Here is a 72,089-nt window from a genome sequence, read left to right as displayed (position 1 = left end):
TTTTGTCTTCTCCATTTTTTTTATTCTTACTTCTTAGATTTGTTTCATTCTTTTTCGTTTTCTTTTCTTTCTTTCTTTTTTATTATCTGATTTTTTGATTCTTTTCTTTGTCCTTCTCCATTTTTTGTTTGGTTTTATTTTTTCTCTCTCCATTTTTTGTTTGGTTTTCTTTTTTCCTCTCCATTTTTCCTTTTTATTTTCTGTTTTCTTATGTTCGTTTTCGTTTTCCCTCTAGATTTGCGTACATGTCAAAAATATTTTTGTAACAACTGATCAACATTTTTTGTATACACGTTCAACAATGTCTGAGGGATTATTCAACATTTTTAAATACTTGTTCCATATTTTAATTGTTATTTAACATTTTTTCAAATACTTGTTTAACATTTTGAATACTTATTCAATATTTTCAAATACCTATTCAACAATTTTCATATAATCGTTCAATATTTTTGAATACCTTTTTCGACATTTTTCAAATACTTGTTCAACATTTTTAATACTTATTTAACACTTTCAAATATATACTTGTTCATCATTTTATCAAATTCTTGTTCAACATTTCTAAATATTTGTTCAACATTTTTCATATACTCGTTCAACATTTTTTAATACCTATTTCAACATTTCTAATACTTATTCAACATTTTCAAATACTTGTTCAACATTTTTCAATTCTTATTCAACATTTTCGAATACTTGTTCAACATTTTTCGGATAATTGTTCAACATTTTTTTAATTCCTATTCAATATTTTTCAAATACGCGTTCAACATTTTAAATACTTATTCAGCATTTCAAAATATTTGTTCAACATTTTTCAAATTCTTATTCAACATTTTTTAATACTTATTCCACATTTTTTTTAAATTTGTTTTTTCTAAAAACCGTAAGAAAATAAAATAAAATTAGATAACGATAATTTCAGCAGCGTTGCCCAAACATTATTTAAAATAATAGAAACAATTACATTTATTTTTATTTTTATTATTACAGCAAATAGCATTTAATCTTGCACAACAATTCTTCTCCAAACCTCCCTATATTTTATAGACCCTTGTCTCATTTCTTCCACACAAAGTAAATGCCAACTAATGGCCAGCCAAGCATGTTACACTTGTCCCTAGTACAACCCACAAGAGACACAAGTGGAGGCATGCATGCAAGACTAACCACGCATGCATGCCAGATGTAATGCCTCTCGAAACCGAGGCAAAAAACACATATTGACCTGTGGACGAAAACAATTCAAAATGTGAACTGCTTTTGAAAAAAAATTCATGCTGCTGACCCTTCCGTGTGGCGCCCGACAGCAAGGCACCGCACCCAACGTTGCAGCGCCCTTCCCTTAGGCGTCGCACATCCTGCCAGCGTTGCAGCCCGGGTCCAGGTGCGGCCCCACAGACAACAGTGCAATGCCTAAGCCTTGGGCGCCACACGGTGTAAAGTGCAGCGCCTATCGCTTGGGCGCTGCACTTTGACTTAAGCGGCATCGGGCCAGCCCCTCCCAGGCAGTTCTTCCCCCTCTCTAGGAAGTTGCTCTCTGTACAGAGAGCGACGCGGCGCCCCCTTCGGATCCCCCACACCCCTCTCAGATATGAAGATTTTAGGCCTGGATTCGATCTCCAATCCCTCCTACAAGGTATACTCCTCCGTTCCCTTTCTTTTCCTCCGTAAATTCGTTGCAAGTTTAGGGATTTGCCCAAGATTAGGTGGAACCTTTGATTTGCTTGGTTTGGATCTTTATTTGTCCAAGATTGGGTGTTGTGATGGAGGATGTGTAGTCATATCCGGTACTATATGATTCTTGTTAGTGAAACCTAGATTGTTTATTTTTTAGATCTATATGAGATGCCTAGTTTTGTAGATAATTATGAGATGTTGATTTTTGTGGCTATATCTGAGATGTTGAGTTTTTTTAGATATATATTAGATGTTGAGTTCATTTCAAATATGAGATGTTGATTTACTTGAACACATATGACATACGAGATATATATGAGAATTTACAATCATTTATTCATTGTGTGAGAAGGAGATGTTGAGATTCTTGTAGATAAATACATATGAGATGTTTAGATGAACACATATGAAGTGTTGAGTGTATACCGATATTTGAGATGAACTCATATATGTTTATTGTTTGAACTTTGTAAGGATGGTTTGGCTTCTCGACGATGCCATTGACACACAACACCGGGCCTACATGATGCGCGAGAAGGGGCTGGTAATAATGAGTAATCTAAATATTTAGCAACTTTGCCTTTAGTTGAAATTACATGCCCTAAGATTTGTCATTACTTGTTTTTTGCAGAAGCTTGAACCTCTAACGATTCGGTATCACGGGGTCTCTGGTCCTGCCATGCCTTACGATGAGCGGTACACACCGTACATCCAGCAGGCAGGACTACTCCCGTGGATTCAGTTGGTCAGCCGGACCACATCGAATCTCAACACTCCACTGGTGTCCGCTCTTGCTGATCGGTGGAGGCCGGAGACGCACAGTTTCCATCTTCGGACTGGGGAGATGACCGTGATGCTCGAGGATCTCTCATTGATCACCGGTCTTGCTATCGATGGGAGACCTCTCTGTATGAGCACCGATTCTGATGGGTGGCGCCAGCAGATGACTGCTCTTATCGGTGTGGTTCCTACCGAGGATGAGGCTGATGTAGAGGAGGGAGAAGAGAAGAAGAAGAAGGAAAGGAAAGCAGCCGGAGCTGCTTTCACGTGGATTCAATGTTGCGTTGTTGTCCTATTTCATAGGTGGAATGGCAGCCATATGGCGCCAATGACACAGTAGGGTACACTCCAGAATTTTCCATCAACCCGATGTGCTTGCGGGATAGGGATCTTTGGCTCATGCAGTGCCCACTAATATGCAACTGGGCGGTTGAGCTTCACTTGCCACATCGCGTGTATCGCCAGTTTGGTCTGTTCCAGCCTCACCCGCCAGTTTGGGTGGACACGGACAAAGCACTTCATAGGTAAGAGAGCATGAACCGTATTGACTAAGCATCGCCACTCCTTCTTGATTGTGCTAATGTTTGGTTTTCTACCATGCAGGTTGGACAGGAGAAAGCAGCGGAAGATAAAGGACTGGGACAAGCACCATGCTTCGTATGTTACCTGCTTCCATCTTTGTGTGGAGCAAGCTCGTAACAGTGCACGCGCCCAGCTTCGTGAGCATGACTCACTTGCTTTTGATAACTACATACGATGGCTTCTTGATAATACTCGAGTTGAGATATGCCCGCCGGTATACAATGAGGATATTCTTCAAGAACCCATAAACTTTGAGGATCTATTAAATGGGAAGTACAACAAAGATGTCAGGGAAGGGCAAGGAGTCCCTGCTGTTTCGGTGATTAACTATGTGGTAAAGTGTTCCCTTCTTTACTTTCCCATTGGCCGTATTACACATGTTTGAATGGCTAACGTGTTACTTCATTCTCATGCGCAGCGCAATGAGATCAAGAAATCAGCTGATGAAAGCCAGTCTATTCTGGAGCAGACACCGGTTGGAGAAGGCAATGATGAAGGTCCACTATGAAAATTTCTCAAGGTACATAACGCACTAATGTGTCCATGTTACATATCTTGCGGAGTTTGGTATCTTATACACTTGTTAATGTTACAGTGCCAGGCCAAGAAGTTAAGGCGGTTAACAAATCTTCTCAGTTGCCGTGACCCAGAATATGATGAACCATCTGCCTCCAGGTCTGGTACACCATCAGACCCATTATCTCACCATCAGGGGGACGATGTGAGTTCCTCATTTGCTTATCTGGATGATGAGGGTGTGGTCACCCAAGAGGTATGACTAATCTTTTTGATTTAATTCTCACTTGATTACGACGCCGGTCTTCACCATATTGTTTGATTGTGTGATAGATTGATGATGACATGACTTTGGCGGACGCTCAAGTTCGGTCCGCATACATGTTGAAGCCTAGGCAGCCCATAAAACGGTACACGTCCACCGACTTTGACAACAAAGGCAACCCAAAGATGGTCGCAGGTAGTTCGCGTATGACGAGCTTGGATGATGAGGCGGAGGAGGAAGTGGAGGAAGAGGAGGCTCGCCCTCATAGGAGGAAGAAGATAATCACCAGGCGTGGCACCAGGAGCACGCGCGCAAGGCATTAGTCATTGCCGTTTTCATTATGAAACTGAACTTGTCGCTGTTTCATTAGGTTCATGAACTTGTGAGGTTATTTGAGATGTTGGTGAACTCTTAGAAGTGTGCTATTTGTGTTTGTGAATTTGTAGTAATGTTTGGAACTGTCTTAAATGATGTGATGTTCAAGTTGCAACTTGTGTTTGTTCTGTTTCTGTAGATTTACAACATTGCACTATATTTGTGAATACAAATTGATGTCAAAACTGCTACTGTTTCTGAAGTTTTGCAGTTAACAGCACTGCAGCGCCCTTGCCTGAGGCGCTGCACTATACTATGCAGCGCCCAGGAGTCAGGTGCCACACAGTAGAGCACCGCGCCTGAGTTCTAGGCGCTGCACAGCTGGGCGCCGCACTGTCTAGTGTGGCGCCTGGCCCGTAGGCGCTGCACCCTGACTTAGCGTTTTTTCGATGGAAAAGTTACTGGAACTGCTCTGTTGCTCTCTGAACTGGTGATAACCCACAAGTATAGGGGATCGCAACAGTTTTCGAGGGTAGAGTATTCAACCCAAATTTATTGATTCGACACAAGGGGAGCCAAAGAATATTCTCAAGTATTAGCAATTGAGTTGTCAATTCAACCACACCTGGATAACTTAGTATCTGCAGCAAAGTATTTAGTAGCAAAGTAATATGGAAGTAACGGTAACGATAGCAAAAGTAGTATTTTTGGGTTTTGTAGTGATTGTAACAGTAGCAACGGTAAAGTAAATAAGCGAAGAACAATATGAGAAAATCTCGTAGGCATTGGATCGGTGATGGAGAATTATGCCGGATGCGGTTCATCATGTAACCGTCATAACATAGGGTGACACAGAACTAGCTCCAATTCATCAACGTAATGTAGGCATGTATTCCGAATATAGTCATACGTGCTTATGGAAAAGAACTTGCATGACATCTTTTGTCCTACCCTCCCGTGGCAGCGGGGTCCTAGCAGAAACTAAGGGATATTAAGGCCTCCTTTTAATAGAGTACCAGACCAAAGCATTAACACATAGTGAATACATGAACTCCTCAAACTACGGTCATCATCGGGAGTGGTCCCGATTATTGTCACTTCGGGGTTGCCGGGTCATAACACATAGTAGGTGACTATAGACTTGCAAGATAGGATCAAGAACTCACATATATTCATGAAAACATAATAGGTTCAGATCTGAAATCATGGCACTCGGGCCCTAGTGACAAGCATTAAGCATAGCAAAGTCATAGCAACATCAATCTCAGAACATAGTGGATACTAGGGATCAAACCCTAACAAAACTAACTCGATTACATGATAAATCTCATCCAACCCATCACCGTCCAGCAAGCCTACGAAGGAATTACTCACGCACGGCGGTGAGCATCATGAAATTGGTGATGGAGGATGGTTGATGATGACGACGGCGACGGATTCCCCTCTCCGGAGCCCCGAACGGACTCCAGATCAGCCCTCCCGAGAGGTTTTAGGACTTGGCGGTGGCTCCGTATCATAAAACGCGATGAATCTTTCTCTCTGATTCCCCCCCCGAACACGAATATATGGAGTTGGAGTTGAGGTCGGTGGAGCAACAGGGGGCCCACGAGGCAGGGGGCGCGCCCCCCACCCTTGTGGACAGGTGGAGGCCCCCCTGACGTGGATTCTTCTTCCAGTATTTTTAATATTTTCCAAAAATAAGTTCCGTGGAGTTTCAGGTCATTCCGAGAACTTTTGTTTCTGTACACAAATAACACCATGGCAATTTTGCTGAAAACAGCGTCAGTCCGGGTTAGTTCCATTCAAATCATGCAAGTTAGAGTCCAAAACAAGGGCAAAAGTATTTGGAAAAGTAGATACGACAGAGACGTATCAACTCCCCCAAGCTTAAACCTTTGCTTGTCCTCAAGCAATTCAGTTGACAAACTGAAAGTGATAAAGAAAAACTTTTACAAACTCTGTTTGCTCTTGTTGTTGTAAATATGTAAAGCCAGCATTCAAGTTTTCAGCAAAGATTATGACTAACCACATTCACAATAACATTTAGGTCTCATGTTTACTCATATCAATGGCATAATCAACTAGCGAGCAATAATAATAAATCTCGGATGACAACACTTTCTCAAAACAATCATAATATGATATAACAAGATGGTATCTCGCTAGCCCTTTCTGAGACCGCAAAACATAAATGCAGAGCACCTTTAAAGATCAAGGACTGACGAAACATTGTAATTCATGGTAAAAGAGATCCAGTCATAGTCATACCCAATATAAATTAACAATAATGAATGCAAATGACAGCGGTGCTCTCCAGCTGGTGCTTTTAATAAGAGGGTGATGACTCAACATAAAAGTAAATAGATAGGCCCTTCGTAGAGGGAAGCAGGGATTTGTAGAGGTGCCAGAGCTCGATTTTAAAGCAGAGATAAATAATATTTTGAGCGGCATACTTTCATTGTCAACATAACAACCAAGAGATGGCGATATCTTCCATGCTACACACATTATAGGCGGTTCCCAAATAGAATGGTAAAGTTTATACTCCCCCTCCACCAACAAGCATCAATCCATGGCTTGCTCGAAACAACGAGTGCCTCCAACTAACAACAGTCCCAGGGGGAGTTTTGTTTGCAATTGTTTTGATTTAGTTTGCATAAAGCATGGGACCGGGCATCCCGGTGACCAGCCATTTTCTCGTGAGTGAGGAGCGGAGTCCACTCCTCTTGAGAATAACCCACCTAACATGGAAGATAAGGACAACCCTAGTTGATACATGAGCTATTCAAGCATACAAAACAGAATTTCATTTGAAGGTTTAGAGTTTGGCACATACAAATTTACTTGGAACGACAGGTAGATACCGCATATAAGAAGGTATAGTGGACTCATATGGCATAACTTTGGGGTTTAAGGAATTGGATGCACAAGCAGTATTCCCGCTTAGTACAAGTGAATGCTAGAAAAAGACTGGGAAGCGACCAACTAGAGAGCGACAACAGTCATGAACATGCATTAAAATTAATAAACATTGAGTACAACCATGCGTAGGATATAATCCACCATGAACATAAATATCGTGAAGGCTATGTTGATTTTGTTTCAACTGCATGCGTGAACATGTGCCAAGTCAAGTCACTTGAATCATTCAAAGGAGGATACCACCCCACTATACCACATCACAACCATTTTAATAGCATGTTGGCACGCAAGGTAAACCATTATAACTCATAGCTAATCAAGCATGGCACGAGCAACTATAATCTCTAATTTTCATTGCAAATATGTTTATTCATAATAAGCTGAATCAGGAACGATGAACTAATCATATTTACAAAAACAAGAGAGGTCGAGTTCATACCAGCTTCTCTCATCTCAATCAGTTCATCATATATCGTCATAATTGCCTTTCACTTGCACGACCGAACGATGTGAATAATAATAATAGTGCATGTGCATTGGACTAAGCTGGAATCTGCGAGCATTCAATAAACAGGATAAGACAAGGCAATATGGGCTCTTGGTTAAATCGACAATAGTGCATATAGGAGCCACTTCAACAATTTAATTATGGTCTTCTCCTATCAACCCCCAAAGAAAAGAAATAAAACTATTTACACGGGAAAGCTCCCAACAAGCAAAAGAAGAACGGGAAATATTTTTGGGTTTTCTTTTAATTATTACTACTACAGCAAGAAAAGTAAACTAACTAAAAGCTACACTAATTTTTTTTGGTTTTCTTAAGGTTTATTAAACACATAAGAAGAAAGCAAGAAAAAGGAAAATAAACTAGCATGGATATTACAGTGAAAGAGTATGAGCACCGACAACTAGCAATGAGTGTGTGAACATGAATGTAATGTCGGTGAGAAATACGTACTCCCCCAAGCTTAGGCTTTTGGTCTAAGTTGGTTTATTGCCACGGATGGCCTGGCGGATATCCAAAGTTATAGTTGGTGTCGTACTGAGATGAAGAAGACTCTGATTGCCACTGGTTGGCAATCATCTCCGGATCCCACTGGTAATTAGATTGTTGTGGAGGATCAAATTGTGGTTCCGGCTCCGGCTCTGTGGCTGATGTAGGGTTCCGGTAGGCATGAATGGTCGCCAGCGGAACGAGATACGGACCTGCAGATAAATCAAACAAGGAAGGAGCAGGCAAGGTAATAGTCTCAGGGTGATGTCTATCAAAGAACAATTTGTATTTAAGCGCCCCTTCCCTATTCTTAACAATAAAGTCATGCGCTACCATACTCTTATAATCTAAATAAACAGTGGGCAGCAAGGCGTGAAGCGTAAATACCTCCAAAGATGGGGCCCTTTGTACGGTTCAGACTTAACCGTTTAGCAATAATACCGCCCATACTAACAGAGTCATCACAAAATAAACCATGGAACAAAATAATAATATCAGGAACACTAAGGTTTCCACAGTTTCCGCGACCAATTAAGCAACGACTAGCAAATATGGCAAAGTAGCGTAATACAGGAAAATGTATGCTAGTGATTCTTGCATCGAAAACCTTCCTAGTTTCCCCTACAGTAATAGTGTCAATAAACCCATCCACATCTTTACGATGTGGTTCCTCTAAACCACCCTCGAAAGGTATTTTGCAAACCCTGCAAAATTCATCTATTGGCATCTTCTTGACCACATCATATAAATGAAACTCTACTGAAGGAGGTGATTCCTTAGGATAATGGTAGAAGTTTTGCACAAAATTATTGGTGAGTAAGAGATACTGTTCGCGTTGGTCGCGGAGGAAGTTGGTGAGGCCTGCATTCTCAGCCAATTCATAAAAATCATCATAAATCCCGGCTGCTCTCAAGAAATCATTGGAAGGCCATTCACACGGCCGAACCTCCGCGGTGCGAGGCAGATTATATTTGGGCCTCTCTGCTTCCTCACTTTGCATTTCCTTCGAGCTTCGGCTCGATGAGCCCCTCAAAAATCTCTTCATTATTTTCTGAAAAATTCTGAAATTTTTAGTAACTTCAAACAAAAGTGAACCAAGCTCAGCAAAATTGATAGCAACTACTCCTACAAGTGCCTAGAGACTATATCAAGCACTAGAACTACTTGGAACCATATAAATTTGACATGCAAGCTCAAGAACATGGTCACCTAGGCAGCACAAATTTGCAATGAATAAAGCACTAGAACAAAAACTAATTGGACCAATGGAGGAGTCACATACCAAGGAACAATCTCCCAAAGCAGTTTTGTGAGAGGTGCTTTGAACAAGGAGATCGAAAATCACAGCAAAATGAGCTAGAACTCGTGCTTGAGCTGGATGGTGAATTTTTTGGGAGGAAGAAGAAGTGTGTGGGTGCAGGAATAAGTGGAGGGGAGCCACCGTGGGCCCACAAGGCAGGGGGCGCGCCCTGTAGGGGTGGCCGCGCCCTGGACCCTCGTGGCCAGGTGCTTGCTCCCCCTGCTGTGATCTCAATGCCAGATATTCTCAAATATTCCAGAAAAAATCATATTAAATTGGCAGGGCATTTGGAGAACTTTTATTTTTGGGGTATTTTTATATTGCACGGATAATTCAGAAAACATACAGGAAAATACTATTTTTGCTTTATTTCAACTAAATAACAGAAGGTAAAAGGAGGGTACAGAAGGTTGTGCCTTCTAGTTTCATCCATCTCATGCTCATCAAAAGGAATCCACTAACAAGGTTGATCAAGTCTTGTTAACAAACTCATTCTGAATTGCATGAAACCGGAGAAATTTCGAATAACAGTATGTTACCTCAACGGGGGTATGCACATCCCCAATAATAAGAATATCATATTTCTTCTTGACAGTAGGTAGAGGAAATTCAAAACCTCCAAAAATAATCGATGGAATTTTTCCAATAGAATTGATACTGTGGACCTAAGGTTGTTTCCTCGGAAAGTGTACCGTATGCTCATTACCATTAACATGAAAAGTGACATTGCCTTTGTTGCAATCAATAACAGCCCCTGCAGTATTCAAAAAGGGTCTTCCAAGAATAATAGACATACTATCGTCCTCGGGAATATCAAGAATAACAAAGTCCGTTAAAATAGTAACGTTTGCAACCACGACAGACACATCCTCACAAATACCGACAGGTATAGCAGTTGATTTATCAGCCATTTGCAAGGATAGTTCAGTAGGTGTCAACTTATTCAAATCAAGTCTACGATATAAAGAGAGAGGCATAACACTAACACCGGCTCCAAGATCACATAAAGCAGTTTTAACATAGTTTCTTTTAATGGAGCATGGTATAGTTGGTACTCCTGGATCTCCAAGTTTCTTAGGTATTCCACCCTTAAAAAGTGTAATTAGCAAGCATGGTGGAAATTTCAGCTTCCGGTATTTTTTATTTTATTAGTAACAATTTCTTTCATATACTTAGCATAAGGATTCATTTTGAGCATATCAGTTAATTGCATACGCAAGAAAATAGGTATAATCATTTCAACAAAGCGCTCAAAATCCTCATCATCCTTTTCCTTGGATGGTTTGGGAGGAAAAGGCATGGGTTTCTGAACCCATGGCTCTCTTTCTTTACCATGCTTCCTAGCAACAAAGTCTCTCTTATCATAACGTTGATTCTTTGATTGTGGGTTATCAAGATCAACTGCAGGTTCAATTTCTATATCATTATCATTACTAGGTTGAGCATCAACATGAACATCTTCATTAATATTATACACTAGGTTCATATTCATTACCAGATTGTGTTTCAACATCAGAGATAGAAATATCATTAGGATTCTCAGGTGGTTCAGCAATAGGTTCACTAGAAGCATGCAAAGTCCTATCATTTTTCTTTTTCTTCTTCTTAGAAGAACTAGGTGCATCAATATTATTTCTCTGAGAATCTTGCTCAATTCTCTTAGGATGGCCTTCAGGATACAAAGGTTCCTGAGTCATTTTACCAGTTCTAGTAGCTACTCTAACAGCAAAATCATTTTTCTTACTATTCATTCCATTGAGCAAATCATTTTGAGCTTTAAGTACTTGTTCTACTTGAGTGGTAACCATAGAAGCATGTTTACTAATGAGTTTAAGTTCACCTTTAACTCTAGACATATAATCACCCAAGTGTTCGATCATATAAGCATTTTGTTTTAATTGTCTACCAAAATAAGCATTAAAATCTTCTTGCTTAACCATAAAGTTATCAAATTCATCCAAACATTGGCTGGCAAACTTAGTAGGAGGGATTTCAGCTTTATCATATCTATAGAGAGAATTTACCTTTACTACCCGTGTCGGGTTATCAAGACCATGTGTTTCTTCAATAGGTAATGGATCAAGATCATATGTTTCTTCAACAGGCGGTAAATTAAGACCACATATTTCTTCAATAGGAGGTAAATTCTTAACATCTTCAGCTTTAATACCCTTTTCTTTCATAGATTTCTTTACCTCTTGCATATCTTCAGGACTGAGAAATAGAACACCCCTCTTCTTCGGAGTTGGTTTAGGAATAGGCTCAGGAGTTGGCTCAGGAAGTGTCCAATTATTTTCATTGGTCAACATATTATTCAATAGAATTTTAGCTTCATCCAGTGTTCTTTCCCTGAAAACAGAACCACCACAACTATCCAGGTAATCTCTGGAAGAATCGGTTAGTCCATTATAAAAGATATCAAGTATTTCATTTTTCTTAAGAGGATGATCAGGCAAAGCATTAAGTAATTGGAGAAGCCTCCCCCAAGCTTGTGGGAGACTCTCTTCTTCAATTTGCACAAAATTATATATTTCCCTTAAAGCAGCTTGTTTCTTATGAGCGGAGAAATATTTAGCAGAGAAGTAATAAATCATATCCTGGGGACTACGCACACAACCAGGATCAAGAGAATTAAACCATATCTTAGCATCACCCTTTAAGGAGAACGGAAATATTTTAAGGATATAAAAGTAGCGAGTTCTCTCATCATTAGTGAACAGGGTGGCTATATCATTTAATTTAGTAAGATGTGCCACAATAGTTTCAGATTCATAGCCATAAAAAGGATCAGATTCAACCAAAGTAATTATATCAGGATCAACAGAGAATTCATAATCCTTATCAGTAACACAGATAGGTGAAGTAGAAAAAGCAGGGTCAGGTTTCATTCTAGCATTAAGAGATTGCTGCTTCCATTTAGCTAGTAACTTCTTAAGATCATATCTATCATTGCAAGCTAAAATAGGTCTAGCAGCTTCTTCATCCATAACATAGCCCTCAGGCACAACAGGCAATTCATATTTATTAGGGGGAGAGTCTTCATCATCACTATCATCAATATTATCAGTTTCAATAATTTCATTCTCTCTAGCCCTAGCAAGTTGTTCATCAAGAAATTCACCAAGTGGCACAGTAGTATCAAGCATAGAAGAAGTTTCATCATAAGTATCATGCATAGCAGAAGTGGCATCATCAATAATATGAGACATATCAGAATTAATAGCAGAAGCAGGTTTAGGTGTCGCAAGCTTACTCAAAACAGAAGGTGAATCAAGTGCAGAGCTAGATGGCAGGTCCTTACCTCCCCTCGTAGTTGAGGGATAAATTGTTGTTTTTGCGTCTTTCAAGTTCTTCATAGTAACCAGAAGATATAAATCCCAAGTGACTCAAAGAATAGAGCTATGTTCCCCGGCAACGGCGCCAGAAAATAGTCTTGATAACCCACAAGTATAGGGGATCGCAACAGTTTTCGAGGGTAGATTATCCAACCCAAATTTATTGATTCGACACAAGGGGAGCCAAAGAATATTCTCAAGTATTAGCAATTGAGTTGTCAATTCAACCAAACCTGGATAACTTAGTATCTGCAACAAACTATTTAGTAGCAAAGTAATATGGAAGTAACGGTAACGGTAGCAAAAGTAGTATTTTTGGGTTTTGTAGTGATTGTAACAGTAGCAACGGTAAAGTAAATAAGCGAAGAACAATATGTGAAAAGCTCGTAGGCATTGGATCGGTGATGGAGAATTATGCCGGATGCAGTTCATCATGTAACAGTCATAACATAGGGTGACACAGAACTAGCTCCAATTTATCAATGTAATGTAGGCATGTATTCTAAATATAGTCATACGTGCTTATGGAAAAGAACTTGCATGACATCTTTTGTCCTACCCTCCCGTGGCAGCGGGGTCCTAGCGGAAACTAAGGGATATTAAGGCCTCCTTTTAATAGAGTACCGGACCAAAGCATTAACACATAGTGAATACATGAACTCCTCAAACTACGGTTATCACCAGGAGTGGTCCCGATTATTGTCACTTCGGGGTTGCCGGGTCATAACACATAGTAGGTGACTATAGACTTGCAAGATAGGATCAAGAACTCACATATATTCATGAAAACATAATAGGTTCAGATCTGAAATCATGGCACTCGGGCCCTAGTGACAAGCATTTAGCATAGCAAAGTCATAGCAACATCAATCTCAGAACATAGTGGATACTAGGGATCAAACCCTAACAAAACTAACTCGATTACATGATAAATCTCATCCAACCCATCACCGTCCAGCAAGCCTACGATGGAATTACTCACGCACGGCGGTGAGCATCATGAAATTGGTGATGGAGGATGGTTGATGATGACGACGGCAACGGATTCCCCTCTCCGAAGCCCCGAACGGACTCCAGACCAGCCCTCCCGAGAGGTTTTAGGGCTTGGCGGCGGCTCCGTATCGTAAAACGTGATGAATCTTTCTCTCCGATTTTTTTGTCCCCAAACACGAATATATGGAGTTGGAGTTGAGGTCGGTGGACCAACAGGGGGCCCACGAGGCAGGGGGCGCGCCTAGGGGGCAGGCGCGCCCCCCCACCCGCGTGGACTGGTGGAGGCCCCCCTGACGTGGATTCTTCTTCCAGTATTTTTAATATTTTCCAAAAATAAGTTCCGTGGAGTTTCAGGTCATTCCGAGAACTTTTGTTTCTGCACACAAATAACACCATGGCAATTCTGCTGAAAACAGCGTTAGTCCGGGTTAGTTCCATTCAAATCATGCAAGTTAGAGTCCAAAACAAGGGCAAAAGTGTTTGGAAAAGTAGATACGACGGAGACGTATCAACTGGCATGTCCAGATGTGCAGCGCCTATGGTAGAGGCGCTGCACTGTATAGTGTGACGCCTAGGTCTTGGGCGCTGGACACCTGGACATGCCAGTCCAGAGAGCACCAGATCACTTCCAGTAACTTTTCCAGCCCAAAAATTGCTAAGTCAGGGTGCAGCGCCCATGTCTGAGGCGCTGCACTATACTGTGTGACGCCCAGGAGCTGGGCGCTGCACTATGTGCTGTTTTCAAATACCAAGTGCATTTTATGTTTTGTGGTTCACATAAATGTCACATAATCATAGATTAGTCCAAAACACAGAAAGAAGACATAGCACATAGAGTAGTCCAAATCACATAGTCATACGCACATTAGCTCCAAAACATAGATTTGTCCAAAACACATTTAGGACTCATAGCACATAGTACCACACATTTTGGTTCACAAGGTCACATAGTAGCACACATTTTGCGTCGAGCAAGGTCCTCTCTTCTTCTTCTTCTTCCGGCTCCCACCACCCCGGCATCTCACCTCCCCCCTCCATGTCCTCCACCCCCTTCATTGTTTCCATACCTACAAAAATGGCAACTTAATAGTTAGTCACACTATGCAAAATGACAATGACAACATAAATAACAAGATAATAGTAAGTCACATACGGCAATGGTCCATTGAGCCAAGAAAACATTCCTCCACTACGACTACCGCCATCACTACGGCCTCTACCACCACCACCACGACCTCTACCATCACCACGGCCTCTACCACCATAACCATGGCCAAGACCGTCACCACAGCCTCTACCCACACCACGGCCAAGTCCGTCACCACGGCCTCTACTACCATCACCACGGCCAAGACCGTCAGCACGACCTCTACCAACACCACGGCCAAGACCGTCACCCCGGCCTGTACCACCACCACGGCCACTTCTAAGACCTACTTGACTCCCTCTTTGTTGCCTAGTTTCTCGTTGGCTTGGTTGATTTGATTGGCTTGGCACTTGGGCGCTTGTTTGACTTGGTTGGCTATCATTTACTTGGCTTGTGCTTGCATCATTTTTCTTTGATCTCTTTCTTGGTTTGGGACAAGTTCTTGTGTTGTGTCCCCCATGACTGCAGTCCCCACAACGGGATTGCTCACGAGGCTCTTGGAATTGGCCGGTGCCGTATTCTCCACCGCCACCACGGCCCCATCCGTCCATGTCACCTCTAAGACGCTTTGTCTTACGTCTTCCCCGTCTAACGACCTTCAATTCCGGGTCCGGCCATAGTTGAACTCCATGATACTCCGGCCATTGTGATTGGTCCAAGTATGGCTCAAACCAGGGAGCCCATGTATTCTGATTGAGAACTCGGACTCCCGCACGATAAGAGGGTGATTGACGTCAACATTCCTAACACGGGATGCGTTTAACAAGTGCGATCATGGCAGATGAAGCAACGATGGCCTCATGCAGCTGCAATCACACCGTGTTAGGGAGACCTTGAACGCGCGGCCTCCGTGTTGGTGGCCACCGTTTGAGGTTCCTCCAGGCTCTTTCACTTCATACTTCCACTCGTTGTCGTCATATAGAACAACTTCTTGGGAGTCTGCCTTTCGTGATTGAAATTCCAACCATTCTTCAACCTTTGGTGGAAAATTATACTTGTGCTTTTCCTTGTTCTCACCAGCAATCTGCTTATCCGTCTTCATTGAGTACTTTAAAAAGTACACATTCATCTTGTCAAATGTGTATTGAACTATTGGTGTCACGGGTAATGCACGTACACCCTGAGCACCTTATTGAAGCATTCTGCCATGTTGCTTGTCATTTGACCGTACCTCCGGCCATCTTCATCGAAAGCATGTGCCCACATATTCCTTTCGACAATGTTCCTATTGAGAAATTCAAGACCACCGGGGTCAAGTTTCTTGTGTCTGAGCAATGCATTGAACAATGTGGCAAACCGCTTGTCGGAGAAAGCGAGACAACAATCTTGAAGATGATCGGCCAACTCCTTGATACCACATGCCCTATAGAAGTTTGCACAAAAGTGCCTCATGCACCATCGATGGTGCAACTTTGTATGTCCGAGAATGTCAACCACAACCGTGTTTAGAATTCCTGGATGGTGATCCGATATGACACAAATTTCCCTTTCAGCCGGTAATACCCTTGTTCTCAATTGATGCAAGAACCACTCCTAGTTATCATTGTTCTCCACCTCAACCAAAGCGAAAGCCAAAGGCAACACCCAGTTATTGGCATCACTTGCTATTGCAACCAAAAGAGTGACCTTGTATTGTTCGGTCAAGAACGTGCCATCAATGGCGATGACGGGCCGACAATGCTCAAAAGCCCTCACGCATTGCTCAAAGGCCCAGAATGCACGGCCAAATGCTCGCACGGTCCTCCCGTTGTGAAGCAATGTTTGGTGCCCATGAGGCTCGACCACATGAACCATGCCTGGGTTTGTGGCGGCCATAGCTAACGACAACCTAGGGAGTCGGTTGTATGCTTCCTCCCAATTGCCATATAACATCTGAATGCGGCTTGCTTCGCCTTCCATGCCTTGCCGTACTTGATCTTGTAATGAAAGATGACTTTCACAATGTCAATGACACTCTTAATGCTCATTGTTGGAAGTGTGGATATTTGGTTGGAAAGCCTGTAAGTGATGAACTCGAACGTGAGTTGTCTGTGTTGTTGGTACACAAGATCGCGATCCGCATTCTTGTGCTGGCACATGTGAGTTGGTAGACAACTCACTATGCGCCAAGTGGGACCTATTTTCCATGGCCTTGCATGCACAATACGTGGACATCTTGGCACTTCACACTTAACCGTGTAACGCACATTGACATCCGAGTTGGCCACTCTATGTGGACGATAATGCGTAACCGAGTAGTTGTCGAGCCACATCTTCAGTTCCAAGAAAGAATCAAACTCACAACCGGGAAATATCCCGTTCTTTCCATCTTCCAAATCATGGTGAGAACTTGGCCTAGCTCCAAGATATATGCATTTGCCACCATCCACAACGGCTTCATCCGCGAGACTAAGATCCTTGAACAATGGTGTCTTGTGATCCCGCCCGAATACCTTCTTGAATGCTTGGGCCTCCTTCGGCGTGAACCCCTCCTCATCAACTTCTTCATCGGGACCATCGTCATCCGAGTCCGATGCATATGCATGGGAAAAAGGGATGGATTGGTCCATTGTCTCTTGCACATTATATTGGTCGAGATCACCCACATTGTTGTCATGAAGATCAACTTCGTTGTCATCCTCCCCGTACTCATCATTCTCCTCTTCAAAAGCTTCATTTTGATTGTTTGGAGTCGGGCTCAATGTTGGCCAATCTTGTTGCGTGAAATGAGGTTCACTTATTTGATCTTGGTTCATGGGTGGGGGAGTGCTAGCAACCAACGGGGGGGGGGGGGGGTCCGGTTCAAGTCCAAATGCAAAGTAGACTCAATCTTCTTGGAGGCAAATAAGTCAAGAGCCTTGTCTAGAGATTCGGCAACCATCTCCTTGTATGCAACCCAACGTTGCTCGGAGTTCACACGCAGTGTCTTCCAACGGATGTGCATTCCAAAACCAACATTATGCCTTTCCTTGAACTCAACAACGTCACTTGGGTCCATCCAATTCAAATCCTTCCTCACTTGTTCCAAGAGCTCCACATAGCTAGGACTCCTCTCAAACACCATGTCAAGCTCATCCGGGTCCGGCTCAACATTGTCTTTCAAAAAGGCCTCTTTATCCACATGATGAACATAAACACATGTTCTTCCCATCCCTACAATAATAAAAAACACACATATATCAAGTAAGTACTTAACCAAGTATTTGCACAAAATACATAAGCCCTAACATAGATATGAAACAACCCTAACCCCCACTTAACAATAACAACAACCCTAACAATAGCATAGCCCTAACCCTAACCCCAACATAAAAACACACATAACCCTAACCCTAGCATAGTATGAAACCTAACCCTACCAAATTAGCGAAGAAACATAACATGTTTGAAGACAAATTTCCAAATCCAAGCCAAAACTAGGGTTTCCCCAAACTAGCAAGATTTGAGCAAATGTGACAATTTCTATGGATGAAAAAGAGGGGATCGGAGGAGATTACCTTAAGGGAGGGGTTGGCTTCGAAATCCACGGACAAATACTCCGGATTTGCAAGATTTGAGAAGGATTTGAGAGGGGGGAGGGCGCTTTGCTTCAGCTTGTGGGTGGGGTGGGGTGAGGGGCCAGCCAAAGTGGCAAACTGATAGTGCAGCGCCCAAGAGCCAGGCGCTGCACATTACAAGTGTGACGCCCTAGAGATAGGCACTGCACTGCTGTCCGTGGGGCCGCGCCTGGCCCCGGGCTGCCACGCTGGCTAAATATGCGACGCCTTAGACAAAGGTGCTGCACAGTACGGTGCGGCGCCTTGCTGTCGGGCGCCACTCGAAAGGGTCAGCAGCGTGAATTTTTTTGAAAGCAGTTCAAATTTTGAATTGTTTTCGTCCACAGGTCAAATATGTGTTTTGTGCCCCAAACCGACATAGCTATTCACCCCACTATAAATAGAAGCCATCCCTTTCACCGTGGCCACACACAGTCATCCGCTGGAGAAACCCCTCTGCCTTTTTCACCTTGCCTTTTCATCTTCTGCCACACTGCTGTCCTCCACTGCTGTGAAGCTCTTTGGGTTGCATGCGCCACCAGGTACTAATCAAGTACCTTGTTGTGTTAGCCCTTCTTGCTTGATTTCTTATCTATCTCCACCTCGGTTTGAATCAGTCCATGAGCATCTATTCACCTTGATCTATTTACCTTGCTGTAAAAAGAACAAAATGTTTACGTAAACACCCAAGTTAGTCAAAACTAATTAAATCAATTGCAAAAGCTTGTAAAAGTTTCTGTGAATGACATCCGTGGCTTGTACTAGATCCAACATGCCAAGAATCAAATCCTAAGTACTAGCAACTTGCTAAGACATGTATGTGTGTATCCAAAAGATCAACCTTCCTGTGTATACTGCCTTGTCCTAATTATTAATCCCTGCCAATCTGTAGCAAACATTGAGTGATTGATGTTTATAATCTACTCACAAGTAATTATTTTTGGGTTTCACTGCCACTGTTTACTTCTATATGGTGTTCAAGGATGAGTAGCACTAGTTAGGAATAGCATTTAGATCTAATCAGTAGCAATACCATGACCACACCATAGATTAAATCTTGATTTATTTCGTGGCCTTGAGATAAACAAAGAGAAAGAAGGCAATATGGCTGAGTGGGGAATAGTAGGGCCTGAGATAAAATGAACAACATATGCACACCCACGTTCACATATAGCAGGCACTTGTTGTGAAATTTGGAGCACTTCATGGAGAAGGAATCAGGATTAGTACTTACCAGTTAGTAGCAGTAGGATGTGGCTAGTCCACACCGTTAGCAGCAGAGCCATGGCGACCGAGCAGCGCCGGTGAAGCCGCACGCGCCCGATGCCCGTGGCTGCACGCCTCGTGCGTGTGGCTGCGCTGGGGGAGGATGTAGGCATGGAGACGTCGTTGCCGCTGCAGCCGGCGGCACGCCCACCGGACCTAAATCAGGCGGCGCTAGGATTGAGTGGTGGCGACGTTTTTGGCGGCGGCGGATCAAATAAATAGGGGGATATGGTGTCCTCCGTGTCGCCGGAGATGCCCGGACGGGGCAGATCGAGGCGACGGCGGCCGTGCTCTGTTCTTGGGGGAGAGAGAGAGGTGAGCGGGCTGGTTCTGTTCGTGGGACAGCAAGAAGTTGAGTAGTCTTTTTGATAGACACGGGGCTGGGGCTCAACCAGCGAAGTACTAGTAGTGCAGTACTAGGCTACTGTTTCCTTTTTACTTACCATGTACTTATTCTCTGGGCTGGATGACGTGTGTGCATGCTACTCTGTTTTGGATGGCTTGATGCATTTTTATCTCTCAATAAAACACTAGGACGTATCACCACTTAGTTAATTACATGTGGCTTGCTCAAAATGGCTGTGTTGTTGGATGTTTAGATTTTTAATTAGGAATAATAATAATAATAATAATAATAATAATAATAATAATATAAACATGTTCCTGAAATAATTATCAGGAGTCGATCTCGGACCCGTAGGAGCCACGTCTGGTGGTTCCGAGTTGATCGAAGCACTATCCGGCAAGTCGTCATCTCCTTGACCATGTCTTGATAAATGTTTTTCGGGCTATGGGTCATTTCTAAAATTTTGCATAAGAATTAAAAATAAATATTTTTCATAAATAAAATGAAATTTTGGATCAGGTGGATCCACTGATTTGGCAATTAGACCAGATCAGGTGAGGTATGTGTATTAAGTAGTTGTGACTCGGGCAGTGTTACGTTATAAATAAATATTTGGAGGGTAGGGGAGCTCATGTTGGTGAAGGCAACCCAGGTAGGGTTGTCTTGGATGACGGGCTCCTCTATATAGGGTATCACATTAGGACACAACCAACTGTCGCTTACTTCAAAAGCGGCACAAACCGTACTGATCATAGACCTGGAATGGGACGGGCTGAACCGACTACCCATGCCAAGTTCTGCCTCTGCATGGGCGAGAAGGTGGCTGTAGCCGGGTAGGTACAGTCACCCTAGGGCGGGACCGCCGGTCAGGGGTCTCGACCCGTGGGCCTTTAGTAAGGCAAGGTGGAAAAGCAGAGGTAGTGTACGGGCTGGTTAAAGGTTCTGGTTCCTTGGTCTAGTCGTGCACACGGATAACGCATGGACGACTCGGACCAAGTGATGCTATGGGCAAAGTAGTACACCTCTGATCAGAGTAAATGTGATATCACTCCCAGCTTCCGGGTTTGGAAGTGCGTCGTGTGGGTTTTCCTCTAACACAGGATGTAAGATCCCACGTCGCTCTGCCACCAGTAGTTTTTATGAATAAAATTTGGTTTTCAACAAAATGGGTTAAGGGAAAATATGTTTTACCTACAAAGTATTTTGAGCTAATGGCTCGGTGGTGGTAGCCGTGGCCGATAAAGTTTTTCCTCTTTGAAAACTCATGCATCCATTTTCCCCGGCAACTTGGGGAGTACGTATTTTATACGTACTCAGCTGTACTTATGTTGTTTTTTAAAACAAGAAAGTTATGAGAACTCCGAGGCGATAGAGAATGGTACTTATGATGAGTCTGGTCATCTTGACGACTTCAGTTATTCTGAAGTGGAGTATGATTATGAGGAAGTCGACAATCAAGGCTATGAAGAGTAGATGCCCTCCATGGTTGGTCTAAAAGGCTCGTACTAGAAACGGGTGACGATCTATCGTCATGGCCGCTTAGGCTTAGTCGATACTTCAGGTGTCTATGTAATAAAAGCTTGCCTACTCATGGCAGCTGCTCCGTCTTATACATGATACTGTTCTCCTTAACTGATCCTGGCGCAACTCTGAAGTGACGGCTTCCGTTACTCCTGACTTTGTTGGACGTAACGGGGCGTGACATTTTTTAAGAGTGTTTTTTGGAATATCTGTACTCCTATAAAAAGTTGAGTTGGTGATGATGATGTGCCTGCCATCCTTCATTTACAACCGTTCGATTTACATCCGACGCATCTGAGATAAACTATGTCTGTTTTGCAAAAAGACCCCCACACTCCACTTCTCGTTTGTAGATAACCCCTTGCCTCTCACGTTCAGCCATCTCTACCTCTCACCTCATCTAGCCATCTCAGAAAAATATAAGAAGGATCAGGAGAGGTCGCTGCTATCGGCCCCGTCTACCCCAACGCCTCTCATGCCTTCTCTCAGACCGCATTGCCGACCACCACCACGACCCCCTCCTTCTCGCCTTCTCCTCCGCTCCCTTCCAACTCATCCCGAGTTACATTGATGGTGGTCTAGAAAAAATAAACAAAATCGATACTCAAAAAATAATTTTTAAATATCAGTTTTTGTGAAGCACAGCAAGTGTTATTTCTCCATGAAGTTTTGGATGCAGTTGAACACTTAAACTCTTTTATTGCAAACGATTTTTTAAAATCTGTTTTGCCTACATTTATTATTCACCCGAATGCTTGTGAACTTGAACACTTTTATTGGCAAACGATTTTTTAAATCTGTTTTGCCTACATTTACTATTCACCCGGATGCTTGTGAGCTCTAGAGAAGAATGAATATGCGAAGAAACCTATCGATATTTGTTACACATGGGATGACCCCACACACACTTTATCAAATAAACAACTCCTGGATCAATGCATTTCGGTGTTCCGTGCAACGCACATGCATCTTACTAGTGTGTGTATATATATATATATATGTGTGTGTGTGTGTGTATGTAGAATATTTTAAAGTATAAAGAAAAGTTCAAAAATAAAGCAAAAAATGACAACAGAAAATAGAAAAAAGCAAACAAAAACGGCTGTGGCTCCCGCGCGGCTGGGCCGGCCCATCTGGGGCTCCCCCGACGCGAGCGCATCCCCCTATCTCGCTTAAAGCGAGACATAGGGGCGCCCCTCCTTCCCCCTAGCCGGCACACGAAGGAGGGGCCGTCCCTCCTTCTTTGGCGCCCCTCCCTCTCCCTCCAACCTATATATACTAGAGGCTAAGGTGCTATTTGAATACACAAGTTTGAAGCCTCCTCTTGTTTCTCTAGTTCTAGTTCTAGTATCCTATTTGATCAGTTAGAGCTTGACCTAGATCCTCAAAATTAGAAGCCTAGTGTGGTTCTAATCTCCTCCTTCTAATTCTTTGGCGAAAATTAGCTGGCGGCGAAGCGATGCCGGATCATGAAGATCATACGCTTGCAAATAAGTAGAGATGTTGTTCTTTCGACCTTCCCTTTGTGGGATCATTCGTGGACGGTTAGCGGGATCGTTCATCTATGGTTCGAGGGACTCCGGGTATGATCTACACTGACTTGTCTACTTCCGCTGTTAGTCGGAGTCGATAACGACCGTGATCCAAACCATTTATGCATCTTCATATTGTTTCTGGGTGATCATAGGGCGATTTGTTTTTGTTTTCTTCCATGTTTCCCAATAGTGGCATCATGAGCGGTTCTATTTAGTGACAACATGCTCGGATATGTTTTCACAACTGCCAAACTTTTTGCAAGTTGCAATATTAAGTTAATTGCCGATTTATAGGTATCCAACCTTTATTATTGATCAATGCTCATTGTTCTCCTATATTAAACTCTTGCCTCTTATCCTTTCTATGAATAGTAGCATTATGTTTATTATCCAGGAAAACAGGTCATATGTTATGCTACTATTGTGTAGTACAATTGTACATAGGCGAATCGTTATATGGCAAACGGCAGAAATGTAACTCTACAATCATTACAAATTGCATAAACGACTGCATCTTAAAGTCCAACCCTTGGTAACTGGTAATAATTCTAGATCCACCGCCTTATTGATCTTTGTATGCTGTGTCATCCAGAAATTACTTGAATCAGAAAGTCAAACCGTTTTCCATCCTTAACACAAGTACACCATGTTAATGAGTTTTTGGAGATATCCTTTATTGAAACTAATCACTAGACATAGATGTTGGTTGTGTTCATATATGGTTATAGATCACAAAATTCACCTCCTCATGGGAAGTCATGTCCGTTTATTTCTGTAGCTGATATGTGTAATTAGCTGGTACTACACTTATGGTTATAACCCCTGATGATATTTGAACAATACATGTTTTTTGGAGGTGCTGGATGCTCGTTAACACTAGGTCAGGGTAATCTACTATCTTAAAAAACGGATGTGAACTATCAATTCAATGAATCCCGCAAAAGGGAAACACCTGAATTTTTTGGTGAAACAGAGAAGCTCTCCCTCCGCGTCGTCTCCCGCGAGGCGGCCCGGAGGCCATCCCCAACCCTCGCCGCCGCTCCCTCCTTCCCTCTCCTCCTCCCTCGCCGCCGCCCAGGGGCACGGTCGGGCGAAGCCCTGCTGCTGCCGGCGGTGGCGGGGCCCCTTTGTCTCCCTGCTCGGGCGGTGCTGGCGTGGGCCGGCGCCCTGGGCCGGGTCGTGGCGCTGCGGCCGGGCTCCATGGCGGCGCGGCGGGCTGGGGCGGCTCCGTGTCGTCCCTCCCCCCCCCCCCCCCCCCCCCGCGGCGGGCGGCTAGGCGGGTGGCGCGCGTGTGCCCGAGACGGCGGCGTCTCCTGCGCGGCCAGATCTGGCCCATGGCGGCGCGGGCTGCAGGTGGCCACCTCTGCCGTGGCCGCGGCAGGTGGTGGTGGCACCGCGGCAGTTGTTGGTGGTGGTGCGGGCTGGAGGTTGGAGACGGTGGCCGCGGCGGCTCTTCCGGATCTGGCCTCTCGGCGACGCGGGCCGCGACGGCTAGGGCTGCGGGTGGCGGCCCTGACCGAGGCCCCCTCGGCTGGTCGGGGTGGAGGCGCAGTGGCGATGGCTCTGGTGGTGCGTGCCCGACGGCTCCGGCGCTTGGAGCTCGCCGGGCGACGCGGATGGGCAGCGGCCGGGCGTGGCTGCTGCTCCGGCCGTGGGCGGCGGCATGGGTAGGTCTCGGTGGCCTACCGGTGTCGTGGCGGCTTCACGGTGGCTCGATGGATCTGTCCGCGGCAACGGCCGGCTTCTCCGGCATCGGTTTGTCTGCGTTCGGGCCGTCTCGACCTTCACCCCATCTCCTCGTCTCCCGGACGCTCCTCCCATCAAAGGGCTGGTCCTCTCCCAGCTGCGGTCCACCGCTCGTCTCGCGCCCGATGCCGAAGGACAGAGCTCGTCTCGCGCACGATGCAGCAGGACCGAGCTCGACTCGCGCACGATGCAGCAGGACTGACCTCGTCCCCCTCTCGTTGCTGCAGGACCGAGCTCATCTTGCGCTTGGGGCAGCAGGATGGGTCGGTGGATGCTAGTTTTGGCCGACCTATTGGGTCTCGACGCTGGGGGTCGCCCAGGGGCGCGAAAGGTGGGACCTTTCCGCTCGTCTCTTTCGTTGGGGTGTGGCGGGTCACGGGTGAGGTGGTGTCGAGGTCTTGGATGTTGGGGCGACGGCTCTGGTGGTGGTGGTTGCGCGGTGCTCTTGGACAAAGCCCGTGCCTTGGTGCTGCCCAATCACCATGGTCGTGTGGGCGGCATGGTTGCCGGGGTGTGGCGTTCGGTGGCGGTGATTGTTGGCCGAGGTGAAAACCTGCTCTATCTTCGGACGGACCGGCGGCGGCGAAGATCGTTCCCTTCTTGAAGGCGTCGTCGCGGCTTTCATTGCCCGTCATGCGGCTCCGGGGGAAACTCTGATCCTTGGATCGGGCGGTGGCGGCGCTCCGGCGTCGTATCCTTCCTGAAGGCGCCGCCTTGGAGCGCATGGTTCGTCATATGTAGCTTCATATCTTCAGGGCGGTAGTGCTAGGAGTGGTGTTGCTGCGCTCAGCGCCTTTGTATCCTGTCTTGGGTGTGTGCGTGTGCTGTGGTGGCGTGTGGTTGTACTGGATGCTTGTGGTTTGGTGCTTTATATATAAAGCGGGGCGAAAATCTTTTTTCGATAATCCCACAAAAACATTATTCAATGAAGGCATTTCCTCCGGCATCTCTCAATGCAGTGGCGACTGTAAGGCGAGGTATAAGCCATGACAACTGTTCCCTCCTGAACATATAGGCTATAGATTCCATTTAGTAGAACAGATGGATTTTTTCTTCCAGACTGGCTTGTGTCAAAATGGCAGGAGGCTGCGAGAGTGTTGTATCTGTGTGAAGACTATGAATACACACAGATTAGGTTTTGGCGCAACCGGGCCGGTGTATATTATCTGCTTCACTTTAATGTAAGCTCACAGGCCGGGAGATCGCTGTTATCGTTTTTACCCCCTGAAAATTCATGTACATCTCAGGGAAGATAAGATTTGTAATCCTCTTGGCCTACAGGTATCTCTGCTGGTCTTAACTTTAATTTTAACCTTGAATCTGGCTATTTGCGGTCCTGCTCATGTTGTATTAGCAGTGTACTTCTGACTCTGGTCATATTCATACTTGCAATCATCATATATATATATACAAAGTTCCCAGTTTTCAAGAAATCGCCATTTAGTTTTGTTATTGTTTGTCCTTATGAAATTCATGCTGCCAAGATTCCAAGGAACACCGGCCGTGAAGGACATAAATTTCTGCATCCATTGCCATTCAATTGTTTTTCTTTCAATTTGTTAGTGACACTGACACACACGGGGCAGGGCCTGTATTTGTTTATGCTTTTCAAAAGTCTTCTTCCGTGTGGTTAAATGGGATAGTGAGGAGATGTCATCTTATTTTTAATTTAGGAACATAATTCATGTAAATTAAAGCACCCCAACCATGTGGTACCATGAAATTCCAAGAAACCAAAATTACTTGAACCATCGAAGAATACCAAGGATGCATTACATCAATTTTTGGTAAATTAAAACAAAGCATATTAATTAAAAACCACATGAAAGACAAAACATCAGTACTAGAACATACTGCAGAAAACATTAATCAACTGTAGTAGATCAAAGCAGTGCAACGGCCGTGAATCAAATTAGATCAAGGCAATACACTGGCCATGAAGGACATAAATTTATGCATCCATTGCATGGTGGTTGTGTTGAATTTATATATCCAGTTAAAGACGACACCCTTTCTCTTCCTTAAAAGGAGGAGCAGCCAGAAGGAAATGTAGCTGCTTCAGTAACCAAGAGAAACCTCACCAGGAACTTTAGTAATGGAGGCAAAATGGGGCAACCAGTGCATAGCACCAACAGCAGCAGCAGCAGTGGTGTACATAAGTTTGGGAGGCATCATGGAACACAGCACACTCGACTCGTTTTCCACTGCCTAGATCTCTCTGGATTCAAGGTAGTGTGGTTTGCCTGTTGCTTCTTTATGGTCGTGCTCAGGACACTTGTCGAGCTTGTGTAACGGCAAACATTGTGTAACATAGACCATATGTTACACATGCAGGAAATATAAGGTAGTACCACCATGCATGAAGAACTACGTATTGAAAAATAAAGTTTATGCCCTGCCCTCCAACCAAGCCCAATTGGACTTCACTGTAATTGGTTGCCCCATAGCAAATTAGTACATCAGTCTGAGGTACATTCACTAGTAGAAAAATGGCTTTTAGTCCCGGTTTATAAGAGCATCTCCAGCCGCGCCCCCAACAGGCCCTCCCCAGGCGGTTTTTGCCGCGCCGACGCCGAAAAAACGGCCCAGTCGCCCCCCCCCCCTCGCAGAAGCCCGTTTTTGCCGGCTCGGGCCGAATCTGGTGCCGGCGGACCCAGGCAGAACCCGGTGCCCTGGGGGCGCCTGGGGCGCCGGCACAAGCGAAAAGGCGCGCGTGGGTCCGCCCTGTCGGCGAGTCGAGCGCCTCTTCCCGCCGTTTGTCCCGGCTTTTCCCCCCAGTTCCCTCCCATTTTCGCCTTTCCTCCCGCCATTCTCTCTCCCGCTCGCCTCCCAGCCGGCCGCCATGGCACCGAAGAAGTACGTCGTCCCCCGCGCCGCGGCAACCGCGACCACCTCCGTCGCCCAGCCGAAGCAGAGGAAGCCGAGGGCGCCGCCGTCCAAGCCGCCGGGAATGACAAACGCCGATTGGAGGGTAGAAGTACAGCGACGGGAGGCCGTCACCTCCGATCGGCGGAATAGGGCCCTCGCCAAGAAGGCCCGTGACAACGCGGCACGCGCGGCTGCGGGTGCCGCTGCCGCTTCCGCGGACCAGGCCGAGGCCGAGGCGGCACGCGCGGGGATGATGAATCCCCCCGGCAACCACGCGCCGTACGCGCCCTGGGGCCAGCAAGGTGTCGGGTCTCTGACGCCGCAGCCATGGGGATCGCCGGGCTACGCCGACGGGGACGTGCACGGTGGGTTCAACCCAAATGTCACGTTCCCCCATGGACACCCAGCCCAGCGCACGCCCTCGCGCGCCTTCACCGGCGTGCAGTACCCTCCATACAACTACTCGCCGCCCGCGTACGCGTCCTCCCCGACGCCCCCTCTCCGCCGTTGCGCACTGCCCTTCTCGCACCTCGGCGACGCCGACGAGACCGAGACCGAGATGGACGACATCATCGCGGAAGGATCGGCTGCGGCCGCCGCGTCTCCCGGGTTCACCGCGGATGAGGCGGTGGATCTCAGCGGCGGCATGGACGGCGAGCTCGGCTACATCTACGGCGACGAGGAGCAGGAGGAGCAGGAGGACGAGGACGAGGAGGAGGACGAGGACGAGGAGGAGCCGGCGAGGGGGCGCAAGAAGAAGAAGCGGATGGCCAGGTCAGCCGAGCCGCGCATCAAGTGGGCGTCCAAGGAGGAGGAATGCCTCGCCGAGGCATGGAAAATCGTCTGCCTCGACCCGACCACCGGCGCGAACCAGAGCATCGACACGTACTGGGCGCGCATCAAGGCCGAGTTCGACGAGCGCATGCTCATCGACCCCTACTTCAAAGGCGTCTACATGCAGCGCGGGTCGAAGGCGATGGCGAACCATTGGGGGCGCATCCAGGGGGCGTGCAACAAATGGCATGGTGTCGTCGAGGAGGTGGCCACTCGCCCGGAGAGCGGCGCCAGTATTGAGGATCAGGTATGCCACGCCGGTCTCCCGTCTCTCTTCGCCGTGTGTGCCCGTCAACTGTTTGTTCGTCCCCGCGCAGTTGCTGCGCATGTTCGGCCTGTATAGGCAGAGCAACAACCACACCGAGTTCAAGTACCTCCACGTTAACAAGCGCATTGACAAGTGCGACAAGTGGGCGGAAGTCCGGCGCACCCTCGAGAAGGCCAAGGAGACATACAAGCCGGACGCGCCGGCTCCGGGCGCGTCAGAAGGGCGGCCGGACGGCAACAAAGGTGCCAAGAAGGGGAAACACGCCGACGCGGCCACCGCTCGCGTGCAGGAATCCATCCAGCACTGCCTCGCCGACGCACAGGCCCGAGCCGTCCTTCGTGAAGAGAAGACCGAGGCGCGGTGGTCGGCGTTGATGTCGACAAGCGCCGTCAAGCTCGACCTACTCCGGACCAACGTCGCCGCGAAGAAGAGGAACACCGACCTGGCTTTCCTGCTGGGCGGGGCGGACATGCTCCAGAGCACCGACGGGGCGGTCAAGGCGTGGTACAGGGCGCATGTCGGCCTCATCCTGGACCAGCTTCCCTCGACGACGCCGCCCACGCCCACGCCCACGACGACGCCGCCCACGCGCACGCCGACGCGGCCAACAAGCCCGACCGATGATGCCGCCGAGACTGCCCGCAGCGCAGAAGCCACGCCGCCAAGCACAGAGACCCCGTCAAGCCCGCGCACGCCGACTCCGCCGACGCCGGAGGCCGACCTCACCGTCTGATGCGCGTTTCTATTCTGATTTTTGTACGCCGAACTTTTCATCGATCGCCGATCACCGCTTGATCGCCGGATTGTGGCGTTTATTTTTGGGCGCGGGAATGAACTACGTTTGAATTTGCCAAGGCGGGGGGGGGGGGGGGGGGGCTGGAGCCGTGGCTGGGAACTAGGCCGCCCCCAGGGGCCGAACTAGCGCCGGCTCGCCCCCAGGGTGCAGTTTTTCGGCGCCCTGGGGGGCCGAACGGCTGGAGATGCTCTAAGGGCCTTTAGTCCCGATTCTGGAACCGGGACTAAAGGGTCGTTACTACCCCCTTTAGTCCCGGTTCTTACACGAACTGGGACTAAAGGCCCTCCACGTGGCCGCTGCCTGAGGTCCACCTTTAGTCCCGGTTGGTAACACCAACCGGTACTAAAGGAAATTTTATGATTTTTTAAATTTTTTTTGAATTTTTTTGAATTTTTTTGATTTTCAAATTTCTGAATTATTTTAACCTCTAATCTCTAATCACCCCTCATCACTGCTCAATTTAACCTCTAATCTCTAATCACCCCTCATCATTCCAAATCATCTAACTTCCCGGACGGTCACCCATCCTCTCACTACTCCCGCCTGAGCACGCTTAACTTCCGGGTTCTATTCACTCTCGTTTCCAAGTCTGCACTTCTTGTTTTCCTGACAATAGTAAGATGTCAATCCTATTAACCATCAGGAATTTAGCTTGAGCATGAAGTCACACATTTCACTGTTTGAGTTTGAAACTATTGTTCTAAAAAACAATAATTATTTAGTAACACTAATATTTCTTGAATAAGTAGTTTGACCACAGTTTGACCAGATTTGACCAAAATTCAAAAAATGAAATAATTATTTAGTGACACTAATATTTCTTGAATAATTAGTTTGACCATTGTTTGACCACAGTTTGACCAGATTTGACCAAAATTCAAAAAAACTGAAATAATTATTTAGTAACACTAATATTCTTGAATAATTATTTAGTAACACTAATACTTCTTGAATAAGTAGTTTGACCATAGTTTGACCAGATTTAACAAAAATAAAAAAAATAGAAATTTGAGCATAACTTTTTTTCCTTTTAGAATTTGAGGATTCTAAAAATTTGCAAACAGGCCATAGGTGGTCAGAATCGGATGCGGATTTTCATGCTGAATATTTTGATATATTATACATTTTTTTCTGACATCGTATGCAAAAGTTATAGCCGTTTTACATTTTCCCTACACTTTTTGCAAAACATGTCCAAATTTAAGTTTTTAAATTTTCCTAACTAGTACATGTAGTAACATAACTACATCTGGAAGGATTTTAATTTTTGAAGTTTATATCATTTTCTTTTGCTTTTTAGAAAACTGAAAAGGCGATCCACGGGGGCGGGGGGGGGGGTAGAGTTTGAAAATGGGACCTTTAGTACCGGTTCGTGCCATGAACCGGTACTAATGCCTCAAACCCCATTAGTAGCGGTTGGTGGCTCGAGCCGGGACTAAAGGTCTAACCTTTAGTACCAGTTGGTGCCACGAACCGGTACTAATGGGCAACACACCCTTTAGTCCCGGTTCGTGGCACCAATCGGGACTAAAGGTCCCATTTGAACCGGGACTAATGCCTGTACGGTGCCCTAGCCGCTCGAACCGGGACTAATGCTCACATTAGTCCCGGTTCGTAATGCAACTGTGATTAATGCTCGTTTCTGGCCGAACCTGTTTTCTACTAGTGATTAATATCTGCAACCATTGCATGGTTGTTTGCACTGAACTAGATAGATTAAAGACCATGCCATCTATCTTTCTTAAAAGAAGCATCGTTTTTTAGATCAAAGCTGGCTCATACATTAATACAAATTTCAGAGTTTACAACCTCCTATATACAAGCAGGAATACACCGATGGAATGTCGAGTAAGCAACAAGCTTGCTTTCCCTTGCAAACAGATGAGCAACACCATTAGTGGAACAACTTATATGATGAAATGGAATAGAAACAAAGTTTTGAACTAACATTTTATATTAGCTACAAAAGGTCTTGTGATGGAATGGTCCTCAGTAGCATTCACTTTCTTGATCAACGACAAGCAATCAGATTGCATGATCACCTTATGGAGACCTTCATCGAGTGCAAGAGATACAACACAATGGAGTGCCAGACCTTCCGCAATCTCCGATATAGTGATGCCATGAAAAGACTGACGACAGCCCACCACTACTGAAAGTGCAAGTGGCACTTATACTATATTTTGGTGTGATGACAATGTGGTTAGTTGAACTAATATCGGTTACTAAAGTTTATCTCAGGATATTTGTTCCAAGTGCTCCGTGATGGAGATGTGCGACCCCCAATTCAAAAAGGTCAAAGGCATGGTCTTTCGGCAAATTGAAGGTTTAGTTTTTGGTTTGATTCGAGTCGTAGGAAAGACCGCACTATTAAGAGGGGTTTGTGTGGATGAAAGTTGTGTGGGAATGCCATTGCCGAACCTTATACCCTTAGCCTACCCACTCCTATCACCTAAAATCCTAGTGTGTGTGCTTGTGGTACTTAGAAAGTTTGTGACAAAAAGTTACTGGGTACCCCGTGCGCACGGGGTACTGCGTAACTCTCTGAGTACCCCGGGTGTTTTGACCCCTGTGCGCATGGGGTACTGTGTAAACTCTCTGGGTACTCCGTGCGCACGGGGTCTTTTGACCCCCGTGCGCACGGGGTGGTGTGAAACTCTCTGAGTACCCCGTGCGCACGGGGCTGACTTAGCCCGTGCGCAAGGGGCTGACTTAGCCCGTGCGCACGGGGTCCAATGGGCAGATTTCCCCACCCGGCCAAGAACACTATATAAAGCCCCTTCTTCCACCTCCAACCTAGAACCCTAATGTCTTGTTGAGCTCCACCATTTCTACACCTCATTTTGCTCAATACTCTTAATCCCTCCACCCAAACTTGTTGAAACTTTGGGGATTGGGAGAGCAAGACCCGATCTACATCTTGACCAAACCAAATCGCGTCCCCCGCAACATTTCTTCCCATTGACTTGTTACTCTTGGAGCTTGGGCTCCTAGGCGGTTAGAGGTTCCTCCGGAAGCTTCCTTGCTTGTGGTGTGCTCCGGAGAAGTTTGTAAAGGTGTGGTGGTCGCCTTCAAGACCAGCCCCGAGTGATTCGAGGCTCATCCGTTGGGGGTGACTCGAAGGAGATTATGGTGAGCCTTCGGTGGCGTTCCGCAAGCTTTGGCTCCGGCACCGCTCCAAACGGAGAGTAGCTCTTCCTCAAGGAAGAGTGAACTTCGGGATAAAATCCGCGTCCTCGTCTCACTTGTGGTTAATCCTTTCCCGCACCTTACTTTGCTTTGTATGCTTGTTGGCTTGCTACTTAGTTTGTTTCCTAGCATATTTAACTTGGAGCTTGCTTGTCATATATGTTGCATTCACCTAGTTGCATATCTAGTGAACCCTATTTATCTGCTAAGCCTTAAAATTGACAAGAACGATTAAAATTTGTAGTCTCCTATTCACCCCCTCTAGTCGACTGTATCGATCCTTTCAATTGGTATCAGAGCCTTGTGCTCTAATATAAGGTTTTACAACCTTAGGGGATATGGTTGATCTAGGGAATGAGGGAGGTGGCACACCTGTTGCGGGGGATGGTCAAAACCTACCCCCCGCCGCGACCGAGGCACTTGGTGCCCCGATCGTTGCTCCCGCCGCTCCTACTAACCTGGGTGCCCACTTGACCGCGACCGATATTCTTTCAATGTTTGCGGACCTCAAAGCCTCTATGTTGAAAGAAGTCCGGTCCTCGGTCAAGGAGGAAATTGATGCTCGCTTGAAGCCATCAACATCCGCATCAAACTCATTTGATCCAAATGCCGTTCATGATGCGGATGACTCGAGAGAACCTCTTGCATCTCCATCTCGTACTCAAGTTCCCAAGTACAATGCCGTGGAACCCTTTTACTCACCTAAACCTTTGCAACATCCTCGCATTAATCCTGTGGGGCCTCCGCCCCCTTTAAAAGCTAATGCGTTTGCTAAGTGGAAGCTAGATATGGAGTCTTACATGCGCATTGCTTCAACTCAACTGTGATGGATTGTGGTCAATGGATTCAACCCCAAGGACCCATTGAATCTCACTCCAAGGGAAGCCGTTGATGACCAACTCAATGCAAACGCACACAACATGTTGCGCGCCGCTGTGACCGCAAAGGAAGTTTGGGATTGTCTTGAGGAGGCTCTCGAAGGAGATGAAGCAATTCGAAGATCTCGATTGGCTTTGCTCAAGCAAGAAGACAATCTCTTTGTGAGGAATGAGGGTGAGTCCGCGGAAGAGGTTTACCGAAGGTTGAAGTCCCTTGTGCTCAACTTGAGAACCTTTGGGTGCACTTGGGCAAATGATGACTTCATCAAGGACAAGTTCATAGATGCTATGGTTCTCACGGAACATACCATGGTCATGATGATACATCAACGTCCGGATTATCACAAGTTGACCGCAGCTCAAGTTGTTTCCACGTTCTCAACTCATGTTCTTTTGGAAACCAAGTCCAAGAAGACCTTTGCAATAGCTCAAGCAACCAAGAACTCCAACCTTGCTTTGAAGGCCAAGAAAGTGATAAGCCAAACCTCAAGGGATGAAGAAGTGAGTGAAGAGATGGGTGAGGAGGATATTGACACCTCGTGCCCGGCAAATGATTTTGCGGAAGACTTGGCCCTCTTAGTCAAGAAGTACTCCGGGACCATGGCACACAAAGGGAAGAATCTTCAAGGAAGATCTTTTGGACGAAGGAAATGCTACAATTGTGATAGCCCAAGACACTTTGTACATGATTGTCCGTATGAGAGACGTGAAGACAAGTCCGAGAAGCTTGTGCTCAAGAAGAAGAAGTTCACCAAGTTTGCAAAGAGGAAGGATGACAAGGCTCTTGTTCATGAAGAATACATGTCCGGAGATGAAGATGACGGTGATGATGATCAAGTGGGCACGGCTGCCATTGCCATGCATGCCACTACCTCCTCCTCCACCACCGGCCTCTTCGATTCTCGAAATGAGGACAAGCCTTTCACTCATCGGTGCCTCATGGCCAAAGAGGTAAAAACAAAGTCCAAATCTAAGAAACCCGACATCTACACTCCCAATGTCTCATGTGAGATAGTGGTGGACGAGTGTGATGAGGGTGTGGATAATGATGAGGAATCCTTAACCGCTTTCATGAAAACTCTTCATGGTGAAGCTCGTGCTCGTTTTGGCGATCTCCTTAAGTCACTTGCCGAACGTGATGACTTTATTGAGAACGTTGAAAGCCTCCTTATAGAGGAAAAAGAGAGAGTTGATCTCCTCGAGCACGAACTTAATGAAGAGAGTGTCATGAGAGCATCACTTGAGGAAGCCTTGTCGGCTCATCAAATTGACTTTGTTAAAACCAATGATGCTTTGCAACTTGCTCTTGAGAACAAAGATGCTCTTAACGTTAGAGTTGAAAAGCTTCTGGTTGATCACACGAGACTTGTTGAGGAACATGAGTTCCTTGTGACTAGTTCCAAGGTTGTCAAAGGTGACCTCATTGCCCTCACCGAGTCTTATGCTCAACTAAAAGCTACAACCATTAAGGCTCTCACTTCCGTACCTCATATAGATTTAAATGATGATGCTTGTACGACTAACTTTGTTCATGATTGCATCTCCCTCCAAGAGGAGAATAAGAAGTTGAAGGCCCAAATTGAGAAAGGGCTTGTATCATGCATCCAAGGGGAGAAAAAACTAAACGACCTCTTGAGCAACCAAAAGGAGTGTGTTGCCAAGGAGGGAGTTGGGTTTGATCCCACATCTAAGAATGGTAAGAAAAAGAAGAAGAGCAACAAGAAGATGATCAGTCCGACTCCTTCCCCTCCCCAAAAGGTAGTGTTTGTGTAAGAAGGGCACAAGGAGAAGGAGAAGGAAAAGGAGGGTGTTGGGAGTGGCAAGGTCATTAGGGACAAGGCCATTCCCAAGAATTTTGCCGGCAAGAACAATCCATTATGTCCTCATGAGAGGAGATGATGGCTATACCTTTGCAAAATTTGTTGGCACTGACTATGATGATTATGCTTGGACTATTTGGGTCCCCAAGACCCTTGTTGCTAACTCTCCAGGACCCATTGCAAAATGGGTACCTATAACCAAATCTTGATTCTTGTAGGACTATGTCTCCGATGGAAAACAATGGGTGATCCATAGTGGATGCACCAATCATATGACCGGAGAAAGGGAGATGCTTGTGGAGTTCGTTGATTCACTCAAGGCCTCTTCGAACATCTCTTTTGGTGATAATAGCAAGGGAAATGTATTGAGTTTGGGCAAGGTGGTAATCTCTAATGATTCATCACTTTCAAATGTCATGCTTGTCCAATCCCTTCACTACAATTTACTTTCAACTATTCAATTGGCTCGTGCCGGTTATGATTCACATTTCGGTGAATTCCTGCTACCTCTTGAGCATGCGTTGGTTTTCCCTTGAAGAGGAAAGGGTGATGCAGAAAAGTAGCGTAAGTATTTCCCTAAGTTTTTGAGAACCAACGTATCAATCCAGTAGGAGGCCACACGCAAGTCCCTCGTACCTACATAAACAAATAAGAACCTTGCAACCAACACGATAAAGGGGTTGTCAATCCCTTCACGACCACTTGCAAAAGTGAGATCTGATAGAGATGATAAGATAATATTTTTGGTATTTTTATGATAAAGGTTAAAAGTAAAGATTGCAAAAAATAGATTGGAAACTTATATGATGGAAAATAGACCCGGGGGCCATAGGTTTCACTAGTGGCTTCTCTCAAGATAGCATAAGTATTACGGTGGGTGAACAAATTACTGTCGAGCAATTGATAGAAAAACGCATAATTATGAGAATATCTAGGCATGATCATGTATATAGGCATCACGTCCGTGACAAGTAGACCGACTCCTGCCTGCATCTACTACTATTACTCCACACATCGACCGCTATCCAGCATGCATCTAGAGTATTAAGTTCATAAGAATAGAGTAACGCATTAGGCAAGATGACATGATGTAGAGGGATAAACTCAAGCAATATGATATAAACCCCATCTTTTTATCCTCGATGGCAACAATACAATACATGTCGTTTCCCCTTCTATCACTGGGATCGAGCAACGCAAGATTGAACCCAAAGCTAAGCACTTCTCCCATTGCAAGAAAGATCAATCTAGTAGGCCAAACCAAACTGATAATTCGAAGAGACTTGCAAAGATAACACATAATACATAAAAGAATTCGGAGGAGATTCAAATATTGTTCATAGATAATCTTGATCATAAACCCACAATTCATCGGATCTCGACAAACACACCGCAAAAAGAGTTACATCGAATACATCTCCAAGAAGATCGAGGAGAACTTTGTATTGAGATCCAAAGAGAGAGAAGAAGCCATCTAGCTAATAACTATGGACCCGAAGGTTTGAGGTAAACTACTCACACATCATCGGAGAGGCTATGGTGTTGATGTAGAAGCCCTTCGTGATCGATTCCCCCTCCGGCAGAGCGCCGGAAAAGGCCCCAAGATGGGATCTCATAGGTACAAAAGGTTGCGGCGGTGGAAATAGGGTTTCGTGGTGCCCCTGGATGTTTTCGGGGTACATGGGTATATATAGGAGGAAGAAGTAGGTCGGTGGAGCTACGAGGGGCCCACGAGGGTGGGGGGGGGCGCGCCCAAGGGGGCAGGCGCGCCTCCCTGCCTCGTGGACTCCTCGTTGATTTCTTAACATCCACTCCAAGTCCTCTAGATCACGTTTGTTCCAAAAATAACTCTCCCGAAGGTTTCATTCCATTTGGACTCCGTTTGATATTCCTTTTCTGCGAAACACTGAAATAGGCAAAAAATAGCAATTTGCACTGGGCCTTGGGTTAGTAGGTTAGTCCCAAAAATAATATAAAACTACTTAGTAAAGCCCATTAAACATCCAAAATAGATAATATAATAGCATGGAACAATAAAAAATTATTGATACGTTGGAGACGTATCAAGCACCCCCAAGCTTAATTCCTGCTCGTCCTTGAGTAGGTAAATGATAAAAACAGAATTTGTGATGTGGAATGCTACCTAGCATATTTCTCAATGTAATTTTCTTTATTGTGGCATGAATGTTCAGATCCGAAAGATTCAAGATAAAAGTTTAATATTGACATGAAAATAATAATACTTCAAGCATACTAACAAAGCAATCATGTCTTCTCAAAATAACATGGCCAAAGAAAGTTATCCCTACAAAATCATATAGTCTGGCTATGCTCTATCTTCATCACACAAAGTATTTAATCATGCACAACCCCGATGACAAGCCAAGCAATTGTTTCATACTTTTGATGTTCTCAAACTTTTTCAATCTTCACACAATACATGAGCGTGAGCCATGGACATAGCACTATATGTGGAATAGAATGGTGGTTATGGAGAAGACAAAAAGGAGAAGATAGTCTCACATCAACTAGGCGTATCAATGGGCTATGGAGATGCCCATCAATATATATCAATGTGAGTGAGTAGGGATTGCCATGCAACGGATGCACTAGAGCTATAAGTGTATGAAAGCTCAACAAAAGAAACTAAGTGGGTGTGCATCCAACTCGCTTGCTCACGAAGACCTAGGGCATTTTGAGGAAGCCCATCATTGGAATATACAAGCCAAGTTCTATAATGAAAAATTCCCACTAGTATATGAAAGTGACAACATAGGAGACTCTCTATCATGAAGATCATGGTGCTACTTTGAAGCACAAGTGTGGAAAAAGGATAGTAACATTGTCCCTTCTCTCTTTTTCTCTCATTTTTTATTTGGGCCTTCTTCTTTTCTTTTTTTTCTTTTTTATGGCCTCTTTTCTTTCTCCCTTTTTTTTCGTCCGGAGTCTCATCCCGACTTGTGGGGGAATCATAGTCTCCATCATCCTTTCCTCACTTGGGACAATGCTCTAATAATGATGACCATCACACTTTTATTTACTTACAACTCAAAAATTACAACTCAATACTTAGAACAAAATATGACTCTATGTGAATGCCTCCGGCGGTATACCGGGATATGCAATGAATCAAGAGTGACATGTATGAAAGAATTATAAAGGTGGCTTTGCCACAAATATGATGTCAACTACATGATCATGCAAAGCAACATGACAATGATGGAACGTGTCATAACAAACGGAACGGTGGTAAGTTGCATGGCAATATATCTTGGAATGGCTATGGAAATGCCATAATAGGTAGGTATGGTGGCTGTTTTGAGGAAGGTATATGGTGGGTGTATGATACCGGCGAAAGGTGCGCGGTATTCACTACTAGGAAAAGGGCTATAGATGATATGGCCACTAATGGCGCACCAGACATGTGGTGTGCCACTACTATATACTAATGGCGCACCATGTGTCGGTGCGCCATTAGTGTCCAAATACTAATGGCGCACCACATCCACGGTGCGCCATTAGTAACAATTTTTCTTTCATTTTTTTTTCAAAACTAGTAATGGCGCACCAGTGGATAGTGCGCCATTACTAGTTTAACTAGTAATGGCGCACCACATCCACGGTGCGCCACTAGTAATTTTTTTTCAAATTTCTTGTCAATTTTTTTTCAAAACTAGTAATGGCGCACCACATCCACGGTGCGCCACTAGTAAATTTTTTTCAAATTTTTTGTCAATTTTTTTTCAAAACTAGTAATGGCGCACCACATCCACGGTGCGCCACTAGTAATTTTTTTCAATTTTTTTTATTTTTTTCAAAACTAGTAATGGCGCACCGTGTGTGTGGTGCGCCATTACTAGTTCAACTAGTAATGGCGCACCACTCCCACAGTGCGCCATTACTAACTTGGCCCAAAAATTCCACCGAATGCACCCCCCGTGGACCGCCTTTTCAGTTTTAGAAAAAATAAAAGAAAATGATGGAAATGTCAAAAAAATAAAAGAAAATAAGTTTCCCATGTGATATGTGGTCTAGTTGTTGGGAAAATTTACAAATATGAATTTTGACTTTATTTGCAAAATCTCTCTGGAATTTGTAAAATGGGCATAACTTTTGCATACGAACTCGGATTAAAAAGTTTTTTATATGAAAAATCATCTACTCGAAAAGTTACATCCGAATTTAATTGGGGGAACCCCGTTAAACATTTTAAAAATCATCAAAAACCTAACAGAAAAAAGTTACGGGGCTTTCAAGATCTAGAGGCAAAAAAATTCAAAAAAATTCAAACTTACTAGTGGCGCACCGTTTGCTAGGTGCGCCACTAGTAACAGAAAAAAAATTGGTGTTGAAATTTTTTTTGGAATTTTTTTTAAAAAAATGATACGTAATATGACCGGGAAGTTTGAAATATTTTTTCAAAATTTCATCATACTCATGAACATGAACAAAGTCCTAGACATCAACAAGGTTTAATAGGATTGATATGGTAGATATATCAACAAGTGCCTGTTAAGTGAGGTGGTGCTGGGGTTGGATAGAACTGCGAAGTTAAGCGTGCTCGGGCTGGAGTAGTGTGATACTAATGGCGCACCGTGGGATATACTAATGGCACACCTGTGGTGCGCCATTAGTATACCAGATACTAATGGCGCACCAGTGGTGCGCCATTAGTATTTAATACTAGTGGCGTGGTACTAGTGGCGCACCAGTAGTGCGCCATTAGTAGGCAAAACTGATGCGCCACTAGTAGGCCTTTTCCTAGTAGTGATTAGAGAGGCTAGCAATGGTGGAAGGGTGAGAGTGCGTATAATCCATGGACTCAACATTAGTCATAAAGAACTCACATACTTATTGCAAAAATCTATTAGTTATCGAAACGAAGTACTACGCGGATGCTCCTAGGGGGACAGATTGGTAGGAAAAGACCATCGCTCGTTCCCGACCGCCACTGATAAGGAAGACAATCAATAAATAAATCATGCTCCGACTTCATCAAATAACGGTTCATCATACGTGCATGCTATGGGAATCACAAACTTTAGAACAAGTATTGCTCAAATTCACAACTACTCAACTAGCATGACTCTAATATCACCATCTTCATATCTCAAAACAATCATCAAGTATCAAACTTCTCTTAGTATTCAATGCACTCATATGAAAGTTTTTATTATATCCATCTTGGATGCCTATCATATTAGGACTAATTTTATAGCCAAAGCAAACTACCATGCTGTTCTAAGAGACTCTCAAAATAATATAAGTGAAGCATGAGAGATCAATAATTTCTATAAAATAAAACCACCACCGTGCTCTAAAAGATATAAGTGAAGCGCTAGAGCAAAATTATTTAGCTCAAAAGATATAAGTGAAGCACATAGAGTATTCTAATAAATTCCGATTAATGTGTGTCTCTCCCAAGAAGATGTGTACAGCAAGGATGATTGTGGTGAACTAAAAAGCAAAGACTCAAATCATACAAGACGCTCCAAGCAAAACACATATCATGTGGTGAATAAAAATATAGCTCCAAGTAAAGTTACCGATGGACGAAGACAAAAGAGGGGATGCCTTCCGGGGCATCCCCAAGCTTAGGATTTTGGTTGTCCTTGTATTTTACCTTGTGGTGCCTTGGGAATCCCCAAGCTTAGGCTCTTGCCACTCGTTCCATAATCCATCAAATCTTTACCCAAAACTTGAAAACTTCACAACACAAAACTTAACAGAAAATCTTATGAGCTCCGTTAGTATAAGAAAACAAAACACCACTTCAAGGTACTGTAATGAACTCATTATTTATTTATATTGGTGTTAAACCTACTGGTTCCTACTTCTCTATGGTTCATAACCTCCGATACTAGCCATAGATTCATCAAAATAAGCAAACAACACACGAAAAACAGAATCTGTGAAAAACAGAACGGTCTGTAGTAATCTGTATCAAACGCATAATTCTGGAACTCCAAAAAATTCAACCAAATTAGGAAGACCTGGGTAATTTGTATATTAATCTACTGCAAAAAGAATCAGGGTAAAATCTCTTTTCTGTGATTTATGAAAATTATTCTCGTGAGCGCAAAGTTTCTGTTTTTTACAGCAAGATCAAACAACTATCATCCAAGAAGATCCTAAAGGCTTTACTTGGCACAAACACTAATTAAAACATAAAAACACATCTAACCAGAGGCTAGATGAATTATTTATTACTAAACAGAACCAAAAAGCAAGAAACAAAAATAAAATTGGGTTGCCTCCCAACAAGCGCTATCGTTTAACGCCCCTAGCTAGGCATAAAGGCAAGGATAGATCTAGGTATTGCCATAATAATGATAAGGTAAATCAAGAAAACTCATCTCATATTCCCTACGTTCAGAAGCAAGTTTTCTTTGTGGCAAGAAAAAGTAATCAAAAGGGCTAAATTTAATGGGACAAAAGTCCCCAAGATCAAGCTCGGGAGGTATGGGTTCCTCTTTTGGCCCCTTATATTGCACAACCAATTCATCATTATAAGCATTCTTTTGGCAATAAGTCATGAGCCTTTGTTCAAGAGAGAAACCTAACCCGTTGTTCTGAATAGCAAAGTCATCATTGATTTCAGAAATTCTATTAACTAGAACATCGGTAGGAACCTTTTTTCTAAGGTTTTCATTGTAAGCAACATGATCTAAAGATCGTGAACGCATTAAGTCTTCTTGATTAAAAAGGATAGCTTCTATGGGAGGACGACAAGCTTCCACCCTATAATGCGCAAAAATTTCATTGGCCTCTTTCATTATAAATCTGAACTCATGTGCCAAAAAGATAGTAGCCACTCGCTTAACAGAAGAATGCTCGATATTGGAAAACTCTAGAAAAATCCTTTGTATGCAAGGATGCAGATGGATAAAATCTCTTTCAAGTTCAACTACGAGTAAGGATATAGCATCCGCGAGACTACTAGTTCTATGAAGAATACACCCACCCATAGAGGGCAGGGCACCGACACAAGTAATGAAATATTGAATAACTCCTTTTCCAATAATATTACCGCTACCAATCCGAAACTTTTTATTAGTGTGTAAAATAGTAGGCTCTTCAAGAGGATCATCAAAAACATCAAAGTTTTCCATATTACTATCCTTATCAACAATAACCTCCCCAGTTTCAGACATGACGGCAGCACGGAAAACGAACACACAAGAAGCAAGCGAAAAAGAGGCGAACAGAGAGAGAGAGAGGGCGAGTAAAATGGCAAGGGTGAAGTGGGGGAGAGGAAAACGAGAGGCAAATGGCAAAGAATGTAATGCGAGGGATAAGAGTTTGTGATGGGTACTTGGTATGTCTTGACTTGTGCGTAGACTCCCCGGCAACGGCGCCAGAAATCCTTCTTGCTACCTCTTGAGCATGCGTTGGTTTTCCCTTGAAGAGGAAAGGGTGATGCCGCAAAGTAGCATAAGTATTTCCCTCAGTTTTTGAGAACCAAGGTATCAATCCAGTAGGAGGCCACACACAAGCCCCTCGTACCTACACAAACAAATAAGAACCTTGCAACCAACGCGATAAAGGGGTTGTCAATCCCTTCACGGCCACTTGCAAAAGTGAGATCTGATAGAGATGATAAGATAATATTTTTGGTATTTTTATGATAAAGATTAAAAGTAAAGATTGCAAAAAATAGATCGGAAACTTATATGATGGAAAATAGACCCGGGGGCCATAGGTTTCACTAGTGGCTTCTCTCAAGATAGCATAAGTATTACGGTGGGTGAACAAATTACTGTCGAGCGATTGATAGAAAAGCGCATAATTATGAGAATATCTAGGCATGATCATGTATATAGGCATCACGTCCGTGACAAGTAGTCCGACTCCTGCCTGCATCTACTACTATTACTCCACACATCGACCGCTATCCAGCATGCATCTAGAGTATTAATTTCATAAGAATAGAGTAACATATTAGGCAAGATGACATGATGTAGAGGGATAAACTCAAGCAATATGATATAAACCCCATCTTTTTATCCTCGATGGCAACAATACAATACGTGTCATTTCCCCTTCTGTCACTGGGATCGAGCAACACAAGATTGAACCCAAAGCTAAGCACTTCTCCCATTGCAAGAAAGATCAATCTAGTAGGCCAAACCAAACTGATAATTCGAAGAGACTTGCAAAGATAACACATCATACATAAAAGAATTCAGAGGAGATTCAAATTTTTTCATAGATAATCTTGATCATAAACCCACAATTCATCGGATCTCGACAAACACACCGCAAAAAGAGTTACATCGAATACATCTCCAAGAAGATCGAGGAGAACTTTGTATTGAGATCCAAAGAGAGAGAAGAAGCCATCTAGCTAATAACTATGGACCCGAAGGTTTGAGGTAAACTACTCACACATCATCGGAGAGGCTATGGTGTTGATGTAGAAGCCCTTCGTGATCGATTCCCCCTCCGGCAGAGCGCCGGAAAAGGCCCCAAGATGGGATCTCACGGGTACAGAAGGTTGCGGCGGTGGAAATAGGGTTTCGTGGTGCTCCTGGATGTTTTCGGGGTACATGGGTATATATAGGAGGAAGAAGTAGGTCGGTGGAGCTACGAGGGGCCCACGAGGGTGGGGGGCGCGCCCAGGGGGGGCAGGCGCGCCTCCCTGCCTCGTGGCCTCCTCGTTGATTTCTTGACGTCCACTCCAAGTCCTCTTGATCACGTTTGTTCCAAAAATAACTCTCCTGAAGGTTTCATTCTGTTTGGACTCCGTTTGATATTCCTTTTCTGCAAAACACTGAAATAGGCAAAAAAACAACAATTTGCACTGGGCCTTGGGTTAGTAGGTTAGTCCCAAAAATAATATAAAAGTGCTTAGTAAAGCCCATTAAACATCCAAAACAGATAATATAATTGTCGTGGTGGGCGCACGGCAGATGCCAAGGGATGGCTAAAGAGAGGAGGAGGCTCGAGGGCGCTGGTGGGCTCCAGAGGCGAGGTTGGCATGAGCGGGCGCGGGACGCCGGACATACCCAGGTTCGGGGCTCTCCGGAGAGATAATACCCCTAGTCCTGCCGAGTGTAGTTGGATGATCGATAGTACAATGTTGCTCCTGGAGCTGTATGAAGGAGGAAGGAAGCTGGCCAAGGCTTGGGCTGCTCCTTCTCTCCGGTCTTGCTGTTTTGTGGCTAGTCCTCCTGCTTCGCCTCCCGAATGATCATGGGCTCCCGGGGGTTTTATAGTCCAACCCCTCGGGGATACAATGGTAATGTTATAAGTCGGTGGGTCCGTGTAGTCGGTGTCCGGGGTCTCGGGCTGGGCCCCCCTGAGGGCTTGCGGTTCGCCGGGTTCCCCTAGGTGCTGGCCCCGCAAGCCTAGGGGGACTATGTGTCGTCTTGTCGATCGTCAGGGCGTGGCCGAGTCGAGCCGCATACAGTGCTCTCCGTCAGGTCGCCGCTTGCTGTCGTCAGCGGTGAGGGTGGGGGCACTGTTGCCACGCTAGCCTTGGTCAGCGGGTAGATGAGGGGCACTGTTGCCACGTTCCTGCTGACCAGAGGCATGGGCGGGGCACTGTTGCCTCGGTCATCGTTGATCGAAGTCTTGTCACCGTCATATGGCCTGGATGGGACGGGAGTTGACTCGCGGCTGGATTGCGTAGCACGCCATGGGTGGCGCTGGCTTGGTGAGGAGGCCTTGGCCATGCCGGGTTCGGCTGTCTTGCGCCAGTTGTTGGGGCCGAGTCGACGTGTCTTGCCGGGTCGGCTAGTCTGGCCGGCTTGGGGGGCTCGACCCGGCCAAGCGCGCGCCGGTATTGAGGGGCGGTGGCAGCCCCGTTGTTTTTGAAGAAGATCCGGGTTCCGTTGCCTGCCCGGGGTCCATCCCCCCGACAGTAGTCCCCGAAGCTGTGAAGGGCCGCCGTCTTCGGATGAGTGGGCCTTTGCAGTTTCCCCCTTAAGCAAGGTGGATTCTGCGAGCGCCGGGTCCGGCAACACCCACTGTGTGCCGGTTTTCTCAGAAACCGGATCGCGGCGTCTTGGTCATGGCGGGGACCGAGAAGTCCGCCGAATCTTGGGGCAATCCCTCGGGCTTTGCGCGGGCGCCACATGGTGCCCGGAAGCCGGAGGGGCCTGACAGGCCACGCGCGTGACGGGAACGGGCGACGTGCTGGGGCCTGCCTCCGCGCGCCCTCGGCCCAAGCGCGCAGATTTATTGCGGCGTCCGTGGGCCGGTTGCTCTTCCCCGGGTAGTTACTGCGCGTGCACGCACGCATTTATTGCGGGGCAGTGGAATGGGCGCATGCAGACGATCCCACATCCCCACTTCCCCACGTTCAAACCGAGGGTTATAAATCGGGGGGGGGGGGGCAGGGGGCGGCAGACATTATTCTCGCTCGCGCCCTCCTGTCCCTTTGCTCTCGCTCTGCTCTTCGCGACAGACGCACTGCGGCGCCCGCTGCTCTAAGCAGAACTCCTTTGCCATCCATCTTCCTTCTTCTTTCTTCGACCATGTCGCTGCCATCGGGCTCCTGGATGGGCTCGAACGTCACCCCCGAGGACGTCACCCAGCTTCGGGCGACGCGGCGCCTGCCGCGGGAGACGGACGTCGGCGTCCGCCTACCGCGCGGCGAGTAGAGGCCTCGGCCCGAGGGGCAGGAGCGCGTGGTCTTCCTCACGCACTTCGAGCGCGGGTTCGGGCTGCCGGCGAGCACCTTCATCCGCGCCTTTCTGGAGTTCTTCGGGCTCCAGCCGCATCATCTTGGCGCCGGCGCCATCGTCCAGCTCTCCGGCTTCGTCACCCTCTGCGAGGGGTACCTGGGGGTGGAGCCTACGATCGACCTCCGGGCCCTCTTCTTCTCCTTGAAGCAGCAGGGCCCGTCGGCCGGGGAGTTTGCCGATTGCGGCGCCGCCGTCATCTCGAAGCGGTCGGGGGCGGATTTCCCCAAGATCCCGCTGGAGGACTCTGCCAAGAAGTGGCAGAACTCCTTCTACGTCCGCAACCTTGGAGCGGATCGCATCAATCTTCCGGCCTTCGCCATCGCACCGCCGCGGGCGAAGACGAACTGGGGCTATTCGCCCAAGCGCCCGTCGCAGGAGGTCGTTAATCTCTGCGAGCGGGTGGCGGTGATGAAGACGCAGGAGGGGCTCACCGGCACCGACCTCCTCGCCGCGTTCATCATGCGCCGGGTCCTTCCGCTTTAGGGGCGCTCCTGCCTCATCGGCGAGATGGTCGGCCTTCAAGACCCCAACCAGATGGGGTCGACGCGGCTGACCGCGGAGCAGATCGCTCGCGGTGTGAACGACATCTCCAAGGCCAACCTTGGGGAGGACTGGCGGTTCGGCAAGGCGCCGTACAGCCAGTCGAACCCGGCACCGCAGGTGAGTGTATGGTCTTCTCACTTTGCTGCCGTGCACCTTCTCATCCGTCCTGACGCGACGCGGGGGGTACTTCTGAACGCGATTCAGCATCCTTACGCCCGGGCTCCGTCGCAGGTGGAGCCGGTGGCGCCAGAGGAGCCCGTGGCTCGTGGCGGGGAGGAGGAGGCCGAGTCCGACGCCGGCGCTGGGCGTCACGCAGGTAAGTCTCCCGTTTTTCTTCATGTGTCTTGAATTGCTGACCGTGGCACGGAACGGCCGGTGCTGACGCTAGTTGTTGGTGTAGTGGCGTTGGGCGGGGGAGGCGGCGACGCGCGCGGAGCTGGGTCCTCGCATGGGGCGGCGCTGAGCCGCCCGCATGGGAAAGACAGCGTCGCGCCGCGACCCCGGGCCCTGAAGCGCACGGCGGACCCGGCCGGGGCCGGGAGGCCGGCCAAGAGGAAGCGCGGCGGCGGGCACGGGAGGCCAACCCCGGTCCCGGTCTTGGCAGGGTGAGCTTCATCTCTTGCTTGCGCTCAGTTTTTTTTTTGCCTCTTGGGCTAGTCTTGTTTCTTTTCTGCTCATTCTGTCTTTTTCTCTAGGTCGCCAACTGCGCTGGCGAGGGCGGCGGCGGAAGCCGCGACCGCCGAATGGGCCGCGTGCCGCAGGAGCCGGTCCGAGCTTGCCGACCAGGCCGAGGCGGAGGGACGGGCCGACTCGGACCTCGGCCTAGATCCGAATGACGTCGTAGCCTTGGCCTGGCGGGACAGGAACTGTGCCGAGGCGGAGCTGGAGGCGGCGTCGGTCCAGGCTTGGACCGACGCGGCGGCGGCATGGGCGTGACCTGGTGCGGAGCCGGTCTGGCGCGAGGTGCCGGAGGGCACGGTGGTGGCGGCGACGGTCTTTGAGCCGTCGTCAGTGAGGGAGCGCGGCCGTGGAGGCCGGGCTGACGTGGTGATCCCTGACCGAGGGGTCGTGGAGGTGGAGGATGACACCCCGCCGTGGGCCGACGTGGCCGAGCGAGCGGGGACTGATGGTGGTGGAGGCAGCGTCGTTTTGGAAGAGACGCTGCGGGCGGCGGCGTCAGAGGCGCCACCGGTTTTGGAGCAGACACCGCGGGCGGCGGTGCCGGAGGTTACCCCGGCAGCTGGGCCGGAGATGGCGACGCAGGGCGTCCCGGCGTCCGGGTCAGGGTCGGCGACGTAGGCCGTCCCGGGGTCCGGGTCCGGGACGGCGGCGCAGGGCGTCCCGGAGGAGGTGCTGGCCGCGTCGCGAGCGGTCAGCGAGGAGCACGCCTTGGTGCCCCGGCAGGGAGAGCGCCGAGCTGCCGTGCCGCAGCCGGCGCGGAGCGGGGGCGCCGTTATCTTCGGGCCTCAGACCCAGGAGGAGGCGGCGCTGGACGCCGTCAGCCGCCGCCTGCGAGGCCGGACGGAATGGCTCGAGGCCTTCGCCCTGGCCGAGGTGGAGCGGACGCGCGACCTGGAGCGCGTCGTCCTGGTAAGTCTTCTTGCAATTTTCTTCTTTGTGGGGGCGCGCCAGTGCACCCACTGGGTGTAGCCCCCGAGGTTCGGGCCAACTATGTAGTAGTTGGGTCGAATCTTTAGAGTGTTGGCCTTGTTCTGATTTCTGCTTTCTTCAGCACCTCGACGCCTTCCGGGTCACCGCCTACAATCGTCTCCTGGGCAAGCACCTGGAGCTCGTGGAGCGGCTTGCCGCCAAGGAGGAGGAGCTCCGCGTCGCCGCAGGTATCCTTGTGCTCTTTTCTAGTGGGGGCGCGCTAGCGCACCCACTGGGTGTAGCCCCCGAGATTCGGGCCAACTGTGTAACAGTTGGGCCAAATCTTAAGTCTTGCTGTTTTCTTCTGCTGAGTTCTTCTTTTTCGCAGCCGAGGTGCTGTCCTGATGGGCTCGTCTGCTCCGGGCCGGTTATCACTACGACCGGCTCGTTGCTGACACCGGCCGTCTTGGCGTCGAGGCGGTGTAGGCGACCGCGGCTCGGCGGTCTCTTGACGAGGCCAACCGGCTGCATGAGCAGCTGGTGGGTCACAAGAGCTGCCTCGAGGCCGAGGTGGAGCTCCTTAAGGTGGAAGCCGCCAAGGCGGCAGAGGCGCAGCAGGCCCTGGTGGAGGCGGACCAGCAGCGCGGCCAGCTGGTCGACGACAAGGGCCGGCTCCAGGCCGAGGTGGATCGCCTGCGAGGGCAGGTCACCACGGCTGAGGGGGCCCGTCAGGACGAGGCCCGTCGGCGCGAGGTGGCCGAGAAGGCGGCCGAAGACAAGGACGCCGAGCTGAAGGCGGCCCTTGCCAAGGCGGCCGATCTGGAGTAGGCGCTCGAGGAGCGCAACCGCGCCATCGAGCGGGAGCGGCGTGGTACGTTGCGTGAGGCGCAGCACCTGGAAGAGTCCTTCTCCAGTAAGTGCTTTTTCCTGTCGTTTGCCGGGTCGGGATCCGGCCTTTCTTCCTTGTTGTTCTTCTTCTAACTCGCTTCTTTCTTTGTGGCAGGGGCCTTCCCGGAGACGCAGCGGCTGGCGGAGGAAGCCGTCCGCTATCAGCGCGACCCGGCCGGCGCCGTTGGGTCCGGGACGGATCCGCGGGTGGCCTGGACCTTCCCGGAGATCATCGCCGCCGCTGAGGCCCGCCTGCAGGTTCTGGGAACGCAGTTGGGGCGACTATCCCAGGCCGGCACCGCGATGACGGCGGCCCTATGGCCGGACTCCGTCCAACCGAGCAGCTTCTCGCGCCTGGCGCGTTGGTTGGAGATGGGGCCGGACCGGCTTGGCGAGTGGCGCGTCTCCACCGCTCGTGCCGGTGATGAGATGGCGCTCCGTTTCGCGCTGTCCTGGCACCCGGACCTGCAGCTGGATGCGTTGATGGGCCAGCGGGCCGGTTTGGAGTAGCTCTTGCAGGAGCAAGCCGGCCGGATGGCCTCCCGGGCCAGCTACATCGTCGAGTTCGCCTTCCACGATGAGTTCCATCCGGAGCGGACGGAAGACGGTGGGGTCGTGGATGGCGACGACTACAGCTTGCTCTTCCATGATCCGGAGGGCACCTTGGAGGAGACGGGCGTCTACCGTGACGCGGACGCTGAGGAGGGCACCGCCACCTCGCCGGACCCGGAGGCCGCGATGGGAGAGCCGTCGATGTCGCGATGCGGCGCTGGAAATGCATGAGACACTTTATGTAAAATTTGTTAAATAGCAGGTCCACCCACCCACTGGGGTTTTTAGGGTGTAATGAACTCGGGCCATGGGCCTTTTCTTAAGTACTTGTGTAGATGTCGTGGGTGCTTTTGCTTTTTTGCCTTCCGTTTTTTGGACCGATTTCTTGCGCTTTTCCTTTCTCAAACCTCCCCCCGCGAGTCAGACGGCCGAGGCTCTGGTCCGTGACAAGGAGTTCGGTTCTTTGAGAGGAGCGCGCAGGACTTGGGTCCCTCGAAACGTTGAGCGCGAGCGAAACACCCACTGGGCCGGCTGGCGGCAATCCGGCGAAGCCGGTTGGCGAGCAGCCGGTCGTGCGGCTGTTCATTTGATGAATGGCGGGCCGGGTTGATCGACCCGGCAACCTTTGGCTTAGTGTATGAAGCGTAAAGGAGCTTTGGCCCGTTGTGCTTGCCAGCCGACAGCCAAAGCTGGATCTGTGGCTTTAGGGCGAAGTGGGGGACCGCGGCATCCTAACTTTACCAGGAATCACCAAGTAAGGCGGCGGGGTGGCGACCGAGCCGGCCAGCCCCCGAGCCCCCGGGTCGAGCGAGTCGGACTGGTGGCCGGGTTCAGTGGTATAGTGATGCAAGAAAATAGGGACACAATAAATTGGTCGACAAAAGGCAGCCCCCGAGTCTCGTTCGGGGACCCCATAGTTTCATGCGTTTCAAAAGGCGATGATACATACGCTTGTGCGGCTAACTGTAAAACGGGCGGAGGAGTTCTGCGTTCCACGGCCGGGTCGTTTCTTCACCGGCGGTGTCCTTCTTGCGCTTCCTTGACTTGCGTGCGTCGATAAGGTAGTAGGCGTTGCGGTCCACAAGGCCCTACTCTAATGATGAATGGGCCCTCCCATGGAGGGGACAGCTTGTGCTGGCCTGCCTGCTCTTGGACGAGTCGGAGGACGAGGTCGCCCTCGCGGAACGCGAGGGGCTTGATCTTCTTGCTGTGGTAGTGCCTCAGGCCTTGCTGGTAGATGGCCGAGCGACTGAGCGCCAGGAGGCGTGCTTCTTCGAGCAGGTCGGCGCCATCTTCGCGGGCTTCTCTGGCTTCGGCTTCGGTGTACATTGCGACGCGCGGCGAGTCGAACTCGACGTCGGTCGGGATGACGGTTTCGGCTCCGTAGACGAGGAAGAACGGGGTGAACCCGGTCGACCGATTCGGCGTAGTGCGTAGACTCCAGAGAATGGCTGGCAACTCGTCAAGCCAGCTGCCGGGTGAGCGGCTCGACGAGTCGCGGCTTGACGCCAGATAGGATGAGTCCATTGGCCCGCTCGACCTGCCCGTTGGACTGCGGATGCGCAACGGAGGCTAGGATGAGGCAGATGCCGGAGACGGAGCAGTATTGCTCAAGCGCGCCCTTGGCGAAGTTGGTGCCGTTGTCGGTAATGATGCTGTTTGGCATGCCGTAGCGCACCGCTATGTCCTTGATGAACCGGACGGCTGTTGGCCCGTCTAGTTTCTTGATTGGTCTTGCCTCGATCCATTTGGTGAATTTTTCCACTGCCACCAGCAAGTGCGTCATGCCGCCTCGGGCGGTTTTGAAGGGTCCCACCATGTCGAGTCCCCAGACCGCGAAGGGCCAGGCGATCGGTATGGTGCGGAGTGCTGACGCCGGCTGGTGGCTGCGTTTGCTGAAGCGCTGGCATCCCTCACACTTGAGGACGAGTGACTCGGCGTCTTGGAGGGCCGTGGGCCAGTAGAAGCCGTGGCGGAACGCCTTGGCCACCAGGGATCGTGATGCGGCGTGGTGCCCACACTCGCCCTGATGTATGTCGAGGAGGATGTCAATGCCCCGCTCCTGCTCGACGCAGCACTGGAACACGCCGGTGGACCTGCGTTTGACGAGCTCGTTGTTGATGATGTTGTAGGCGGACGCCCGGCGCTGCACTTGCCGAGCTTCGGTCTCGTCCATGGGGAGAACCCCGTTCTCCAAAAACTCTGATATTGAGAGGGCCCAAGATGGAGCCGTAACCACAGCGAAGACGGCCACCAGGGTGGGTTCCGAGTCGGCAGCCCCCGAGCCGGGTTGAGCAGCCCCCGGGTCAGGGATGGCGACGGCCGGGTCCGGGACGATGGTGGCCGGGTCGAGCTGAGCAGTCCCCGGGCCGGGTTCAGCAGTCCCCGGGCCGGGTTGAGGTGCGGCCGGGTCGTCTGGAACGTGGATGGACTCAGAGTCCGGCGATGGCTTGACGGACGGCTTGTGCAGGTGCTCGAGGGAGACGTCGGACGGGATGGCTTGTCGTGACGAGGCGATCTTGGCGAGCGTGTCGGCTGCTTCGTTCTCTGCGCGCGGGACGTGGAGGAACTCGCAGCCCTCGAAGGATCCGGACAGCTTCTGGACGAGGAAGCGGTAGCTTGCCATGTTGGAGTCACGGGCGTCCCATTCGCTGGAGCATTCCTGCACCACCAGGTCCGAGTCGCCGTAGCACAGGATGCGCCGGATGCCGAGTTCCTTGGCCAGCCGGAGGCCGTGCACAAGGGCTTCGTACTCGGCGACGTTGTTGGAGGCGGCGAAGTAGATCTGGAGCGCGTAACGGAGCCGGTCGCCCTTCGGGGACGACAGTACGATGCCGGCCCCTAAGCCAAGTCGCATCTTGGACCCATCGAAGTGCATGCGCCAATGCGTCGAGTCGGGAGGCGGTGGTAAGTACTGGGTTTCGGTCCAGTCGACGAGGAAGTCAACCAGGGCTTGAGACTTGATCGCGGTGCGGGGCTCGTAGAGGATGGTGTGGCCGGCTAGCTTGATCGCCCATTTGGCGACTCGGCCAGAGGCATCCCGGCACCCGATGATTTCTTCGATAGGCGCCGTGCTGACCACGGTGACGACGTGCTCTTGGAAATACTGCTTCAGCTTCTTGGCGGTGAAGTACACGCCGTAACACATCTTCTGGCACTCCAAAAAAAGACACATCCATGACATTTTGGGCCGAACGAATCTTTTTCCTGTCATACATATGACACTTTTATGATGATAATTGTGACAAAACCCAGTATCATCATAAATGTGGTGGGCTCCTACTTCTATGACAAAAAATCATGACAGAAAATGGGCTTTTCGTCCTGGGCGGGCCGGAGACGCAGCTGCATGACATTCTTTGGGCCGTCCATGACGGAAAAAACCGTGGTAGAAGCGAGGGCGAGGAAAATTTCGGGGAGTTCCTGGTTACGGTGGGAGGTCGGGGGCCGAGCGATGCGCGTTTCTCTCGTACACGTACACGCGTGTGTGCGAGGCGTTGGCTCTAACTGAACCCGAGCGAGGCGTTGGGCTCTAACTGAACCCGAGCGATTACACTGCAGGCTACGCGTTACTGAACCCGAGCGATCGATCGATAGCTGTTAACTGAACCCGATCGAGCGATTCCTTCGCTACTGCTGCTAACTGAAGCCGATCGATGCTGCCTCTGGATGAACAGTGAGCGTTGCTGGGGGGGTTTAGATGAACAGTTCCCGGTGGGGGTGGATGAACAGGACCCCGTGGTGTTGCCTCTGGATGAACAGGACCCCGATCGATCGAGCCGGTTAGGGCTGGATGAACAGGACCCCGTGGAGGGCAGGATGAACAGGACCACCCTGTGGAGGGCAGAATGAACAGTAGACGGTGGAGGGTTGGATGAACAGTAGCCCGTGGAGGGGTGGTTGAACAGGAGCCCGTGGAGAGGGCTGGTTGAACAGTAGCCGGTGGAGTAGCGCGTGGTGGAGGCTGGATGAACAGGAGCCCGTGGATGAACAGTCGCAGGTGGAGGCTAGAGGAGGTCGACGGTGGATGAACAGTAGCCCGTGGAGGCTAGAGGGGGTCGACGGTGGAGATGAACAGTATCCCGTGGAGTCCCGTTTTGCGGTACGCCACACCCCTCCCGATGAACAGGACCCCTGTTTCGACCGTAGCGCTCCAACACAAATCCGTTTCCTCCGTTTTGCGGTACGCCACACCCCTCCCGATCAACAGGACCCCCGTTTCGACCGTAGGAGGTCCGTTTCCTCCGTTTTGCGGTACGCCAGACCCCTCCCGATGAACAGGATCCCGTTTCAAACGAGGCTAGTCGAACGCAAGGCCGTTTCCTCCGTTCTGCGGTACGCCAGGCCTCGTTTTCATCGGCTGTTCCGTCCATGCCCTCCCGATGAACATGACGACGCATTCCGTTCCGACCCAGCCGGTTGGCTCCCCATGAACACGACGACGGCGCTGTTTCTCCGTTCCGACCCAGCCATGTACACGAGCCCTGGCCATATGTATGCACGAGTAGGCGTTCGAGACCCCGCACGTATGTACACATACGTGGCCGTATTTTCTTTCTTGCACCCTGGCCACTGTACGTACGTGTACATGCTACGTGCGCGCCTCTACTACGACACGTACGCGCCTCTACTACGACACGTGTGCGCCTCTACATCCACCAGTATATATGTATGTACACGTTCGCGACCAGAATGACAACGCTACGTACGCTTCGACCAGGTGGGTCCCGACTGTCAGGCACTTCCTTGCCTGCGAAGATGTAGCTGGTGGGTCCCAGCAGTCAGGGGGCGAATCGTTTTTTTGCCCGGACGCACTTTCTTGCGTGCGAAGATGTAGCTGGTGGGTCCCAGCAGTCAGGGGGAAACGTTTTTTTCACGAAATACAGTGGCCCGTCCGGTGGGTCCCAGCTGTCAGGTGGAGGAATAATTATTTTCCGCGTAATAAGGAGGCACTTCCTTGCTGCGGCCGTGGACCCAGCTGTCAGCCTCTCCACGTACAGTCCACGTCCGATGGAAGTCGTTCCTTGACCACGTTGACCACGCCGCGCCGAGAGCACCAGGGCGGTGGACGACGGCGAGGCCTTGGAAGGGGACGACGGGGAGCCGGGGAAGACACGGCAGTGGAAGCCCGCGCGGAGAGGAGTACGAGGGTTCACTGGTTCGGCTGCGGCGTGAGGCTGCCGTCGCCGCAGGGCCTGGCCAGCGGTGGGAACAGTAGGGGGCGGTGAGGCCTCCGCGGCAGCACAGCCGACCATGGGAGGCAGGAGCATGCGGCACGACCGGCGCTGCTTTGGGCGGCTGGAGCAAGAAGACCATAGGTTGAAGAAGCACTACGGCCGTTGGATGGACATCGTACGGTCACTGGAGCTAGAATCGTGCATATTGACTTAGTTGACAAAGCCCTCCGTCCCCGTCAACTTAGTAGGCCCACAAGTCAGGCTGCCACTATAATTGGTCCTAGCTAACAGGGGGAGTATTCCTTTTTTTGTGCGTAATAAGGAGGCACTTCCTTGCGTGCGAAGATATAACTGGTGGGTCCGAGCTGTCAGCGGCGGTAACGTTTTTTTCATGAAATACAGAGGCCCTTTCTGTGGGTCCCTGATGTCAGGTGGAGGAATCATTATTTTGCGCGTAATAAGGAGGCTTTTCCTTGCGTGCGGCCGTGGACCCAGCTGTCGGCCTCTCCACGTACAGTCCACTTCAGATGCATGCCGGTCATTGACCATGTTGACCAGGCCGCGCCGAGAGCACCAGGGCGGTGGACGACAGCGAGGCCTAGGAAGGGAACGACACGGAGGCAGGGAAGACTCGGCAGTTGTTTCCGACGCGGAGGGGAGTACGACTGTACGAGGGTTTACTGGTTCGTCTGCCGTCGCCGGAGAATAACAGCAGGTGTGGGTGAGTAGAGGGATGGCTAGGCCAGCGATGGGAGTACGGTGGGGCGGTGAGGCCTGCGTGGCAGCAGAGCCGGCCGCGGGGAGGAGGGAGCAGGCTGTCCCGCCAGCGCTTGTTTGAGCGGCTGGAGCAGGACGATCAGAGATTGAAGAAGCACGACGGCCGTTGGATGGACATCCAACAGTCAGTGCTTGTGCGTCAACCTTTTTTTAGGAAAGCCTCAAATCTCTGGAAAACAACATACATCCCATCTGCCATTATTTCTAATAATTTACAGTCCATTTGCTAATTATTAAGGTTTTTTTTGGAGCCTGTATTCTTTTTGTTAGCATTACATGCCATATTGTGGCCACGGTTAAAAAATTATACGAAATTTTGCATATTTCGGTGCGGTCCGAACTGTTTTTAATCCCGAAATTTCGACTCACATTCAAGCTGATTTTAAAAATAAATGTATATCAATATAAAATCCAACAAATTCTCCACGCATAAAAATTAATGTAATTTAAAATCTCGAAATAAAAAAAAGATATTTGAAACTAATTGCCAGTTTGATGTGTTTTAAAAATGTACAGCCCATTTCTCATTACTGATGGGCCATTTTCTCGGCCAGCCGAATGAAAGCTCTCCTCGTCTTGAAAGATTTGCAGCCCAACAGGCCTGACAAAGCGACTTACTTGGCAAATCACAAAAAAACTGGGTTGTGGCCGTGGACCCAGCTGTCAGCCTCTCCACGTACAGTACCCTTCCGATGGAATGTCGTTGACCACGTTGACCATGCCGCGCCGAGAGCACCAAGGCGGTGGACGACGGCGAGGCCTAGGAAGGGGACGACGCGGAGCCGGGGAAGACGCGGCAGTGGATGCCCACGCGGAGAGGAGTACGAGGGTTCACTGGTTCGGCTGCGGTGTGAGGCTGCCGTCGCCGCAGGGCCTAGCTAGCAGTGGGAGTATTAGGGGGCGATGAGGCCTCAACGACAGCACAGCCGGCCACTGAAGGCAGGAGTAGGCGGTCTCCCCGGCGCTGATTTGGGCGGCTGGTGCAAGAAGAGCAGCGATTGAAGAAGCAGCAGGACCGTTCGATTCATATCCAACGGTTACTGCTGCTAGAATCGTTTGTTGACTAAGTTGACAAGCCCTGCGTACGCGTCAAGTTAGTAGGCCCACAGGTCAGCCTCCCAACCGGTGCGCCCCAGATGTCAGTGGGAGGAATCATTTTTTTCGCGTAATAAGGAGGCAGTTGATTGCGTGCGGCCAGGCCAGCGGAGGGAGTAGGGTGGGCCGGGGAAGCCTACGCGGCATCACAGCGGGCCACAAAAGGAGGGAGCAGGCAGTCCCGCCGGCGCTAGTTTAGGCGGCTGGAGCAGGAAGATCAGAGATTGAAGAAGCACGTCGGCCGTTGGATGGACATCCAACAGTCACTACTGCTAGAATCGTGTGTTCACTGACAAAGCCTTGCGTAAACAAGTCAGCCTCGAAATCTGTGGCGTGTACAGCCCATTTGCTATTATTTTTATAATTTTTACTTATTTTCTAATTCATATGGAATTTATTGCAGCCTGTTTTCCATTTTTAGAATTGCTGCCCATTTTCTCGTCAGTACCAGGGTCAAAAAATTAACTAAATATGTGGGAAATTTTGAAAATTTGCAAATTTTTGCTGGGGAACGAAATATTCTTAATCCAAAAATTAATAGCCATACTAAAACAAATTTAAAAATAAATTAGTACTATGTCATGTTAAATCCAATGAAATACGTATAAGATATCAGTGAAGAACAAAAACAAAAAAAAACTTATATCCCATTTGCTATAATTTTTTTGGAATTTTCAACCCCTTTTGATATTACTTTGAACAGACATTGACCATACTCTTAAGCCAGGCCGGAATGCATCCCTCCTCGTCTTGAAAGATTTGCAGCCCAGTAATTCGGAGAAAACAAATAGGCCTAGCTTGGGTATTCTTCAAAAAGAAATACTGGGCTACCTATTTTCCCAAAGAACTGGTGCATGAGCATTTGGCTTTATTTATTTATTTATTTACTTATTTATGTTTAGGGGACCATGAGCATGTACCTGGGCCGGATTCATGTGAGAGCCTCCCTTCCAGTTAATTATGGGTTTCTCTATTGGGCCTTCGTCAGTGGGCTGCATGTTATCAACAAGTGGAAAATGTGTTCCGTACGAAAAATAGTATGCGCTACGTACGGTACGGGGCACTAAAGGATCGAGCCGTGCAACGACTACCAAAACATTGTGTTTGTCGTTCTGACAACACATTTATTCAACCAACAGACGAAATATACTACTGATTGTACATTGAAAACAACAGCAGCAACCAGGGCTGGGGGTGCAACAGAAGCAGTAAGCAGGCCAGAAGAGTGAAGACGCATCTCTCTCTTCCAAACCAAACATCAGCCATCATTACAAAAGGGCTACCAAAAAAGAACAAGTGTATGCATCAAACTAAATAAAGATCCTACTACACCAAGTGTACGCATCTAACTAACTGGCTCAGTTAGACGTTACTATTTATTAAGCTGTGGAGATTGGCTGACGGCTTGAACCAGATGGGTGCCTGACGGGGGAAACTCTAGCCAGCAGGTCGAAGTCTGATACTTGCGACCCTCTCTCCTACTTTGGGCTGTAGAGCGTGGCGGCACATATCAGGGTATGGTGCATGCAGAGACGCATGATATGCTGTGTACACACAGTTTTTCCTGATGAACGAAACCGCGCTGCCATCATGATCCTTGCCGTCGATTATCTCCTGGTTAATCGGATAATTCAGTCCGACAAACAGAGAGCGTGTACCAAGGCTACTTACCAGCCTCCAGTCAAAAATTCCTGAAGGCCTAGAGAAGCTGGGATCCTGCTCAAAGACCTTGCAGTGACTGTGATTGTATTCCGCGAAACAACACGTCCGGTACATGCGAACAATCATCAATCTTTCGCCGTCGTCTGATCGAGCCAGGAACCACCTGCAACTGCCATGCCGCTTTTCTTTGAAAGGTTCTGGGATTAGGAAGGGTAGGGACACCAGGCGGCCTACAACATCATATCAAGTTGGAGTCAAATAAAAAAGGGCTCTTGATTTAGTCAATCTTAAGAACAGCATGTTATGAGCATGAATATTTTTTCAGCAAATGTTGACAGTAATATAAGCAAGCCATCATGATATCACAGAAAAGTAACATACTGCTGTAACAGCCGTTTGTAGCGATGACTGGAGTAGGCCAGCAATACGTCCAGCCATAGAAGGAGTCGACATCGTAAATGAAGCCCTTGTGTTCAATGGCATCAGAGAACCATGGAGGATGTATGATCCTGCGATGGACGTGCAGATTTATCCACTTACTGCAGTGACCTGTCAGATAGGCGAGACCGCGGTTGAAGAACGCAATTAGCCTGAAGTCTTTATAATTCGCAGATCTTGTGGGCACTTGGCAGATTACAACCTTGATCAAATCAAACTTGATATCATGTTGGCTACTGTAAGATTTCGAGTATTCTGGGCCGCAGTGCCAAAGCAGTGCAGTGTTAATCGAAGGAAGGGGGATCAATTGCCGGGTGTAGACCTCCACGAGCATCCAGCTGCCGCGACCGTTGACGAGCACAATCCAAGACGTGTTCATGCCGACCCAATACATACCGTTAATGTAGTTGAGACTGACGGGGATCGGATCGCAGTCAAGGGGGTTGATGCTCGCACTATAAGGATACCCTCTATAAAGCAACACAAGTTGTACAACATTTTGACTGTATGTTGCAAAATTCACAGTAGATACGCATATTGGAGTTGTAGCATATGCGTTGCAGATTTGCAGCTCATGACGCTATCGTGGTACATATATGGAAAAAAAGAAATAAACAGAGGAAAGGAGAAAGAGGCGCAAGAAACAGAGCCCCTATTCTCCCCTCATCTCCCTCAAATCGCCGCCACCCACCGCCTCGTCTCCCTCCTCTGATCCACCTCGTCGCGGGCCTTCCCCCTCCACTCCTCCCACCTTGCAGCTCCGGAGGTTGCTGGACCTGCCTCATCCCCCACCCACCCATCCCCTCTCATATCCCATCTCTCTCTTCACGTGGCTCCCCGCTGCGCCACCTGCGGCGGCTGATTCAGGCGACGTCCGGCGAATCCCACCATCTTGAAGCATAGCCTGAGGTTCCCTTGCATCACGGCGCCCTTCCATCCGGCTAGATCCGGCGCTCGCGGCCACCAAAGCCCACCCGCGACCCTCCCCCATGGCTAGGGTTTCCGTCATGGGCTCTGGCGCCGGTGGCCATGTCGTCATCCTCTCGTCCGGTGAGTGCATGCCCTCCCCTGGCTTCGTGCTCTCTCCCTCTCCCACCTTTCTCTAACATCTGTGTTTCTCTTCTCCTATAGACGTGCAGGGATGAACGACCAGTGGATAGCCTTGCCGCTACTCGGAATGAAGCAGCCATGGAGCTTCCTCCTCCTCCTCTGGTTTCAGGTGCGTTGGTCCACTCCTCCTCTCTGCTCCCAAGTCCTCGATCTGCCGCAGTTAAGACTGGTGCTTCGTAACTCCCTCATTGCGTTGCTTAGTCACTAGACACACCCAGCTAGGTTTTCTTTGGTTCATTGATATGGTTCGTCTTCATCGCCATGGATGTGCCCTCACAACCAAACGGACCAACATAGCTTCATGGATATTATTTAACCCAGGTAAGGATAAAACTGTGAATCTAAGTAGGACGCACCTACATTAAAGCACCAATATAGCGTCAGCATGCTTAAGTTCTGCACAGCGCGCGCATGTGGGGATTGTACGACAGATCAATGTCGTGCATTAAGCCTGCCAGTCACACTTCGCGCTTATCTTCACTGTAGTTAGTCTGACGAATTCCTATAATCTAATTAGTAATTAGGTGTGGACACCTATGTTCTGTTTTTTTTCTGTTCAAGGGAGCAGAATCTTCCGATTTGGCCTTCCGTAAGGACCAAATTAACAACAATAGCGAGGAAGATTAGGAGTTAATCCACTGCTACATATATTTCATTACTGTCATAGTTGGTATAATCATATTTTATAATAGAAATATTTAGCATAGATGTCAACACGGGCACAGATATGTCAAATCCACATGTATTTGCATGAGTACTACTTTTTTCTATGTCTGAAGTCTGAACGAATTAAGTAACGGCTAATGATTTCAGCGAAAGAACTCTTTTTTGTTCTTGGTGTATCCGCATATTGCACCATTTTGTTGTATGAGAGGCACTATTACAGCCTCCATATTAATTCAAGAAGAGAGTTACAAAGAATCATTGGATGTGCTAGGCAATGAAATGTAAGGCATTACATTGTAGATTGGTTCGAGAGAGTCGGTTCAGTACTATAGGCCTGTGCGTGACAAAAGAAATATATTAATCCAAGTGGACATTGTTTTCCTGCAAAAACGAGCCAGATCCATCTGGGATGTGACAACGAAGTGCTGAGCAAAGAAGTGGCTTGGTGGGGATGGCATGCTTGATTTGCTCTACTGTAAATTATCATGTGCCTTCTCTCCTTTTACTTACTAATTCTCTCCCTGAAGCTGGAAAGAGACCGTGACATGCAAATTTGATCTTGTGAACCTAAAAAAATTATGTTTTCTTTCTAAATGTCCCAGCAGAAGCTAAGATTTAGCTTCACTGATGTAAATAATTCATAAGAGGTTTGCATCCTTCCTTTTTATTTATGTACGTTATCGATAATGGTGCTGCTTATGCACATATTCAGGTTGCAGTCAATATTCATCGTAAGCAGAAGTTTTTTTTTGAAGAGCTATCTTTTGAGCACATGTTCAGGTTCGTTTGATATCTAAGCAAGGATAAAACTGATGGTTACTACCTGATATGTCTTTCTCTAAAAAAATAAAAGTATTTGATACTCTACCTTAATTATACATTAAAATTTAACAAGCATGGGAAAGTCTGAACGTCACATTTGTAGATTCTCACTTTTTAGCTTAAGATCAAGATTCCACAAGGCTAATTGATCTGTTAAATTGTATTCAGTTCTGGTGTGGAAACTCATTTACAAAAAATGTGTATTTTATACTTTTAGTTCCAATTGTCAATACTAGAAAGAGAACGCCGAGTTTGATCTTCAATCAAAATGAGTAACTGGAGCATCAGGCTCTTTTAACTAAAACATACATTAAGGTAATCATATATGTTATACTACATCATTTGTTCAGATGTCATACTTTAAGCTAATGACCCCTGTTTTCTTTGCTACACAAAACTATAAATCGTTCCCATCTGATTTATTAAACTTCTATTCCATCATATAATGAAGCTTATATTTTCAAAAGCTGTAGGTTTGTACCAAAGCGTGGTGAGCACCTGTAGGTTTGTATGTTTCGTGTTGGATGAGTCAAACCAACTAGAGCTAAATGTTTTGGTTCAGTTTTAGATGACTAAAACCGTTTTGGTTCAGTTTGCTAACTAACTGGAGAACATAAGAGAAGTGGTACTGTCACTCACATTTTAGTATGAAGTCGCAAAAACTGCAATACTCTCGGTAATGCAGAAAATACAAAGATTGCATTGCCTTCAACCTTAGTACATGTGTAATATCCTGCCTCTATCGTCAATGCATTGTGTGTTAACTGTTCATTTTGTTATTTTCTTTGTAGATTCAAAAGATATGTGGATGATTATATGGGTGCATGGCAAGTATAGTGCAATGATAATGACGATGTTCCGGTTCATGATGAAGATGATGGATGCTTTCAGTTTTGGTTATGTAGTAGGCATGTTGTTCCTGTTGGATGATGTTCCTCGACGAAGTTTTAGTTAAGGTGTAGGGATGTTGATTGATGCTTTCAGTTTGATCTTCGTTGTCAAGAAATTATTTAGATTATGCATCACATTTGGATGATGTTCCTCCTGTAATACCAACTATCGTAATCCGACAGTTTTATTCAAATATGGGTCCTTCCTCTTGCAAGTATATTCTCTTTTTCTTCCTTACTTCATATACATAATTATCATCATTATGTTGAGCATTAATTTAATTTCTGGCAATAAATAAATGTATATATAAAATATTATTCACATTATATATGTAAAAATAGCTGAAGCATTGCAGATTCTCTGTTGCCAAGTAATGAGATTTGTATTCCAGTACATTAACCACCAACATATATAAGGTGTTGTAAAATCGGTTTTATTTGTTGTACTCTTGCAACGGTCCCTTTTACCAATGGCCGTATAAGTGTTGCATTATGCGCTAGCAACACTGGATAAGGCAACGCATCCCAAACCGTTGGTAAAGACACGAGCAACACATATATGGACTTTTAGATACGGAAAAGAGCATTGCTATAGGTGAGGTCCTGTTGTAGTGCGATCGTTATGCTGCGTGACACGCCGTTTCTGAAGATCAGGCGGCATCAGCAAGCAAGGAGCTGGCTTAAAAAGCTCCGGCCTGAGGGCTTTGAGTAAACGGTACAGCCCCGACGAGCACGCGGCGAGCGGCATGGTACTAAGATTGTCCACACGCGAAACAATGAGCTTGATTACCTCTGTGGGGAGCGAATTCCAGCCACTCTTTCGGCAGACGCTGCTCGGTTCTGCCATTGTTAGCGGGGATGGAAGATTGGACGAGATTATGTGCGGACAAAGATGGAGAAGCGAATATGTGCTGCGGGAAGTGGACAGGTGATGATGACTACAGCACGCCGCTTGACTTACGAGACACATACCAGCATCGTAGGGTCATGTCGATGCCAGACAACTTGCTTGAGTGATCACAGTACTGGTACTCCCTACAGTGCTATGCCCTAACTTGCTTGAGTAGAGTAGTAGAGTAGGACTCTGCTCTACTACTAGCACCGGAGGAGTAGTATATTCTGATCTAAAATAGTTACAAACTTCAATGCCCGAGCGTGGAACGACTACGAACCATGCTCAAAGACCGTGTCTACGTGGTGTTTGGACATGGCGACAACCTCAACGCCAACGGTGCTGCTCCCGTTGCACCGTATGTGTTTCTGTCCTTCCTATTCGAAATCGTGGTAGAATGCATGTTTCTACTCTGTATCCTACTACTATGCTAGTCCACATGATTAGTTTCATCTCTGTTATAGCCGTCATGATTTATTTTGTGCTTATTCGGATTAAATCTCGTAGTAACTTGCTCATATATTCAACTGGCGCAACGTCCCCTACAGCCACTCCCGTTTCATGGACGGCCTGGACAAAACCCAACCACTCCCAGTAATAAGTGGCCTGGTAAAATAAACGGACAAGCAACCATCACATCCCTCTGTCTTTTTTGCATTTCATCTCTCTGCATTTACTTTCTCCGGTTCATCTTGCACACTCAATCCCTAGCTACTACTCCTAGGGCCAGTTCTTTTGGCGGCTTCCCCAGCTTTTCCCACAAGACTAGTCACAGTGGAGAGTAACAATAAGGCGCCACACTCATTTATTTGGGCTTCTAAACTACTACTCCGTCCTGGTTTATTCCTCACCATTGTAATTTGTGCTAAATTTTGACCAAAGATTTAACTGGTTTATTCCTCACCATTGTAATCCCTCCGTCTAGGTGTGTAAGTCATCTTTCGAAAACCAAATAATCACAAAACACTTAGGCGCGGTGCATTAACTTTTACCTCGTTTCTTGTTTCTTGACATATCAACCAATAAGAGATAAAGAGTGTGCATGCTTTTAATGACTTGAGATATCAAACACGACATGCAGTGGTTAGTTCATTGCATGCAATACTATTAATTAGCAAATAAAAATTAACGTTTCTCGTTTTCTCCTCCTCCTTGGTCACGGTGCACAACCTAAGATGACTTACTCACCTAGACGGATGGAGTAGTGCATGTGACATGCACTAACATTTCATTAGTTAAATTTATGATCAAAATTTGACAGAGATTACAATGGGGACCAATAAACCAGGACGGAGGTAGTAGTTAGAGCATGGTTAATAGTATAGCCAGCTGCTGGCTATAAGCTAGTGCCATGTCATCTACAACCCATCTTATAGCCAACATGTACAATAATAGATCAAAAGAGTGTACTACTTTTTTATTATGTGGCTCACTTCTCATTCTCACAAAGTGCCTAGGAGCACGTGCTAGAGCTGGCTCTTCACGAAGAGCCCGCTTACCTTCTCTCTCCTCTTCTCTTTCCTCCAACTAAGCAGAAATATACTAGTTTATTTCTTATAGCCCACTGACTCAGCTCTATTGTACTTGCTCTTATGGGATTACTAATCTAGAAGCCTAAAAGAACTGGCCCCTGGTACTCCTACTAGTATTAGTACTCAAGTTGGAATTCCAATTGCACGGCACAACTTGTTAGGCAAAAAATTCGATACAGGGTGTAGGAAGCGGTGTGGGAATTTGCATGCCTTTCCAACCAGTGAGATACTCCGTACAAAGTACGGCAGAGAAATAACCACAGGGAAGGAAGCTAAAAGTAAACAATCAAACAAGCATTTTTGCATTTGTTTTGCATTGAATCGTTTCACAAGCTTGACTAGTGCTGTTTTTCTACTTTTACAAAAACCGCATCGTAATGTTCAAACGTGCATTTGCACGTACATAAGTAATAGTAGTACTCCCTCCGTCTAGGTGTATAAGTCTTCCCTCCTTCATGGTCACGGTGCACAACCAAAGATGACTTATTGACCTGGACGGAGGGAGTAGTACAGTCTGCAAGCATATATCGAGAGAGACGTGTAGTGCGATAGTATATAGTAAAGTTTGTGCTATATGCACGTACTTGCAAAATGCGTACGAATACACAAGGTTTCCAAACTTTCCCTTTTACATACTTAATTAAGGATGCTAAAAATTCCTGAACGTTCGGGATTTATCATTTGCATCCCAAAACTAATGAGATCGCCTTACGAAACAAAAATTATTCTCCTCCTAAAAGCCACGGCGCTCGCAGGAGCGCTTGCGGCGCGCCACGAGTGCCCTGGTGCGCGGCCGTTTCCCAGCGCGCCGACACAACGCCTCTTCCTCAGCCTCGCAACTCGCGAGGTGCTGATTGGCGGCTTGCCGGCGGGCGAGCGCGATCTCACCGGTGTGGTGATCCGGCGCCAACAGGTACTCCTCCTCGCTGGAAGCGTGCACCCGGTCCATGTACCACCAAGCGTAGATGAGGCGCTTGGGCCCGACTGCACTCAGGGCATCGGCACGGGCGTCCTCCGCCACCCTCACGGCCCTCGCACGAGCCTTCTGCCAAAGAGCCAATTGCCTGACTCTCTCGGACGCGACATAGGCCTCCCAGGCAGCTTGTTCCGCGGTGCGCTTCTCTTCCTCGGCCTTCTTCTCCGCCTCTATTTTGGCGCGCTCTGCTGGAGGCAAATCCTCCCACAAGGCGACATCCATTTCTTTCCGAAGCTCCTCAAGGCTGGGGGGCTCGGCGGGCGGCGCGGCGTTCTCCTCGTAGCGGGGAGCCGACGCGTCCTCCGGCGCGCGTGCTGGCGAGATTGGGAACGCCGACGCTTCCACCTCGACGCGTTGCGGCGAGGAGCGGAACGCCGACGCGTCCTCCTCGACTAGTGACGGCGAGGAACGGAACGGCGACTAGTCGCGTCGCGGCGAGGAGCGGAACGCCGACGCGTCCTCCTCGACTAGTGGTGGCGAGGAACGGAACGGCGACGCGTCGCGTAGCAGCGAGGAGTGGAACACCGACGCGTCCTCCTCGACTAGTGGTGGCGAGGAACGGAACGGCGACGCGTGACCGTCCGCGCGGTGCAGCGAGGGGCTCCTTGGGCTTGGGAGGGGCGATGCCATGGTGGTCGACGTGAGAGGGAGGGGGAGTAGATAGCGATGAACGTGAACGTGAGGGGGAGGAGATAGCGATGTCGTGGGAGGCGCAATATTTATAGCGAGCAATGGCACACCTACGTAAGATATGGACTGAGCTGCACTGACTTAACTGCAGGTCCAGTTGCGTCACTGACATGTGGGCCAGACCCCTGTTGGGCCCATATGTCAGTGACCCAATGCAGCTGCAGTTAAGTAACAGCTACATGGGCATATTTGTTGGAGTAAATTACGGGGGAGCGAAGGGGTGGAAATATTGCTGGTCACAACGGATTGGACGAGCGTGGGGGGAGGAGAGTCATCCATGCAGATTTTTGCACACGGGGTGGAGTGGTGGGACCGCCGGAGGGAGAAGGAGAGTTTGGCAGGCATATTGTTTCCACACATGGAGAGGAAAAGATTTGGAGACGAACGGGCTTCCTGCAGGTATGGGGAACGGTGCATAATAAGTCATCTTGCATGCCGGGCTAGGTATAGTCTCAAGTCATTAAAAACATACACGCCCCACACATGTTCATATTTTAAGGTGCACTAAATTATTGCATGCGATGATTAAGGCTGGCCATAATGGTGGTATCTTAGCTGGTATCATGCACACAGGAATAGCAAACATGCTGATGTGGCAAAGAATTAAAGAAGAGAGGGGGGTTAGAGTAACTAGTGTTCATGCATGCATTGGTAAACACATTTTTTTGTGAAGAACGACAGCACTAGTTGAGTACTTTTGCAGACTTCAAAAACTATTCCACCGCCTTTACTATCTTGCTAAGAGTAGGTGAAAATTTTGAATCGAGCCCTTTAAACTAGAAGGGAGGTAGTGGTACTCTAAGGCTGGTCATAGTGGGGAGTAACTTAGACTAGTAACATGCATATGTTACTAGTCTATGTTACTACCTCTATAGTGCATAGTATCATAGATTAGTATCATAGATGGTCTCATTTATTTCCATGCATGACACATAGTAGCATCACATTTATTATGTTACGGTATCTACCTATGTTACAATAATCAGCTCTCTCTTATACTCATTATAATCAGTATTGTAGATATTGATATTTTTAGTATAAATTTGGTCGTGGGATTTCATTGATGCCTGTCAAAGCATGGAAGAAGCGGAGCTTAGGGCTTGCAGTGCCGTTCTCTACATAGGTATTTCTCTTCATAATCCTGTAATTTTAGAGACTGATTGCGCTTTTGTGGTAGCGTCTCTTGCATCGGGGGACTATGACAGGTCTGCTATGCGTGACCTGAAGATGAAAGCGTTGAGCATCTCGAAGTTTATCAACAATCTCAATTGTCAAAGATTAGCCGTTCGGCCAATAAGGTGGCACACTTGATCGCTAAGTATAGCTTTGACAATAGATTAGATGATATTCTTGTAAATAACGTACCGCCCTGTGTGGTGAATATTATATCGAATGAGTGTACTTGTGTGGCTGGTTAATTAATATAAGATGGTGTTAAAAAAAGTATAAATTTGGTCAAACACTTTGCAAACGGTTGACGGGAGTAAAAAGGACCAGAGGGAGTATCATGCATGCGGAGTAGGCAAAAAAATTGCTTGTCTAAAAAAGGCAAAAAATTGCTCATTTATAGCCGGTCGAAGTCTCAAAGGGTGCGACCGCGCGAGGGAGGCGAAGGTCGTGGGAGGCGCGACGTTTGACAAAATTAAGTGAAGTTACATCCACGCGCCGGCATGGCGTGCGAACAGGCAGAAGCTATACCGTCAGGCCTACGATATGGGTCTAGTAGACATGACATCTAGTGGGTCCCACATAGTTCTCGAGAACTCTTTGGGGGCTTGCAGCCGTTTATCCACCGGGCAAGCCAGCAACCCCACACCGTTCGCACGCCCTACTCGTCCCCGTCTTCTACCTTACAACAGTTCGCTCCCAGTCGTCCCGTCCTTTCACATTAGTTCGCTCCCAGTTTTTTTTGCGGGGTACAATAGTTCAACTTCTCCTAACCCTCCTCCAAAATCCATGGCCTCCCAAATCTCCATGGTCGCCGCTGAGTACCAGGTTAGAGCCATCACCGGGATCAGTTCATCATCATCTACACACGTGGATCCAAGACGGTGAAAGCATGGCTTGCTCGCTTCCTACGCATGTTCAACAGTTCAACGGATGCGTGGGTCGCTGGGCTAGATGTTGAGTACACCACAGTCCTGGGACGAGAGAAGTATCTAAATCATGAAGAGAGGAAGAAGCCCGCCGTGATCCAGGTTTGCGTGCATAATGTTTGCTTGGTCTACCACATATGCCATGCCGACGTTGAGTGCCAGGATTTTAAGAACTTCCTCAAGGACAGAAGAGTGAAATTCATTACTGTAGGCTTTAAGAACGACAGGGATGTCCTGCATCGGATAGATCTCGTTGTAGGCCAGCCCTTCGATCTCCAGAAGGCAAGCCTGGTGTCCTCCTCTCAACCTTCAATGCTGACCCTGGCAGCAGCCATGATTGATCCTTCATACGCTAAACTGAAGAAACCTCATCACGAGTTTCATCACGCATGGGAGTCGAAGACATTAGATGAAGATCACATCCTGTACGCAGCAATGGATGCCTACCTTTGTTTAAATATCTACAAGGGTTGGATGAAGAAGCAGAGCCCAGTGTCTGGTTCAAGCAAAGAAGCGTCGGCGAAGAGGAAGAGGGACGAGGACGAAGTCAAGGACGTGGACTCGAACTCCGAGTAGGTGGCAGTGCCGTCGCTCATGCTGGTTCTACTGCAGTGTCAAGCGGACTAGTTGTTTAGTTTATTTTCAACGGTGTGTTGTGCTGAGGCCCCAGCAGAACTATGTTTATGTTCTTTCTCGTTATTTGAACTCTTTAGTACGTACAGTAGTACTAGTACTATGTCTTACTACTGTTTTTCTTGCAGTTGGTACTACTGATCGTATCTTCGTGTTCCTACTGTACTTAATACGTTCCTACTAGTAGTATAATTTGGGTCAGTCGATTTGTGAAAGAAGTTCGACGGAGCGAAGGAAGGAGACGGCAGAAGAGGTGGAAGAAGCCCTTCTAGCCATCCAGGTTGCATCAAACGGCTCACATGAGTCGACTGACCCAAATTGCTCCTTCAGATTGCAGGATCCACGTGGCATTCAAGGTCTCGAAGGTAGATTGCGCGTCCGCACCCAGTTTGCGGGCTTGACGCGCGCGCGACCGGCTTCCGCCGCGACAGCCACCATGCGCGCCTCCTCCGCGCGGGCGGAGACGACAATGACACGCTAGTTCCTCCTCGCCGGCGTGCTGGAGCACGCGCTCGTCCTCCTCTTCGTACGCTGCGTGCATAGACGCGGCTCCACCAGCTGCTCGCGTGCTTGGCAGCGCGGCGGCATCGCGAGGAGGGACTGCAGACGACGTGAGCGGGCGGGCCTTCGGCTTCATGGCACAGGGATGGCGGCGACACGGCGGTGATGGGCGAGAAATTTTTGGCCGGAGCAGGCGGGCGCCGGCATGCGCAACGGCGGCGGCGGCATATTGATGAGTGCGCGTGTGGGAGCTTACTTTAGTTTACATATAAGGTTGGTCAAACTTAAAAGAAAACCGTACTAGTACACGTAAACATTAGACTTAGGCAACACTTTTATTAGTTAGTACCACAGCCACGATACGGAATCCTGTGCAAGCGCGTGAACCGCGGCCGCGCGGTCGATCGAACGGTGAGTCACCGTGTCGCGCTCGAAGGACATCCACCGAACCTTTTTGTGTGTGTGAAAACAATCCTCGAATATTACTCAACCTTTTTTTCCTGTGAAAGTTCTTGACGCTGCAATATTTCCATATATTTGAGTTTAGCTCCAGTTCGTGTTTATTTGGATTTGGACGTTTTAGGTGCGCCCTAGTTTTTTTAATACTGATTTTGTGTGTGTGACTGAGAGAGAACGTGTGTATGTGTCCATATGTGTGTTGTGGCGGAAGGGCAATGTGGAGACGGTGTGCGTGTGATACAGACATAGAGACGTGTGAATGTGCAAATGATCATGCATGAGCGAGACATAGACTGATGCCGATACGTTGTGTATACATAAGAGAACGGTCTTCTAGTTTACTTTGTGTGTGTGTGTATGTGAGTTTGAGCATGTTGTGAAGTACTATAGACCTTGTATACATCTTGGGATTCGACAATGATTGTAACTATTGAATTGTATAGACCATCACATTCGAAGTCAATAGCCTAATATATCTATTTCACAATTTCAACAAATGATTAGTTCACTACAAACTAAGAAAACAAATGTGTACTCCCTCCGTTTTTATTTAAGTCCGCGTATTAGCATTGGTCACAGTCAAGTTTTGTAAACTCTCAGAAAGCTTATAACAAAAAATATTAACATATACAATAACAAATAAATACCATTAGATTCATTATTGAATGTACTTTCACATCATACATATTTGTTATGGTAAATGTTTATATTTTTCTATAAACTTGGTCAAACTTTAGGAAGTTTGACTTCAGTCAAACCTAATATGCAGAGTTTACTACTGCTACTCGCTAGTTGCTTAGCCGAATCACTCAACACGCCACACGGGGAGTCCAGTGTCACAAAATTTTGAGGTCGGCGGGAAAATCTCCCGCGACCCTGATTCGAGCAGTGGGAAGTTACCATCATAGCCTTCGGAACAGGCCTACGGATGACGCTTGGTAGGGGGCTGTTTTCGTAACTTCAGGTTCACCCTACCCAGCCAACCCCATCCCGGTACCCAGAGTAGTACACCTGAATACTCCCCATTTTCTATCCCCACCGCAAAATAGACTTCTCCACGGCACCGCAGCCTTCGTGCTCCTCCCCTTTACATCGGCGCACTCGTCCACCGCAGCGCATCTACCTCATCGATGACCTCGTACGCCGCACTGGAGCCGGTCCACCGTCGTCGTCGTACACGGAACCTCTTCCCCAGCATCGTCTTCCACGGTCTCGGATCTGCTTCCCGGAAGCCGACGCCAAGCGCAGAAGTACCACCGTCGTGGACAATGAACTGACTCCCGTTGCCGACCATGACTCACAGAGGCCGCCACGACCATCGTTCTCCTCCTCGATTGGTAATGTGTGTATTGAATCACTTAGCAGTACATCTGCAGTTCCAATTTTGTTCATACCTACCCTTCAAATTTCCTGGGTGCTATTGTTCCCGTAAAAGTAATTGGTTATAGCCTCCATTGTCCAACATAATATCAGCTTGTAATTGTGCTTCGCTCCTGTATCGCACTGTGCTTGGGTAGGTTTTTCATCTGCAACCAGTAGTGTGGCAAATGATGGAAAGGTTTTTAGAACTAGCAAGATGCCCATGCGTTCATGCATCAAGATGCATTTGTATGAGTAGTTTATCTTGTGGGAGAAAAGGATGAACGAGGAAAGGCCTTATTTGCAAATGTGGAGAGGGGTATGGGTATCTTTTTGCAAAACTCCCATTTGTTTCCTTCCAATCTGTCAGATATAAATCGGACGGCCTATATTGCAAGAAAAAAAAGTATAGAGAAAAAAAGTAGACCGTAAAGAAAGTAGAGATAAATATTAAATATTAAATATAAAATAAATATAACAGTAGAGAAGAGAGTAGAGATAGCAGAGACGTCGGGAAAGGATCGCGCGCGCGGGGGAAAAAGCGGCCGGGCATGCACTAGTTTTGGCGCGCGGCGTCCGGCGCGCTTTATAAAATCCAACGCCCTCCCACCGCTCTGTGCCTTGCCACCGCTCTCT

General features: G+C 47.8%; 1 protein-coding gene and 1 long non-coding RNA gene across 4 annotated transcripts; both read left to right on the top strand.

The window, feature by feature from the left end:
- Positions 1-27,603: 27,603 nt before the first annotated feature.
- On the top strand, positions 27,604-29,464 carry LOC123494756 (uncharacterized). The gene is made up of 2 exons (XM_045231059.1): positions 27,604-28,710; positions 28,781-29,464. Exons 1-2 carry the CDS (start codon positions 27,604-27,606, stop codon positions 29,462-29,464), a joined length of 1,791 nt encoding a protein of 596 aa, XP_045086994.1.
- A 29,818-nt stretch (positions 29,465-59,282) lies between these two features.
- On the top strand, positions 59,283-62,475 carry LOC141040871 (uncharacterized). Of its 3 annotated transcripts, XR_012201504.1 has the most exons (4): positions 59,283-59,877; positions 59,959-60,046; positions 61,316-61,383; positions 62,217-62,475. It is a non-coding gene; the product is annotated as an uncharacterized lncRNA (long non-coding RNA). The 3 variants fall into 3 exon arrangements; XR_012201503.1 differs by having other exon boundaries at positions 61,316-62,475; XR_012201502.1 differs by lacking the exon at positions 61,316-61,383 and having other exon boundaries at positions 59,288-59,877.
- Positions 62,476-72,089: the final 9,614 nt, after the last annotated feature.

Source organism: Aegilops tauschii, chromosome 1 (assembly GCF_002575655.3).
Source record: "Aegilops tauschii subsp. strangulata cultivar AL8/78 chromosome 1, Aet v6.0, whole genome shotgun sequence".
Classification (NCBI taxonomy): domain Eukaryota; kingdom Viridiplantae; phylum Streptophyta; class Magnoliopsida; order Poales; family Poaceae; genus Aegilops; species Aegilops tauschii.
Note: the sequence above shows the minus strand (reverse complement) of the source record. Positions and strands in the feature narration are given on the sequence as shown.

What these genes read in the sequence shown, in the direction of transcription:
- LOC123494756 (XM_045231059.1), top strand. Translation starts at nt 27,604, where the DNA reads ATGGCACCGAAGAAGTACGTCGTCCCCCGCGCCGCGGCAACCGCGACC. An exon ending in GCGCCAGTATTGAGGATCAG is followed by an intron (nt 28,711 to 28,780) that starts GTATGCCACGCC and finishes GTCCCCGCGCAG; the next exon opens with TTGCTGCGCATGTTCGGCCT.